At 33.8% G+C, this 65,436-nt stretch overlaps 1 protein-coding gene and 1 non-coding gene across 2 annotated transcripts; one reads left to right on the top strand and one right to left on the bottom strand.

The window, feature by feature from the left end:
• Positions 1-24,410: 24,410 nt before the first annotated feature.
• LOC127835597 (tumor susceptibility gene 101 protein-like) lies at positions 24,411-46,713 on the top strand. Its single transcript, XM_052362032.1, has 5 exons — positions 24,411-24,500; positions 41,388-41,472; positions 42,898-42,963; positions 44,195-44,358; positions 46,480-46,713. Exons 1-5 carry the CDS (start codon positions 24,459-24,461, stop codon positions 46,711-46,713), a joined length of 591 nt encoding a protein of 196 aa, XP_052217992.1. The 5' UTR covers positions 24,411-24,458.
• A 12,356-nt stretch (positions 46,714-59,069) lies between these two features.
• Trnas-cga (transfer RNA serine (anticodon CGA)) lies at positions 59,070-59,151 on the bottom strand. The gene has a single exon. It is a non-coding gene; the product is annotated as a tRNA-Ser (tRNA).
• Between the last annotated feature and the right edge of the window lie 6,285 nt (positions 59,152-65,436).

The following is a 65,436-nucleotide window of genomic DNA, read 5'->3' as shown; positions in this document are numbered from 1 at the left end:
GAAAAGAGCACGCTAGAGCTTCAATACGAAAGAAGAACGCTTGAGGCTTGCGCACAGAAAACCAACACGGTCCATTCTCTTGTCAACATTGCGATGTCGTGTTCAAAAGACATAGTCGCGACGTATCCAGAAGCTTCAAAAGAATTAGACATTGCTACCCCCTTGCGTTCTTTGATACACGACGTTATTGACAAAGCTTCGAAGGCCTCGTCTGACAGTTCAGCTCGCAACAAACGCGTCGCGCTAGTAATTGAAAACTGGACATAACAGTCGTTCTTGTTAAGTCAAAGTTGCATTTACATGGCGAGATGCAGTGGACAATTTAACGAACGGTTAACTTTTGGCAAACTTGTGCTGTCTTGTAGAAAATTGCTTACGTTGTTACAGCTTCTTTGATAAAGTGGGCAGAAACATTAGGTAAAAATACGGAGTTGTTACGTTTTCCTCATAATTTCCTCACTAGTATGTACATTGATGACATACTTAATTTAGAGAACCCATACTTTGAACAATATATTAACAAAATCTACCCTAAGGACGTGTCCATCCAATACAGATGCTGCGTATATAGACTTACATCTTACTATTAATAATACTATGATTAAGACAAGTTTCTATGACAAACGTGACGACTTTATTTTTGAAATTGTGAATTTTCCGTTCTTAGATGGGTTACATCCCTTTAGGTCAATCCTATGGTATTTACACTTCGCAGTTGGTACGTTACGCCAGAGCGTCATAACCTACGGCGTAAACTTTTTATCCGCTAAATTTCACTCAAAGTATGATGATTTAATTTCAAAATATTATGTTCCTTTAAAATGCATTTAACTTATGGAATTTCCCACTCGTTCTGTAATGGAGATATTTAGAAGCGTGTTCGCAAATTAAAATATATTTAGAACTTGTTTATATTAAACTTTTCAATTTAATTGACTCATTTTTATTAAAATTAATGATGTTGACGTACTAAAAAAATACATGCTTGTTGGTTTTCGATTCACTATATCTTTCTTCTTTTAAAATTTGGAATTATTAATGGAATGACCGTGTTATCGCTTCTGAATTTACGTCATCCGATCGACTTTAACTGTATTCGGCTACGTGCATAGGTCATCTGTAGTTTTTTTTCGTTAAGTTTTATTAATATTATCTCTTTGAAGGGCGTTTCCTGTTTGATTTATTTTTTAGCAATCACCATTGTCGGACACCCCCGGTCTATTCATAACGTTACTCTCCATTCCTAGACCATGGTACTTTTAACTAGCGTTTTGACGCGTCGCGAATAATTTCGGTTGGCCAATCAAAATAACGTTTACATTTTCAATACTCTCTGCTGTGGAGGTAGAAAAGCTGACGTCTCCATCAAAAATGGCTACCAACATACAGGCCGACAAGAAATGTGCTGTTTGTTTTACTTCATTTAAACCAAAATATTACTGCAGTTTGGAATCTGTTACTAGTGTGAATCAATATAGTTTCGTTTATAATGAATAAAAAATCAAAAATCAAAGAGCAGTACGTGGTCTATTTATATAGGTCGTCCTTCGTTGTCGAAGATGACCATGAATTCAACTGTAAGTGTTACTGTGGTTGGTGTTGTGGGTGCGAAGGTGACCGATTAATCCAATCCTGGCATGGATCGCCCTTCCACATATCGGACATGATGATCTAGATGGGGGTGCATCAGATGCTTCCCTCTCCTTCCGCCGTGCTCTCTTTTGCTCGGCAAGGCAGACACGGTGCTGCTCAGGTGCAGCCCAGCGGCCTTGTTGGCCCAAGTTGGCCTTGCCGTAGTAAGGTGTCGATACCGTACATGTTTGCACGGCTCAGGACCTCAGTATCCGAGATCTTGTCTTGCCATCTAATGCATAGTATCTTTCGGAGGCATACTGCATGAAAGTGGTTAAGCTTCTTGGTGTGTCTCTGGTACATCGTCCAGGTCTCGCTGGCATAAAATAGTGTTGTAAGTACAACTGCTCTGTACACAGTGAGCTTTGTCGCTTCTGTGATACCTCGGCGGTTCCAAACAGTTTTATTTAGGCGACGAAAGGCAGAGATTGCTTTAGATATGCGGGAGTTGCCCTCGTCATCAATATGGACGTTTCTGGATAGAGTGCTACCAAGATATGTGAACTTCTCCACAGGATTCAGACGCTGAGACTTGATGGAGATGTTTGGCTCTATGTAAGACCTTTTTGGTTCCGGTTGGAACATGACCTCAGTCTTTTTAGTGCTGATTGTCAAGCCACAGCTGTCAAAGGCATCTGAGAATCTGTTCAGGCTCTGTTGCAGGTCAGCCTCTGTTGAAGCATTAAGGGCACAATCATCTGCAAAGAGAAGGTCTCTTGGTCTTTTGAAATGGACCTTGGTCTTGGCTTTCAAACGCTACAGGTTGAAGACTCCCCCATCTGTGCGGTACCTGATGTCGATTCCTGGGTCACTTTCAGAGAAGGCATCTGCGAGCATAGCAGTGAACATCATGCTGAAGAGTGTCGGAGCTAAAACGCATCCTTGCTTGACACAATTTGAAACCTCCAAGTGTGAAGATTGATTACCATCATCGAGAACGTGTGCCTGCACACCGTCATGGAATTGGCGTACCATCGTGATGAATGGTGGTCTATTTACAGACAAATTGAATCGAATAATTGTTGGTATCTAGTCAAAATGGCCACAGGTCAAAACGTCCCCTAGTCAAAACGGCCTCACTTTGGTTAAAACGGCACATACGTCAGATTTAAAGATGGTCAAAACGTCCCCGATGTATAACAAAGAACTCTGTACAATATTTAATTCATTTGATCAACATAAGATGATTAATACAATACATGTAAAAAAATCAAACTCCGACTTTTCAAAAAAATATCATCGTCGGTGCAAGCGTCATTCTGTATGGAAGATGTCAGCATCTGAATCTACTTCTTTTTCATACCAACCACACGTATCGGTTCCTACAGTGCACTACTGCAGGGGCGAGTAATATAGCCTTAAATATACCAATATGTCTTAGTAATGGGTTTCAAATGCATACTTTTTACTGTATTTAGTCCACATCTGTCCAATGTAAGTCCAATGATGTACTGAAGATAGACAATAAATATAAAATTAAATAAATAACTTAGTCCTCACCGGTATATATTGGTCCAATTTTTCCTTTCACTGGTGTTAACAGGAAATCTAAATAGGCTGCAAGAATTTGCACCTCCCGTTCGATGATTGCACCCGATCGCATAACAATACACCATCCTTATATTTTCCTACTATGTCTAAGGAAGCGTTGTCCCCGGAAGTAGAAATCTGAAAACGAAAGTAAACAACACTTTCACACCCTATTACATTTTGTATTTTGTTCTTTTGAGGGATGATATGAAAGTATCTTCTAGAAACTTGAAGTGATATCTTTATAAGTAAACAGTTTAATTGGTGCAGTGGTAATTAGATCTTGCAGCCCCCTTTCATGACTAGGGCTGTTGATTGTTCATTAAGTATTTTCAGATATTCAGATTTCATATGCAATTTAGTTCATTTTTAAGTACAATTACAGATGTTTGTTGGTATAGTGCACCCCAAGGTAAAGAAATTTTGGTGATGATAGTTTGTTAAGTGTTAATTGGTGCTTTAATATGCAGGTTTAGCAAGATTTGCATGTTCATAAATTGACAGATTAAACTTTGTGAATACTGCTGCATTTCTTTGTGAAATTGATACTTTATAAATTACTACTGTCTTTCACATGTAAGATGTGCATGCTTATTAAATTGTTATGTAATTATTAATGTAGTGTTTATTGAGATAAACTAAAGAAACCCATATGGGTATACATGGCTTTGATTCCTTCTTTAGCAAGGGAATTATATAGGCCCCTTTCCCCAAGAGAAAAGCCCCTTCCCCTACGAAAATATCTTTGACAATGATTCAATTTCGCAAAATGTAAAGCCTATTTTAGGAATTTTCCTCTCTTTTTTAGTTTTGTCAATATTCCCCCCCCCCATTTCGGAAGGCCATGCCCTTTTTCCAAATCAAGGAAAAACAATGGCATAATATTGGAAACTAAAGAAACTAATAGACCACAAACAAGCACCATTGGGTTTATATTGTTATTTGTTGTGAAACCACTGTTTTATTGATATGCATAATCAGCGTTCATATGCATCTAATCAATATCAATAATAATATAGAAACAAAAACATAAATATAATCCTCTATTTATACATACAATTAGTATTGATTATGCAAAAGTAAATATCAAATGATTTGTTTGTAAAGTTCCTTAAGTGAAAAAGCTTTCCACAGTCTGTGTATGTCAATGCAGTTGAAATATTAAACTTGCCGCATAACAACACCTTTGTAGTTCGATGGAGTTCATGTACTTATTACACAGCTTCGCACCTAAAAACTGGTACAAATCTTTCAGCGAATCTTTTCCAAGTCTGAAAAACAACAGAGGACTAACACATTTTAACTGAAAAGCTTTTACTTTCCTTGTAACAGAAGGATAACACATTTTAACGGAAGTTCTTTTTCTTTCTTTGTCTTTTATTTATACAAAAAGTGTGTACAAATAATTAAGCAAACATATGAATCATAATATTAAAAAAGACAAATGAATAGGAAGAAAATCTTATATTTAAACAAAATATTTGTTAAAACCTATAATCGATCAATTTCAACCGGGTTGTTTATTTAGTTCAGTTAAAAATAAAGCAGTTGAGCAAAACACAATTAATTCACTATTCCATCATGTAAAAATGGGTTCATTTGATATATATCAGTAGACATTAAAACATATATTCTAGTAACTAGTAATGTGTTCAGCTTAACTGCCGGATGTTATTTCAGTATACACTTGCCTTGGATATTTATCACTTTCATGCACACACAGTCTTGGTGAACAGGACCATCATTATAACGCTAATCCGCCATGACAGTTAAGCATATTTGAAGGATACCAAAATTGAATCTGAAACATTACGTTTTTGTGTCAATAGTTGTCCTGAAATTTAAAAAAATAAACAAATTGAATCTGCTACATAAAACTGTGTTATTTCACCCTTCCCACCAATTAAGTTGAAATCAGCTGAAAACCCATATAAAGACAATAACTTGAGTGCATATACACCGAATTTAATATAATTTCGGTAAAATATCCCACAGTTTCTGATATAAATACATTTTTGATACATACTTATTCACCGAAATTGGATTATTTCGTTATTGCACCAGAATAATCAATGTTTACCCGAAACCGGTAGTAATCAGTTTGTTACCCAGACATTGTATTCGGGATTACAATTTCGTGCGACTTAATGTCATAATGGCGAAGCATTGGTTCCTGGTTGAAACAAAAAATCAATGTGTCGCTTCCACCGCATATAGATTATCGACTTTACAACTGTACAAATGTAAACTTGTAACATCGCAAAATGTAAAGATACGCGTTGATCTAGACCAGTTTACATGCTCACAGTAGGAATTGGCATTTCGTTTAAGTAACTGTTGCAAATTTGTATACTTTAGCATTGACCAATGTAAAGAAGCGCTAGAATTGTGACAAAGTTTTATGCATTGTGTATGCGATTTAAAAATAAAAGTAAATGTATATTATACATTTTGAACATTTAAGAATTTATTCATTGAACAGTTTTAATTGGACAATCACAAGATAGACATTTGAGATGTCTCTATCTTAAAAATTAACATTGTTGAACATTGAAACATAAAATATCAAACCTCGTTTATTTGAACGGATATTATTTGACATGTAGATCTATGTATAATCTTTAATTGTAACATGGAACATATCAGTTGAATTTTCAACATGTGTAACATTTCTGGCGATAAATAATATTGGCGGTCTTTCCCTTCCATATGGAAAGATGTGTTATTTAGACAGTTTAAGTATTAAATTTATCCCTGCCTTATCCGCCAATAGTATCTCTCAAAATCGGACGATATAGCCTTTACATGGCAAAAAAGCGTATACATGCATATTCTTTACCTTGATCTCCTGATCAAGTTTTTAATCCCACACGACCCAGTTTTTAAGCGAGATAAACTTAGTGTAAATGCTTCTTCCATATGTGACACGGAGTGTTTTAATACAGTAAATATCGAGTACAAACAACGGAAAAAAAGTGCTCATAAAAGCTCATTTACAGCATTTATAAAAATGCATAAAAATGCTTTAATTAAAAACTGACCAAATGCATCAACCCAATTTTCGTATTAAGTAAATGCAACGGCGTAGCAAAATTACACTTTAGACTGCTGAATACACACACGAAGATCTGAATTATCCCCTAAGTAAAGTCCTTGATTAATCATTAGGTAGAGTGGGCAACTTCCTATGGGCCCCGCGACTTTTATGGGCCTCATAAGACCGTGAGAAAATTAGTTTTGCCACATTGATTGTTTTCTTAATTGTTCAATCTAATATCTATAATTTCGCGCGTGAATAACTGTATCAGAATGACATTTTTTACCTATACAAAGACTTTTTACATTTTGTAGAATATTTTTAACGAGTGAAATCGACTGGGCATTGGTGTTCTTTTAGGCACTATGCCGACCAGGTGTATGGGGCGTGGGCCCAATTTTTTTCACTGCTTATAGGCAACCACGATGCTCATCCGGCTCTTCTCAAGTGTCACACACATCACAAATGCGCACATTGATCTCTCTCTTATTGAGACTCAAACAGCTATGACTATGTTAACCATCTCCCCCATAAGAAACAAAGTGAAAATAACTTTTTCAACCTGCATAAAACCAGCAAAACCTGTGAGTAGCTCCAGTCGGTTAAAGTTTTATGCTGTTTGCTGCGCATCATATCTTAAGGTTGGAAATAAAGCCTTCACAACTTGAATTTAGAAAGATAGGTATTTTATTAAATTTAATTTTCAATGGGTCTACAAATGCGTCAAAATACGTCAAAATACCTATCTTGGTGGTCAGGAGTTAATATATAATCTGACTACGGAACCTTAATAGGTTTAGGTTAATTTAATATACAATAGACACACAGTCATGATTATACATGTTCAAAACATAGTAACATTTATTAAGGCATCATATGTGATCAGTATTGATTTTATTAAGTTGTTAAATTAACAATCCATACATAAAAAGGTATATGGCAATTAGATTACAGCATTTATAATCTATTAAACAATGTTGAAACGATAATATAAAAAAGAGACGAATCTACAACAGCGAGTCAAGTTTTAGACATGCATTATACGCAATTAATCATAAAAATATGTATACAGGTTTGTTTGACTAAATGCTTTATTTACAAACATAGCTAAGTTTATGATGGTGCTTGTTTTATCCAACAGCATTAATTCAATAGAGTTAATTTTGTCTGTTCTTTTCCAGTAAGATTTATTCATATGCAATTTCCTAATATAATCATATTTGGAACATAATAATAAACAATTATATTCATCCTCAAGAACATTGATATGTTCAAATGCTTTTTTCGAAAAGGTATTCAGGTTAATGCCATTCGCCTGATTCGATTTCTAATATATGAGATGAAGTTGCAATACTAATTTGCTGCCTGAAACCTATTGCTCTTGAAGAATTATTCAAGGCTGACACCTTATTTCGGATAAATATTTAAGGAACCTGTTTTTGTAGAAAATTGATTTATTTGTAAGAAGTAAATTTGATTTCTTTTTAAAATATTTTTTTATGTTATTCTCATTTTTATAACTCAGCAAGGTATGATAGGTCTGATTGTAGAGCGCGGGACTGTATTTTGAAGATCGCGAGTTCGATCCTCGATCCGGCCACAATACTTGTTTGAGGTTGCTCATGAAGTCTTTAACTAGGTGAAAATAGTGTTCTTTGAATACCGGTCCTGGTTAACCAGTACATCCAGTAAAAGTATGAATTGGTACACTCACCACCCATGCCATGTGTTTGACTCATAAACGAGTGTTATTCGCTTAAAATAATGTTATGTTGCAGAGCAGGAAACTATGTGTGTAAGTCTGTGAACGCTTGACCCATTTATGCATAGTGAACTCCCCCTTTTTTCTAAATTTGATCAATTTATTTCCAAAATTAGGGATGTCTATTATATTTATTTCGATGTTAAGAATATTTCTTACAGAAATTCCTTTAAGCAAACAGCGCAGACCCTGAGGAGACGCCCTGATCATTCGGCGTCTCATCTGGGTCTACGCTGTTTGCCAATGCCTTTTCTAGACGCTAGGCATAAATAGGTTAAATGATAGTGAGTTTATATCTTATTAAGTTTGTCTTCCTATATAGCGTTTTGGATGTTTTTTTCAGTACAAACACCCAGAAAAGGCCAAGAAAGATGTCCTTAGTGCAATCAAAAAGTTTGAAACTCTAAGTCCAAAATATGAGGCATTTGGTAAGAGGACATTTCAAATACAGATATATAAACGCTATGACTTGTTTTTGGTGTATTTAAAAGCTTTCGCTCGAACTTATCATTAAATCCAGCTATGAATCCTTGAGTATTAAAGATAATAAAGAGGTGATTATCGACTTGCGTTTTATGATACCTTGATATCTGAAACATGAATAATACTTGTAAAAAATGTGAATAAAGCATTAACAATACTTGCGACCTGTGCCATCATTGATGCAAACAAGAATTGTTTGCGTTTACCTTACACCAGTGAAGTATCCAATACCTCTCCCCTTTCGTGCCTCATAAAATAAAACTGTAGGAAAGAGGAAGCGAAAAGTTTAATGGTCTCAGCTATTTTGCAAATTAATACATACCGGTAGCGCACATTATATGAATCGTTGAACTTTTGCTTTTATCAAATCATGTAATTGGTATATTCGTCACCATGATTCTTTCTATAAAAATGTGTCCATTGAAATAATTATGTGTATCTGGTTCTTACAATCGACTAAATAATTTATATGCAATGCTATAATTGTAAGGCGATATTGAAATGGTGCACAGTTGTTTACCACTAGTGCGCATGCCCAAAACACTTTTAGCAGTTGCTTCGACAGTCGCAGACGGTTTATTAAGTGTAGACACGAGTGAAACTTTCAGTAACTTGCAAGTACCTTTGTATTATCACGTTCTCAACTAGATAGCTATCGTTCAGCTGCGTGTGCGTTTCTGGTTTAGCAAGCTTTTTTGACAGCGTGCCAGGCCATTTCCACTAAGTGCGTACAGGAACCGGTTTCTCGGTTTTTAAATTCTTAAGAGTGGTTTACAATAAAATGTAAACAAACCTCTTTTTCTTACAAGCTGTAGTATTAACAACATTCAATTATTATTTGCGTGGCTTTTGCAAGGCGCAGAGAAAAACTTCTCGGGCTAAACTCTTCCTATCAATCAGACAGTGCTCAGATATGCCAAGCTCGCGGGCTTTATAGTCATTGAGCAACTGGTAAACCCAGTAGTACGTCAGATTTGTGGCCTGAGCTAGCGTTAGGTGCGTTCCACTAAACAAACAGCCACTTTGATCGAATAATTTTTATTTCAGGCCCTGTTGAAACATTTCCACACACACTGGTCTTTGCTGTAGCTTTCGTCTTGAACAAGTCTAACCTCTCCAGATACACACTTACAGCAAATTCCTCCATAATCGGCCTATAAATTTTCATTTTAATAAAAAATTTAAACCGTCTGAATCCCTATATAAACTTTAAGCGTCGTTAACGACATACATAAATTAAAAAAAAAAATACTTTGTTAACGTGTGTCGGGTTGATCTGAATATCGTTAAACGTAAATAATCAAATGCGACCAATTAGTCACATGCGAATACGTGAAAGCTCGCAATGTATAGCGTCATAAAATGTAATATCATTAATAAAACGGATGTGATAGCAAGCAGGTTAGTTTAATATCGTTTCAAGTTGGTTATAAAACGGAGTTTTTAACCGAACTGTTTTTACGCGGATTAAAAAAGTAGTTATTTTTGCATTTTATAGCCAACGAAAAACAATTAAACGCTTTTGCATTCATTTTTACATATCGGTAAAGTTCAGTCGTCTCAATTCCAAAATATAACTTGATTTACTGGAATGCATGGTAATGTCCCTCGTCATTTAAATAATTTTTCGACCTGTGCAGTGGGAAAGCAATGATTTTCATTAAGAAATGGCTAATATATTTTAACATTGGATACTTCAGCTGGGAAAAACCTTTCGCGAAGGCATGTACCACTCAAATATAAAGTAGGCGGACAATAACGCTGAACCACCCCCCCCCACACACACACACAAAGTGTTTTGTTATATATCACATGATATACGTTTTGTATTTCTTACATTCATCGAACAAAGAACATTTTAAAGAAAATGTATGGTTTTTGGGGTCCCTTTCCACAAAAGGTTGACTATATTTGTTGAATTTAGTTGAAAGTTTTACTTTAATGTACATAAAATTGGTATAAGTATATATTTGCACATGATATAGTGTATTGTTTCCAAAATGAGAATGAAACATTTTATAATGCCTGTTGTTATTTGCAGTCTTAAATGATCTCTCATCCAGAGAGCTCTTGCAATTGGACGGAACGATCCCTGTCACCTACAAAGGTCAGCGCATATTTTCTATTAACACTTCATGAGTTATTCCTAAATACATTTAGGATATAAATGGATATATAAATAATACACGCATAAATACACATAAAAGTGCATTTATATAGCGCACAAATTACCTGGGTGTCTCCAATTAAAAGGTTTTTATTTTAAATTTCTCACCATCACCTAATTTGAGATGAAGAGAAGTCGATGTGAAATTGTTAAAACTGTATTTTTGCAGAAACTCTATCTATAATGCCCTCTAATGGGATGCAGAAACTTGGCAAAAGGAGGGCTTGAACGGGAGAAATCGTGAATTCACAAGGCGATTCACGTGCCGTTCAAGCCCTGAATGTGTTTTTCATATCCATAAACTGGTCCACGCACAGTTACTTTCCTTCTCCAGCCTTCGACGACTTTCCAAGCATAAATGGGGAACTGAATAAGCACCAGTTTCCTCATGCATGCAAGGATAATGACAATGAACATTTCAATCCACTTTTCAAATTATACCATCAGCTTTAGTTTCTTTGCAACGTCAATGAAGTTAAGGTTATTTACTCAACACTTTCAAAAGACTATGCTGTAAATGTAAGTGTTTATGTACCTTCAACGTTCCTGCTGTACATTCCAAAATAATTCCTCATTTCTTACTTTGCGCGTTTGCATTTCATATTTGCATTTTGCATCCACTGTTTAAGCACATTTTAAATCGAAAACGTCCTATCCGAAGTTACAGCCTCGTCATTTCTGATGATGACCGAGTGACGCATATGTAAAACACAACCCTGAACTGTATGACGTCATTTGAAATAATCGAATTATTTTGTCGATGTCGAACGAACAAGACATAATGTTTTCAATTTTATTTTAATATATTTGTGTATGTGTGATTTGTTTATGCAATAATAGCGAAAATACACATTTTCTCGGACATGACCATCTGCGGTCGCTCTCATAATCCGGATTTTTCGAGCGCCCGTAGATGATCATGCCCTCGAAAACGTGTATTATCCTTATATTGACATTACGGGACTAAAAAGTTTAAGGTTATAGTTAAGTTATTGTGTTAAAATCTCTTGTGATGTTTATATTATTATGTGACTGTTTTAATAAAATTTACATATATATTGTATATATAATACATACAAATGTGTAAAGTAATGAAATACATGGTTAAATTCAATGTAATTTGTTCAACTTACAATTTGTTCTATCTTGTACATCAATTACAGGTCCGAACACTATGCTATTAATCTAAAAAGCGGCTAACCGTTAAACACCGATACGCAATACTCTTTATATCAAACAAAATGGCGTCGAATCATTAGCAGAACAAAGCCGATATCGAGATAAAATGTCGCTTAATATCAAAATGAAATTTATTTTCTTTACAAATAGGATAACATAACAACGAATCGATGTGTTTTCTTAAATTAATTACTCATTTTTTTTTATGTACCAAAAACATTAAGTCATTCTATAAGAACACTGGAGATATCTAAGCTACATATTCTGCTTAAGACGCATATACCACATGACCCACACTACACATGGTGTATAGGATATTTGCAATCTTCAGGTGCCGTGACCAACATCCCAATCAGTATCTGTCTAATGGACACACACCCCTACGACACACCGATTGTATTTGTAAAACCCACCTCAACAATGGCAATCAGGTCCGGCAGAAATGTAGGCCAGAGCGGAAAAGTTGACATACCATATCTGCATGAGCGTGAATGGATACATGTGAGAAAATTATTACGCATTTATAGCTGTTTCATTAAAAAATACTTTCAAATATGCCATAACTTTTTCATGTATTACCGGTATATTGCAACATGCGATAAAATAAGCAGTAACAATTACCACATATATTTTGTTACTTGGAACTATGACCGGAATTGTGTCTCATTGGTAAGACATTATTAGCTTCTAAGTGTTATATTACCATTGTAATGTACAATTACATTTACTTCGTGTTCTTGCATGAACAATCTACAGAGCCTTTCACTGCTTTGCGTGACACAATAAGGAACACAACTTTCAAAAAATGGGCGTAAAAACGATTGGTGTCTGTATTAATTTGTCATTCTGGCGAGATAAAACGTTCATGTTCACTCTAAATTTGTTTCACAGGTAATATACAAAAAAACAAACGCGAGGCCGATTTAGCAGAAATTAGACTCAATCATGTTACTTTCATTATGTATAAGATGCATAGCATTACTAAGTCGAATTATGTACGCTGTCTTAAATGTAAATGTTGATCAACTACATTATTTTAATCATGTAGTGTTACCTTAGCGAGGATTTGTCTTCTTTTAAGCCCAAGTCTACCCTGCTGAAGCTTATCAAGAATCTTGTGGTCATATTTGGGGAGGCAACTCCCATTTGTTCCCACGTACAGGCAACCAATCAGCCAGCATCTTCTGGATATCCGGCCCAGATGTTGCCCTCTTCTGTAGGTGAGCCATAGACCCCACCGTAACTGTTATGTTTGTATGAGTAAACTTGTAGCAAGTAAGTGATTGAATTTTTTACAGTTAATAATTTTCCTTTTATGCATATAAACACTATGCGAGGCATAGCACCAATATTTTAAGATTCAAATAACCAGTAACATATGTGTTTGTTTCCCAGATTACCCACCCTATTCAGGTCAGTCCAAAGTGGTATGCGTTGCATTATGGCATATTGCATGATAGAAAAATGTAATAAATAACATAGCATTATGGCACATATTATTAAATTACATTGCAATAAAGAACATTGCAACATTTACTTTAAAACACATAGCATAATAGCATATTGCATGATAACACATTATATTCAATAACGTTGCTCTATGGCACATAGTATGACATACAATATAAATGAAGAACATTTCGCTATATAAGAAATTTAATAATATCATGTTGCATTACAGTGCACTTAATTATAACAAATTTAACTGGCATAATATTATGTTTTAGGATATGGTTTGCCAATGTCGAGTGTTGGTGCTGACCAGGACCAACCAAAGCCCCCGGGGGACAGCTCCTACCCTGGAACATATACCGCCCCTGTATCCAGCTATCATCCGCCATATCAAGGTCTGTCCACGATAGGGTTCATTTCATTATAGCAAATTGGGTTGTAGCAGATTGAATTATAGCATATTGCATACTAGAACATGTTATTAAATAACATTGAATATATATCATTGTATAAATACAATTGCATTTAGGATTATTGCATTATACCACATTGCATAATATCATATTACATAATAGTACACTACATTATGGCACATTCAACTCTCACTATTTGTTTTGTTTCAGGACATGGTATGCCGATGCTGAGTGTGGGTGGTGCCCAAACCACGCCCAATCCCCCGGGCAGCTCCAACCCTGGATCATACCCTGCCCTTGCACCCAGCTGCAATACACCATATCCATATCAGTCCATAGTGGTGTTCATTGCATTATTGTGTTAGAAGATTGCATAATAGCCTATTGTATAATAACACATATTATTAAATAACATAGTATTATATAACATTGTATTAAAAGAATGGCATTAAAGATCATTGCATTAAAGCATATTGCATACTAGTTAACTGCATTACGGAACATTCAACTCTCACTAATTGTTTTGTTTCAGGACATGGTATGCCGATACTGAGTGTGGGTGGTGCCCAAAATCCACCCAATCCCCCGGGCAGCTCAAATCCTGGAACTTACCCCGCCCCTGCATCCAGCTACAATACACCATATTCAGGTCAGTTCATAGTGGTGTTCATTGCTTTAAAGCATATTGTGTTATAGCAGAATGCATAATAGAATATTGTATGATAGCACACTTTATTTAATAACATAGTATTATATAACATTGTATTTATAAATTTGCATTTAAGATCATTGCATTATATAATATTACATACTAGTACACTGCATTATTGCACATTCAACTCTCACTCATTGTTTTGTCTCAGGACATGGTATGCCGACGTTGAGTGTGGGTGGTTCCCAAAACCCACCCAATCCCCCGGGCAGCTCCAACCCTGGAACATACCCCGCCCCTGCATCCAGCTATAATACATCATATCCAGGTCAGCCCATAGTGGTGTTCATTGCATTATAGCTTATTGTCTTATAGCAGATTGCATTATAGTATATTGTATGATATTATTATTAAATAACATAGTATAATATAACATTTTATTAATAAAATTGCATAAAGATCATTGCATTATAGCATATTGCATACTAGTACATTGCATTTTGGCACATTCAGCTGTCATTAATTGTTTTGCTTCAGGACGTTGTATGCCGATGCTGAGTGTGGGTGGTGCATAGAACCCACCTACCCCCCCCCCGGGCGGCTCATACCGTGGTTCATATCCCGCCACCACACCCAGCAGCAATGCACCGTATCCAGGTCAGTCCTACGTCTTATATATACTCTGCCTTAGGGCAGGATTTAGACCCTGTATCATGTGTATATTCGTCGCTTCTCATGTAAACATATTGGCACAAAAAGTGGTGCTTATATTTCTAATGTTTCGTTAACAATTGCACCGAAATAGCTATATTTGTTAAACCCACATTATCATATATTCCGTTTTATTCACGAGACGTGCACCTGAAAAATAGGGAGTGTTTAATAAAATATCGAATATATCAATAATACAGTTTCTAAATGCAACCTTGGAATCCATTGTTTAAATGTGCCTGCATTTTGTTCTTAGTGCTTGGTATTGGTACATAACATGACTCGGAATTTGTCATTAAAATCTAGGTATCCATCGCACCATATATGCTAAAAAAAATTTTTCTCTATTCTCAAGCAGCGCAGAATGCATATTGTACTGTACATACTTTAGACGACATTAACATAATTATGTCTCAACTGTTTGTTGGTCAATTTTAACAGGAACACTGGCTATTCCGTACCCTCTTATCTCGAGCAACGCGGATCAGACTACAGGTAAACACCGTCAATGATTTGAAGGGAACATTGATTTATTTGACTCGGCGTGTACATATAGAGAAATTTATGTTATATCGAATAATTAATAATTCATATTCGAAAAGCAACTTAGGACAAAGCATGTTTTTAAATTGTTTTTTTTTAACGCATAATTTCTTAGATAATGCCTTTTGTTCTGAGCTTGACTTTTCATTTGTCAGTACAAACTAGATATTTAGAATAAATAAAGTATCGAAACTGCATTCTGTACGAGTACGTTTTATTTTAACAGGAACTCTGGCTCCATCGTTCCCTCGTATCCCGAGCGAAAAGGATCAGGCTACAAGTGAACACTGTCGATGATTTGTAGGGAATATGAACGTATCTGACTCGGCGTATAGATTTAGCTGTATTTAATTGAAAATCGAATAATAAGGGAATATGAACGTATCTGACTCGGTGTATACATTTTGCAGTATTTGATTGAACATCGATTAATTAATAATACACATTCAAAATGCAACCTTGAAAATGGCTTAGTTTGTTTTTCCGCATTTATTCTTCGTGCATGCCAATGTTTCAAAACATGAGCGTTTCCCAGTAAACACTGGGTATTTACACACTATTTGCAAGTACATCAACAGCATTTTGTATGTGTACGTTTTAAATTATGTTTAACAGGAACCCTTGCTCAATCTTGCCCTTGTATCTCGAGCGACTAGGATCCTACTACAGGTAAAAATGTCGATGATTTGTAGGGTTATCATAATCGGCAATCCGCGCACAACACTATGTAGCACAGTAACACTGTATCGCAATACGTATCAAGATATTTTAATATATATTAGTGAAGGAAAACATAACTATTGTGAGTTTAAACCTGTAATAAAATATGCTACTTCTGTTTAGAACTGTTTAAAACTCAAGAACTAGAAAGCTTGCTTGATGGTGAAGGGTCATCAAAACAATTGTTCATCCTCTGAAATGACATTTTAACTATAGGATGGGTTTTAGTCCAAAAGAAAGGAATTCTTTTGAGATCACTTCAATTTAATAAAACACCGGAGTACATCCACATATACTTATTATTTATCAAAGTAGTCAATTTAATGGGAAATGTTCGTATATTTTCGTTAGTTATCGAAATTGTACAACTAGATTTAATAGTCCAGTCATGGCAATGGATGTGTTTTATATGGTTTGAGGTTTCTATCCCGCTCGTTTTACAATATAAGTAGCAAGGAAAGCAAAACTTAATGTTGTCAAATCAAATCAAATCAAATCAAATCAAATATACCTCTGATTCAAATCGGATAGTTGTCAATTATTGTCATAATTATATTTAATTTTCACTGGTTCACTAGCCATCACAGAAAAACTGTGAGTCGTTAAACAGACCGCCGTGATTTACTGAAATACTGATGAACACGGCGTTAAACCGAATAAAAATGTTTTGCAATGTTATATTGTCTATGATGTACATGTGGTATATAGTTAATACGTTATTATGTTCATGTTGTTTCATTAACATTGCAAATACAGTCCACTCTCGTTCTCTCGAAGTCGGCGGGAACAAGAAAAAATATCGGGATAACGAGAGTTCGAGATATCCGATTAGGCTTTTTCAATGACAAAATGAGACGAAAATTTACCTTGTTTTTAACATCTTAATACCTGCTCAGTTGTCTAACTAAAGCCGTCACCGTTTGGCATAATACTCTCTACCTGATATATACGCGTTTTTACAAGGCACGATTAATTTTGCTATTTAAATGCTTAAAATGACGTTTTAAGTATTACAGAATTGCATGAACACATGCGGTTATAATTTTTCTAAACTGTCGAGTAACCATCCGGTAATGTTGCTATTTAAAATTATGATCCAATTGACGTCCAATCAAGACGAGGGTTTTCCATATGAACATGCGTAAATCATGTTCCGGAATACTGAAAAGTACATGTACATTTTGTAGTTTGAAATACAAAGTTCAATCGATTATTAGTACAGGATCAAATAAAAATGATAAGCCATTTTGTGTCTTGTCTTTATTATCTTTATTACTCAACATCCCCAGATCTAGATACAGGCTTGAAGAATTGCAGTTAATTGAAGTTAAAGTGGCAGTTAAAGTGACAGACCTTACTCAAGTGTTAATGGCTAACGACATTACTCACATGTGATCATTGATGCAATTAACGGATCAATTTCCTACCGCACAATTTCGGGAGCAGCCGGGCGAAGCGAGACGGTGAAGTATCAAAGAAACATGTTCTCACCTTTTTCCGAACCTGGAACATTTATTCGCACTTCGAGATAAACCACAGTAAATACGTGTAAAATCGGGACTCGGGACAAAACTTTATATCGAGATATCGAATTATTCGACATAACGAAAATCGAGATATGCGATGTTTATTTATCTAAATAAAGAAGGAAAAAAAGTTGGGACATTGAGCTTACTTCGACATATCGAGAATATCGAGATATCCGATGTCGAGATAACGAGAGTGGACTGTATATAGCTTATTTTTTTGTATAGCGCAAAGTCAATAATTGATCCAGTTATATAATAAGTTTATGGTTTATTTATACTATTATTATGAATATATATATATATATATATATATATAGCTTTTGATTATTGAAGTTAGCTCCATGTAGGTATTTTTTAGTAATTTTATGTTCATAATAATACGCATTTAAACATCCATTCCGTTTAAAGATTTAGCACCATTTGATTATTATAATTGCAAAAATATCATGTTTCTCTATTATCCGATAGTTATTTTTAATTAAAAGAAGATATATAAAAGTATCACGTATGAATGCGTTTTGTACATCATGAACCATACAAGCTTGTATCCACGTTTTAAGGGAACGACTCTTCAACCATCGATAAGGAACTTCAGGAACTTCGAAAGCTGCAAGGTTTACTGAGGTGTAAGATTTGCAAGGTAAGACGTGTGGCATTGACCTACCAGCCCTGTGGTCACTGTATCGCTTGCGAGGACTGCGGCCCCGAGGCCCAGAGCTGCCCAATATGCCCCAAGAAATGTGCTCAAGTTCACGGGGCAGTAAAAGCAATATTTGCACTATGAGCGGTGGTTTGCTGTGTGTATTTCCGTTATAACTAAAGCAATCACGTGCATATTATTTTTGACGTGTCCAGTGATGTTCCTTCGTGTACTCAATACTATTGTTTATCAAGCGTTCGTTCGTAAAAGGTCTAATAATGTTTTAACAATAGGTTTTAGAAATGGTCACAGGGTCAAACCCTCAAATACCATCCATACCAACGGCTTGTTTTTAGCAGCATTATTTTTTAATATTATGGAAACTCATTTATGTACATTAGTTACATACACCATGCATATTAGATCATACAGTTAAGATTAATTTAATATATGAAATTGTAGAATATTTTAAAATCTTCATAGACATGATAAAACGATTCTAAGTAAAATAAATGCTGAGCATGATTGTCCTGGGAGCTTCTATAACGTTTATAGGTCGAAGTTCACTACTTAATTATTGCACATTCATAATTTTAGGAAATAACAAATGTTCTATAGTTCTTTTTGTTTATACAAAGTGATTAATTTTAATGTTAGTAGATAGAGGAACAAAAAATACAGTCTTAATAAAAAATAAAATGTAATAACACACAAAAGCAATAGAATGTATGCATTTTTTGTTTTGTTTTTAACTTCGAACTTGTTTTGCTTAAAATGCTGATCCGTCACATTAATGGTCTTTAAATTGTCATATAAATACATTGCTTTGCTTTTTTGGCTGTAACATGCATCTAACAATAATTGCATACATTAATCACGTTTTGTGTTGTTAATAAAATGCAAACAAAATATATTTGGGTAAACCATGACTGCGTTGTTGTCTTTTTTTTACACATAACCAATTTATAAATAAATAAAAGTTTATTCTACATGCTATTTATATCATGAGAGTGTATATGTCCCATATGAAATGTATATTGGAGAGGAAGTGGAGAGTGCAAGAACCATAACTCTTCAGGATTTGCAGTTAGTTTGCCGTTAAGTCAATTTTCTTGTGCGAAGAAGAACATTATTAACACGAAATTAATTTAAACATCTGATAATTCCGCAGGTCGTGATATGATTCGTATCATGACGCATGGTTTAAAGAGAAAATACCGCGATCAATGACCATTACTTTCTTCATTCATTCAGACATTTGTGCTAACGTTTGCTGTGCCAAGCATAAATCCCTAAGCATTGAAGCACTTAAACTTTATGTATACAAAACATTGCGAAGAAGTGCAGGGCCCTAGAAACTTAACTCCTTCCTTTTATAGGAATTTTCTTTTCTTTCTTTTCATGTAGAACTTGGCATGCATACTACATACTGTTATTATCATTTGAAAAAAAAGTATATATATATATATATATATATATATATATATATATATATATATATATATATATATATATATATATATATATACCAGCGCTGTTTCTTTGAATTTTAAAGTATATTTACTCTTTTTGAACGATTAACGACCACAAAATAATAGGATAAATATAATATTATGTGAGAGTCGGATAGAGATCAAGTTTATCATGCTCGGCTCGAAACTTTGTAGCGCTCGGCAAGCCTCGCACTACATGTTTCTCAGCCTCGCATGATATACTTGATCTCTATCCGACACTAACATGATATTCTCTATTTATCCTATTACCAGATGAATATCGATAGAATAACAACGATCGTATAAACATGACCTTTATACTATCGCTTTTTTTGGATTGGGGTATTTTCAGATTGCTATTTATAGTCGGAACTTTTTGACCTCATTCATAAAGTTCATGTGAAACTAATATTTTCAACGATCTCATAGGCATAAATAAATAAATGGATTTATAATTATTATTAATTCAGAATGTTATTAAATAATATAAAATAAAGAAATAAATAATATAACAAAACATTTGTTTTCTTGTTATAAATTATTTTCATTTATTTATGCTGTAAATATTCTGCACCAAAATTGCTGTCTGCAACGGAACAAAATTCAACAAAATGTCTGCTCATATTGAATATCCAAATTTTAATTTAATACAAGATGATAGTGACTTTGAAACTGAAGTTAATGAGCAAATTGCAAATACACAAGATATTGTTGAACTTTCATATGAAGACTTTCAGGCTAAGTTTGGGTTTAATGCCAGAGTGTTGTTTGATTTTGACAATGAACTGGAACAACCTGCTACTGACATGACTGACAATATAGCGTCTGAGAACATTCCCATAAATGATCAAAAAAAGGTTTCAATCATTCAAGAAACTTCAAAAAGCAATGAGTTTAAGGATGTTTACATTGAACATGTCAATAAATTTATCACTGACCAAGTGAATAAAAACACAGCAAAAAAAACATTTGCTGATATGAACAAATTTCGCAGATATCTTGCACAACAAGGCAAAACAAAGCAAATACATGAAATTCCCGTTGATCAGTTAGACCACTATGTGGCAAGATTCATCCTGTCTCTAACTAAATCGGATGGGTCGGACTATGAACCAAGTTCATTGAGAGGCTTTTTAAGTTCGCTGGATCGGTACTTTCGTCGTCATCTTTTTCCACACAGCATTATGTCCGGTTCCGGAACAGACTTTTTGTTTACTCGTGAAACCTTCAATGCAAAAAAGAAGAGCCTAAAGAAACAGGTTTATTTCTGTTCTTAATATATAAAAAATGAAAAGAAGTCTATCCAAATAATTGCATAAATTATTGAAATTATTCATAGCATTTCTAATAACTAGCATATAATCTGCACTTGTAGTTGTGTTTCTTTTTAAATGTAAATTACACCAATAAGTACATTTGACTGGATTATTCAATTGAAATGTTAAAGCGAGATTATACGATTTTGTCAAATATTTATGAATTAATATAAAATGTGTAAAAAAAAGTTAAGAAGAACATATGTCGAAAAATGCGAAATAAGCCAGATATTTAATTCTGAAATCGAAATGTATATCATGCATGTACGAGTGAATCTAAATTAACAGAACAACACAATTTGAGGTGGTTAACTCAATTTTATCAAAATGAATTTTTTCAATCATTAGTGATAGCTCAAATTACATGTGTTTTTTTTTTAAGAAAAGCAACTTTAACAATTTTGTTGGAAACTAATGAAACTAATAAAATTTTGGAAACCGTATTCAATGCAGAAAAGCTTGTTTCAAATAAAATTATTGTTGAATGATACTGTTAGTGTGACAAATGATTTACAGGGGTGTCGCTGTCCGATGCCAGAGTCCAATGTCACCAAATTTGACAAAATTGTGGAAGTGCCAACAACTTTACTTTTTAATTCAAATTTGAATACAACATCTAAATTTATTCACAAATATTATCAACATAGTATTAAAATGATAGCTTAAAGACCTCTAGCAAACAGTAGATATAGTACTGACAGACCGGTTTAAAGGCGCGCCATTCAAAATAATAAAAAACACCATTTTAAGTTATGGAAGCCATAACTATTCAAATGGCACTGTTCAGGGCTTTTTTCCGTCTGTAAGAATGGCTGTTTTTCACACATTTTGGAAAATCGCTACTCAAATGTTCACAAGTACAAGAAGTTCGCAACTCAGGTTTTCACAATTATAGAAAGTTTGCGACTAAAATTTTCACAATTTTATAAAGTTCTCGACTCGTTTTTTCACAATTTGAACAATTCGCGACTCATATATCACAAAATGGGGTGGCCATGACTGTATTTTTGTGTATTTATTTATTTTTTGGTGTACAAAAATAGCAATAGTAGAAAAAAAGATTTTTATCATAAAAAACAAACAAAACAAAAAACATTGCATACCTTTTATTTAGATGGGGAGATGTGAAGCTGCGAACCACTGCCGAGGGTGATGAATTCTTAGAGTTTCATGAGAGGCAGACACAAACACGCACTGGTGAGAATCTGGGCGACTACAGGAAGGTCAACCCCAAGATGTTTGGGGTAAATTCTCCTCGTGACCCAATCGCCATGTACAAGGCTTATTCAGCAAAGCGACCAGATGGATATTCAAACGATGATGATCCATTTTACCTAGCGCCGCGCACCAGAGAGGGTTGCTCCAGTCAGTGGTTTTTGAGACAACGCCTTGGAGAGGTCAAATTAGGAAAGATGCTCAAAACCATGGCCGTGGCAGCAAATCTTCCAGAGGGCAAACGTTAAACAAACCACTCTGCGCGAAAACATCTTGTCCAGAAGCTGCGAGGCCATGATGTTCCTCTTACAGAAATTATGGCTTTTACTGGTCATAAGAATGTTCAGTCCATCTTGAACTATTCTTCAGTGACTGAAAAGCAACTTCAAAGATGTTCAGCTATATTGTCAACTTCAACAAAAGCACAATCGAAGTATGAACACACAATCAGAAAAACAAACACAACATGTACAGCAACACTAACCTCACAAACAAATCCCGTGTCTGACACAATTCCTGAATACACTTTGAATTCAGATTTCATGTTCCCCACCCACCACACCACTTCCACTGTAAACACGGAATTCAAGGTTTCAACAGCAAGGCTGTTAACATCACAGTTTTATGGGGCAACCTTTAACATCCAAAACTTCAATGTCATTAACTCTTCGAGTACAGAATCACTCACAGATCTAAATAAATAAGTCTTGAAATTCAAATTCTCTCGCGAGCACATGTCAAATTTTCGCTAACTGACTGACTACGACGAGCATTGCGCGTGAATTCCAGTGCCCCGAAAATAATATAGAGCTATCGTTATTGAATTATTGTTATTGATATAAATGAGCGTTGTCTCGTTTTCAACACAATATTATGAGTGGCATATGTTACAAAGGTTGTTTGTTCAATAAAACGTTTGTTATCTCAGGGACTACATGTACTTTGTTATAAAATCTACGCGGAATGACTCACTCGGGTTTGCTAACTACGGAAGAACAAAATTGTCAAAAACTGCGATACTTAAAGTTTATTAATGAAAAAATGGAAGAAAATAATAGGATAAATATAATATTAGTTAGTTTTGGATGAAGATCAAGTTTATCATGCTCGGCCCGAACCATCGGCAAGCCTCGCGCTACCATGGTTCTATGCCTCGCATGATAAACTTGATCTTAATCTAAAACTAACATAATATTCTATATATAATTACATATATATATTGATAGTTATATATAGTTATATATATATAGTTATAGTTATAGTTATAGTTATAGTTATATATATATATATATATATATATATATATATAGTTATAGTTATAGTTATAGTTATTATTAGTTATATATATATATCTATATATATATATATATATCTATATATATCTCTCTCTATCTCTCTCTCTATCTCTCTATCTCTTTCATCTACATATCTCTCTCTCTCTCGTTTCTCTCTATCTCTCGTTCTCTCTCTCGTTCTCTCTCTCTCGTTCTCTCTCTCTCTCTCTCTCTATCTCTCTCTCTCTCTCTCTCTCTCTCTCTCTCTCTCTCTCTCTCTCTCTCTCTCTCTCTCTCTCTCTCTCTCTCTCTCTCTCGTTATCGTTCTCTTTCTCGTTCTCTCTCTCTCTCTCTCTCTCTCTCTCTCTCTCGTTCTCTCTCTCTCTCGTTATCTCTCTCTATAGTTATCATTACACTTGACGATTTATAGATGACTTCTGTTAAATCCACAGATAACATTGTCGGTAAGCACACAGTACAAAAACGTGTCACTTGCTCTTAAGTTGTTTTAAAAGTTATTATTGACCCTGATTTTTTCGTGTGCAGAGATAAAGGCATTTTGAAGAGATTTCCTGCTACTTAAATCTCAGCCCTTATCGGATGAAGGACCTAAATCGATTAATAATTTCCTCTTTTGTGACTTTCGGTTTTAATTCATTTATAGCAATCTTTGATTTATATAATAACGTGTAAGTTGTTCATCGCAAACTATGTCTTCGTTTGAACAGTTCTTTAATTATTCACTGAAGAAGGTATATGGCTTTAAAATGTTTTGTTTAGTATCTAGCTGTTCTTAATACGTACAAGTACAGGGGGGATGGGGGTATGTGTAATCTGGAGCTTATTGTGTTTAAGTAAGGTAGGTTTTAACTTACTTCAAAACGAAGGGGGTTGAACCCTATAATTCGGAATTTAATGAATACATAGATAAACACGCGTCGCAATGATTAAATACTTATTATTTAAGTTATTGTGTACTGTAAACATGCACAAATACTGTATATTATAAGAGGAAATGATATTTGAACAGCCAAATTCTCGAAGGTCACGAAATTAAACAACAAATGTATTGTCAATTTGCTTCAATATTTTTTTATTCCGATGTCTACGGTATTGAAACAAAAATCCGAAGGGAGCTCACTATGGAGCCGAACGGGTGTACTTATTAAAAAGCAATATAAATATTAAGTGGCTTTCCCGGTGAAAATATCCGCTACTCCTTCAGGAAAAACACGAAAACGACGCCATCTTGGAAGTAAATTCTAATTATCCTCACTTTAACCCAGTCCTGGCTACAAAAAAAGGTTTTACGATATATGTATACAGTGGTCATAATACATTTGTTGCCTTAGAATTCGTTTTTAGTCGCCTATCTGTTACTACGGAAAGGGATTCGGTTACCTCCCGGTCCTTCCGTTTGTCCGCCCGTCTGACCGTCCGTATGTGGACTTAACCATGAGCATAAACATAATGTTAGCATAGTATAAAAATGTAAATGTCGGTACATCAATTGTTACATTTAAATTTATAATGACTATATATTGATGTCAAAAATTACATCGATATGTTAAAATATCGAATAACATTTTTTAAACATTAAGAGTATAATCATCATCTAGATAACAGTCGATTTGTGTAGAAAGGTAAGGATTTTGAGTCTGTTATATAACTTGAATTATGCAGATAATTCATTATACCACGACGGACGACGGACGAATATATTGTCTCCTTAAACATGTCACTGGTTTAAAATTCCTCCAATTAATACGTGTTTACAGGTTGAAGTTTAATGTCACTCTGATTCAATAATAACATGAAATTCTAAGTCTTTATGGGACAACCTTTCAAGTTCCAGGGATGTCTCAAGCCATCTCTACTTCATTTATTGCTCAGTAAATCTTAACCTTGATACCATTTTGGAATTGTTATATATTTTAATGTCAACGTCATTAATATACTTTATGCTAAAGTATTTAAAATGATGTCGGAAATGGAATAGTCATTATTCTGAAATTGCTATGAACTTGAAAATGTGTATAACAATGTTATCTTATTGACTACACGATTTGCTAATTCATTGCAGTGTAATTAAGGGGAGTGAATCGCTTAGCAAATATATTAATCACAGAAAATCACATATAAGGATCACAGATAAACACTTAACATCGATGTTGACACGCTCAATTATACAATACACAGAATGCACTGTTAAATGGTGTACCATAAAATATAACACGATATATGTTACAATAGTAGAAAACAATGACATAGTTTACTAAGGCACATTGTATAACATTACTTCATTCATTTATTGTGGGCACTTTGAAGTAAAAAAGTAGTAACTTTCATAGACTTTCATTCAATGAAAAAATATTCAACAAGAGTTTGAGTCTCATATCCTTAATACAAATAAAATAATTACAAAGGGATTTTCACAATCAAACCTTTTGTTTAAATAATCTAAAATTAAAGGTACGGAAAAACAATTTTCTTTGAAACTCATAAAAAAGATGTTGAGCATTTAAACAATCAATTTATTACGGTGACCATGGTTTTTTGTGATTACTTTTGTCCTGGCTACAGCTTTGCTATTGCCTTTTGCGTTTCAATGGCGCTTCTCTATCGTACTTGCCATAAAAAATGAATACTTGGATATTATATAATGATTCGGCATTCTAAGTCTGATCACGTGCATATTTTATTTTGATAGCACAAGAAAACCAAATATTCAGTCAAAAGTCAACACTGTATTAAATTTTATATCATCATTGAACTCATTTAAAATTTCCAGTCAACTATGACATTCACTATTATTAACACTTTATTTTTAACCATTTTTTCATATAACATAACACTCAGACAAGAAGATGCTTTATTACAAAAACAATCAAATGCAGAAATACTGAATTCGATGATGATGCTTATAATGCTGATGGCGATTTTGAGTATGTTTTCGATAGTGTTTTTTATCGAGTTTAACAACATGTCGGATTTTGCTAGTTGTGTTAGGCATCCAAATAATAGATTAAATGATAAATAATATATTCTAAAAGGCTACAATCGATACAATCGATACATTTTAACTACATCGTCCTCTTTTTCATAAGATCAAACGTTGTAAGAAGGTAATTATAGACTCTAGTTGTTCAACTAACGAAGCCACGATCGATTCATTAAATAAATTACCTTTTAAATTGCATTTCAATAACTTTTGATGAATGAATGAACATCGCATCATGACAAGTAGATAAAAGAACAGAACAGAACATAACATAAAGTTTATTAAGACTTATACAAATGTTCATCGTCTAAATACATGAAATATAATACAACATACTGGCATGTGTCTATATATTACAACGTATGGGTTATAACAAAATGTAATCTAACAATTAGAGACAAAGTATAATTAACAAAGTAGTATGACTGTATAGTAAAATATCATTTCACCGGCAGTAAGCAAATACTTAGTTTTCGTTGATAATATTATTTTTGATAGAATTTCTTACGGTTAGAGCTTCCTTCATCTATTTACACAAATTTATAATTTCAATTTTACAAGTTGAGTTCAATACAGTATTGAATTTTAAAACTGATGGATTCACAAAGTAAACAGTTTTTTAATGTTTTGCCGTATTTGACGGAAACATGGACATTTAAATATAAAGTGGAATTCGTCTTCCATGTCCGTTTTATCACAACATTGACAGTATCGTTCATTATGATGAATATGGTTACGCGTGTATCTTCCAGTTTGACTTCTCAAAGGGTGGGCAGAAGTCCTTAGTTTAACAAGGTATGGATGCACACTTTTTGGCAGATCATCTAAATACGTTTCGTATTCAAGAGTTGTTTTGAAGATCAAATACATATCTAAAACAGAACTATTATTTGTATTGCCAAACCATTCTTGTTTAAATGTATCTATAATTCTACATTTAATTCACATAAAAACAACTTTGTATTGATCATATTTGCATTTTCAAATATATATGAAAATCCATAATCATTTAACAACTTTTTAACATTCGATACCCATTTTTTATACGCTTTATAACAATCATTTATCGCTTGGTTGTACACAGTTTGTATTATAATAGTTTCACTATTTACAACTTTAAGCCAATATTTTACAATGCGAAAATATATATTAACATATTGTGGGTGTCTACCTAATACACCATACACCGTTGCATTACATGTGTTGCTATTAACATGTAACAACCTTTTGCAAAATGTAAAGTGAATGCGTTCGATATCTTTTAATTTATTAAACCCCCATATCTCTGATGCATAATTTAAAATCGAGCTAACAAAGGCATCAAACAATTGAAACAATATTCTAGGTTTAGGATCGTACTCTTTGCATTTAAGAATTAAAGTATTCATAGCCTTAAGAGCTTTTCCTACTAAATGTTCCTGATTTAATATAAAACTACAAGTATAATTAATAATAGCGCCCAGATAGTTAAAATTATCGACCATTTCTATAGTTTTTCCATTATATGTCCATATCTTATCTTGACGAATTCTAGTATTAACAGTAAGTCCCACTGAGTTACAATAAAGGTAAATATTGTCTGCATGAGATTGAAATCATTAAATGATTACAATTATGATAAATGATAATCTAAATTTCTTCTAGTGATTTACCCAAAATGGCAATATCGTCTGCAAATAACATTAAAGTGAAAAATTCTATATTTAAACCAGAATGAACGCTGTCTTGTAAACAAAGTTCCAAATCCTCAACAAACAATGAAAAAAGAATATGAGACATTACCTCCCCTTGTCGTAAACCAACGGCGTAGCTAAAGTATTCAGAGTATGTCGCGCATGCTTTTACACATGATTTTACATTTTCATACATAATTTTAATTATTCGTAACATTTTGCCTTGTATACCGGATTTGTACATTTTTAGCCATAATGGATTGCGATATATACTATCAAAACAATTAAGCATATCAACGGCAACAACAATCAGACGCTCATTTTCATTTTAAAAATCGGTGTACAACTGACATCAGAATATATATGGCATCAACGGCTGAACACTCTTTTCTGAATCCGAATTGTGCATCCGAAATTGTAGCATTATTTCCGCAAAATGATTTGAAAATAACGCTCGTTGTAGAATGCCGCTAGCAATTAAAATTTACGTGGAAACTGTTAAACACAGAACTTTAAAATTCAATTTATTGAAGTACATCATACACTATTAAAGAGTACAACAATTGAAATGTTACCGTTTTCATTCGAGATATATACTCCAAACACTTGTAATTAAATAAAATAATTATCATCCATCTTAAACACTTACATACTTTGTTAATTATATTTCGTTTAAAAACATTCATGCCATTTAACTGAATGATGCAATAAACTGTTCAAGTCATGACCTCATAAGACACGCACGTGATGATTGCCGATATGTTTACATCCAGTAAAGTTGTGATTGGATCTCTATTGGCTTTGAAGCTCACGCGTTTGATTCGTAAAATGTTAAACATGATTTTAATTTTTTCTTAAATTGATATTATCAAATACGATTATGAAATTAACATTGTTTAACGTTCACCACAGATTGACTAAACTGATAAAAAAGAATGTTGATGAGGATGTCAAATTAACATACCTCACTTGTAAAGTACACGTTGACATGATACCCAAAGTTTCCTTCTATACAATTATTCCGTGGTATCATAAAAAAATCAAAAAGTAACTAACGAAGTAGACGACTTTTTACAATCTAAAAAAGTTATTTCTGTGGTTTTCGAAAAGAAGACCTTAAGTTTAAACACTCATTCAATGAATACTTAATAATATATTATTGCATTAAAACAACTCAATAAGCCCATTTAATCTTGTTGAAGAATCGCACAGTCAATTTAATTAAACTGGATGCTTTGTATTCACGTTATCGTACTAGACTTGCGACACCTTAAGGGTTTCGCGGGATGGAATGAGTGGGGAGATCATATACAATTTTCAGCTTTCAGGAAGCAAGGACCCTCTAGACGTGAAACATAAGCTTTCCAACACTATATGATTCCAGTTCCACAGCACATATTGCATTAGTTCAATGGGAAGAACATTAAACGGCATATTCACAAATCTCTGAATAACAAACAGTGCTCAAAAATATTTAAAGTAGTCATTTACTATTTAATTGATTATGTCCTCTGATTGTTGCATTTTAATTTAAATATGTGTTCCTATATGCATTTATTGTTGTTTTGACTTAAAAAACTAAAATGGATGCCCATTCTTAGTTTGCTGTCTTAGTCTACCCTAAAATTATACATGTTTCTTGCATAATTGAATTATCAAAAACTGCATACTTGTAAAGGCATTGTCAGAGTTATTTGGTTAGGTTAGAGACAAAGTAAAGCAAATATATTTATTTTTCTTAAAATGAATCATCCTCTGAAGCCCCCACTGGGATTCAAACCCAGATCTCTTTCCTCTGGGAAGGAAAGTATTCTATCTTGAAATACAAGGGCAAGTAAGAGGACAATTTGCAATTTTAAACCTATAAACATATAAACTTAATTTTTCACATGACCTTAGAAACAACACAGACATCTCCGAATCTGAAATACATTACAGTTACAATTCAGGTTTTTAGTATTGTGCATTGTACATGAATGTTTAAGTGTTGTATTTATCCTTGGTACACAGAACTGCCTAAAGATGCGTAAAATACCAGTATTCAAATCTGAAAACATCCCATGTGTTTGTTTTACTCTGTTAGTATCCCTATTTTATTTCAATAAAGCAGTTTTTTCCTTCTCCTGAAAATTTAACTAAATATCAGTTATGCTACTTTTTACATTCAGCAAATGACATGTGTCCGTAATGTCCATTTTGAAAATTTGGTTAAAAAAACATTATTTTTACCAAAAAGGTAGACTTAATAATTATTATTAAACAGTTGATGTATGTCGCCTTAATAAAAAAACAAAAATGGGAAAGAAATAAAATGTTTAAAAATGTCAGTTACATGACTTATAACATTAAGTAGACGATATAGCTTTGATACTTTAGGATAAGAGTAGACCTTAACACAAATAGGATAAGAGTAGACCTGAACTTAACCAAATTTTCAATTTTCTAACTATAAAAGGGGGCATTATTCAGTCAAAAAACAGAAAAAAATGGGTACAAAAAAATGTGTGTACGAAAACAATTGGGTAAGAAAAAATTATGCCGAAAAAATATATGCTAAAATAGCTTGGAGTCTTGACCACCAAAACGGCTTGGATTTTAATTATGCTGAAATAACTCGGGGTCATGACCACCAAACTGGCTTAGAATTCAATTATGCTGAAATAGCTCAGGATCTTGACCACCAAACTGGCTGGGATTTTTATCATGCTGAAAAAGCTCGGGATCTTTACCACCAAACTGGCTTGGATTTGAATTATGCTCATAGATCGGGTTCTTGACCACCAAACTGGCTTGCATTTTAATTATGCTGAAATAGCTAAGGATCTTGACCATCAAACTGGCTTGGATTTTAATTATGCCAAAATAGTTCAGGATCTTCACCACCAAACTGGCTTGGATTTTAAATATGCGGAAATAGCTTGAGGTCTCGGCCATGAAACTGGCTAGGATTTTAATTATGGTGAAAAAGCCCTGGTTCTTGACCACCAAACTGGCCTTGATTTTAATTATACCGAAATAGTTCAGGATCTTGACCACTAAACTGACTTGGATTTTAAATATGCTGAAATAGCTCAAGGTCTCCCCCACGAAACTGGCTTGGATTTTAATTATGCTGAAAAGGCTTGGGGTCTTGACCACCAAACTGGCCTGGATTTTAATTATACCGAAATAGTTCAGGATCTGGACCACCAAACTGACTTGGATTTTTATTATGCTGAAATAGCTCGGGGTATCCTCCACCAAACTGGCTTGGATTTTAATTATGGTTAGAAAGCTCGGAGTCTTTACCACAAAAATTGACCACCAAACTGGCTTGGATTTTAATTATACCGAAATAGTTCAGGATCTTGACCACTAACCTGACTTGGATTTTAATTATGCTGAAATAGCTCGGGGTCTCTGCCACCAAACTGGCTTGGATTTTAATTATGGTGAGAAAGCTCGGGTCTTGACCACAAAAATGGCTTGGATTTTAATTATGCTGAAATAGCTTGGGATCTTTACCACCAAAGTGGGCGGGGCCCTGGGGTGGGTAATGTGAACATGGATGGTCGAGACACTGTGTTGTCATAAGAAATCTTTAGTATTAATTTGAAGTCAATTGGTGAAGAATGGTGCGGCAGAGGCCGACGCGTATTCCCACGCCGCATGTTTGACCCAGGGGGCGCCCCAGGTTTGGTAATGTGGCCATGCATGGTTGAAATTGACCGTAACTATTGTCTTAAGAGATTTCGAGTGCTTGACAGGTTAATGTAAGCCATCATGGAGAGGGGTGGTTTATGTGGGTTGGTGGTAATTTAAAAGATGAAGTTTCAAAAATATAAAAGGGGCAATAATTCTGTCAAATGCTTGATACAGTTTTCTGCTCTTGTTTATAGATTGGGATCATGTTGGTAAAGAAGTATGCAAAATATGAAAGCAATATGTCAAAGGACATAGAAAATATTGGAGGTGGTATGCAAACTTTAACATAGATTTATCAAAAATATGCATATTCTAAGTATAAAAGAGCAATAATTCTGTCAAAATGCTTGATACAGTTGTCTGCTCTTGTTTATAGATTGGGATCATGTTGGTTATGAAGTATACAAAATATGAAAGCAATATGTCAAAGGACATAGAAAATATTTGAGGTGGTATGCAAACTTTAACATAGATTTATCAATAATACACTTTAACTCCAATATAGTGCGGTCCGTTATAACGCTGTGTCCAATATAACGCGGGGGATCCTTGGATCCCTTTTTTTCTCCAACCTTCCATTTCTGATTCAAATCCATGTTATGCAACTTCATGTATTTTCATAAATTCAAAGAAGCTGGCGATCACAGCTTGATTGCTTTATCCGCCCGTTTAACTGATTTTAATCGATTAGAGGTTAAACAACACTCGACAGCTAATTGGTGTTAATCTGTTGTGTAATGTCAATAAAGGTGTGAAAACAAGCGAGTCAGTGTTTATTACATGTATTCCCTATCAGAGCGGTTCGATGCGCTAATTTCAATAAGGCAAGTGCAAGCGGATTAATTATCAAATTAAAGTTATTTAAAACTATTACCTGTTTATGTTCCATATTTATCGTGTATTGTATTTCGTTGGTATAAAATATGGCTGTGTAAGTGTGTTATTGTTTATTATATGCTACACATGCTTGATAAATAAAGTTATCTTTGTGTGTGTTTAATGTTTCAGTAGGTATACGAAAAATACATTTAACAAGGGACAAAATTGTCACAAAACCAGGTTTTCATTGTGAAAAAAAAATCTGATAAACGGAGAAAAGTCAAACTGAACTTTTGAAATGAACAAACAAAATTAACCCCCTTTATAAGTTTTTTTTTTTTTTAAATCTATTTTTAGTCGTGGCGACCTTGACATTGGAGATATTGACGTGATTCTTTCGTGCGACACACCATCCCATGATGGTGAACAAATGTGCCAAATGATTTTAAAATCTCACAATGAATGACATAGTTATGGCCAGGACAAGCTCATTTATGGCCATTTTTGACCTTTGAACTCAAAGTGTGACCTTAACCTTGGAGATATCGACGTAATTATTTCGCGCGACATACCGTCCAATGATGGTGAACAAATGTTCCAAATGACTATAAAATCTGACAATGAAAGACATAGTTATGGCCCGGACAAGCTTGTTCCGCCAGCCCGCCCGCATTCGCCAATCTAATAACCATTTTTTTCCTTTGGAAAACCTGGTTAAAAATCCTGACGATTTATTTACATGCTAACGCAGTGTAATAGTTAACAGAGATGCACTTAAATTTTTGCCAGTTATCAGAAAGTCCACGGAAAGCACGTTTTTTACATGCTGCGTATGACGCAATAAAACATTTCTTTGTACATGTATCATTTTGCATCGTATTGCATTCAATCTAAATTTAAATTCGCTCGTTCAATGAAAGCTGTGTCCCATAATGCACTGTACTAATTTTTCTGAAAAATGGCGTAGGCATATGAATTTGTTAACGAAGTTCGTAAACATATTTCTTGTCATAAATGTTAAACATTATTTTTTCGTAAGTGATATAATTATATTGGATTATCGGATAAATGTGCACATTAGAAAAGCGGTAGTTATACTGTTATCGCTCGATTCGGTTTACATGCATGTATTTGCGGTTGACAACACAGCATGAAGATACACAAGACCTATATTATAGGCTATACTTTACCTGTTTTTATAGCCCCTTAAATAAATTAGCTCAAAACTTATAACGCTTTCTGTTTATAACGCTGTTGCGTGGCTTGGACCCCGTCATCCGCGTTATATTGGAGTGACAGTGTATGCATATTCTTAGTATAAAAGGGGCAATAATCCTGTCAAAATGCTTGATACAGTTGTCTGCTCTTGTTTATAGATAAGGGTCATGTTGGTAAAGAAGTGCATGTATGCAAAATATAAAAGTAATTTGTTAAAGGACAAAGAAAATATTTGGGGTAGTACACAAACTTTAACATGTGCACGCTAACGGTAACGCCGACGTGATCAGGATAGCTCCATTATATATATTTCATATATATTAGTCGAGCTAAAAATGAGTGAAAATCTCTGACCCGTCTCCACCCCATCCCCTTTAACTTTTGACCCAGGGGTCAGATCAAAATTCCAAATAGTGCAGGGTCGCACATAATGCTCATAGCTACCATGTGTTTAAGTTTCAAGGTTCTAGTGCTTATGGTGTAGGAGATAGTGGCTAGGACAGACGGACAGACTGATGTTGGAGATAACCACAATGAACCTGTTAACAGCCAACTAACGCTGCCAACAAAGCACAAGCTTTACGTGTCAGGATGCGGCACTATCTATACAAACTGCATAAGGAATTACAAGACGCTTAGGGTTTGAGGGACACCAAACCTGATTATGAGTCTTCCACACCTTAAGCATCTTAATAACCCTTTGCATGCTGGTAAATTTGTCGTCTGCTAAAATGTCGTCTGCTGAATTTCTAAAATCAGCATTTTCTTCATTTTTTTTTCAAAGAATACTATCAGAATAGCAAACAGTTTGGATCCTGATGAGACGCCACGTTTTGTGGCGTCTCATCTGGATCCAAACTGTTTTCAAAGGCCTTTAAAATTCGGTTCCTGCACTGAAAGGGTTAAATATACTTATTTGCTTGTGTACATGTACCTGATAATAAATTATTATTATTACCTGTTTTGGCATCAACAAGCTTTATCGATTGGCTCTCAAATTTTGCACATAAACGCTACACGATCAACCATTGGCCTTTTCATTTCAAGTCGGAGAGCAATTTAGCCCTTAGTCGGTCATAAAAGGGTGGAGGATCTATTTAAAGTACAACTATTCCAGATACAAAAATATGAATTCATTTATTTAATGCACTTATTTTCTTCTCTTTTGCTACGAAATGACCATAAACCAGCTTACGCATATTTTGCATTAGCAGATAATATTTCTTCTTTTACATATGAAAGGTAAAAAGAAATTCAAGCAGCATTTTATAATATAAATTCTCAATTTTATGGTTTACTATCTATTTTTCCCAATTTTATGGTTTATCTGGATTATTTTCTGAATTCAAAAGACACTGGCTTAAAAAAACTGTCTATGCATGTAACTGTTTATTGAAATCTCTTTATGAGTGATTATAAATGCATGATAAAATTCTAACATGTTATGTAATAGATAAATCTATATTGTTTGTATTTTTCGTAAACATTATTAGCCACCGTTGTGGTCAAACATATTTTTTTGTTTTATTAATGACTTTGTTTCACAGATTACTGTAACAGAGCTACAGATAAGGTGCGCATTTGTGTAAATACCCAATGTAAAATTGCCGATAACGCATAGAAAAATAAAACCATGCGTTCCGAAACCCAATTGAAATTGCCGATTACGCATATCATATTTTTCCTTTGCATAACGAGTAAATTTGTCCCGGAAATACCCTGGTCAGAAATACCCGGATTCTTTCCGCTTTGTCCAAGTGCTTTCAGTATAACCTTCAGCACAATAATATGTACGGAAAAAAGTGTCTTTGTGACTACATGTTATTGTTGTGAAAATGTCGAAACCTTGAGGCCTTAAAAATGGAAACATCGTATCCTAGGAACAAAAAAACTCAATTTTAAGATATTTAACCGCAGGCAACACAAAATCAGAAGCGGAAAATATAGTGAAACTAATTCTTGACGATATTATGTCGGAGGCAATCGCTGTCAGTGCTTACATTGTAAGAAAACTGGTGGAAAAAAATCGTTGAACTTTTTGTTTTAATCAAGACTGTATATTATGGATACATCTACATAATTACACAAAATCTCTGAAACTAATCAATTAAGAGTGGAACTACAACCAGCTTATTCAGGTAAGCAGGTGAGAATTTAAGACAATGAACATACCCAATTTTAAAACAAAGGTACCCAATTGTCAATTAAAGTACCCGGTAGTGGGTACCGATTTTTTTGTACCCAATTGAATATGAAAATACCCAATTGAACTCAAAAGTAGTGGGTATTAACCAAATTACTCAAAAAAGTTATCTGGAGCTCTGCTGTAACGTACAATCTTTATACGGAATGAAGGAGTTTTTATTTACAAGTACACTTTTTGTATTTTTTTGATAGTCTACTTAATTTTTGTTTTACTGTTAAACAAAATTAAGCCGCACGCGTCAGACTAATGTCGTTACAATCTAGAGTTTAAATGAAATTATGTCACACGATAGACGTATTAAAATATTTAACTGCATGTCCGACTTGTCGTCATTAAATTCAAGTAGTCATCAAATTCAAGATTTAAAATGAAAATACGTCACAAGATATATGTATTTCATACCATCCAATTTTTTAAGAATATTTTCAGATCTGAATACTGGTATTTTACATGTGTTAAACTTTAACTGTAATGTATCGCAGATTCAGAGATGTATGTTTTGTTGTAAAGGTCATTTAACCCAACATATCTCAGACACAAAGAGTGTCCAAATTTGTGCGAACAATTAAATTAAAACTAAGACATTTATCGATTGTCATTACCTGCTGTATAATTTATTTGTGTACTGACATATATTCAATTGTGGTGAAATCAACCGGGATCACCTTGGTGAGAATCTGGTGGAAAAATCACTGCACTAACCTGAGGCATCAGAGTGTCATGATTGATTGCTCAGTTGTACATATTTTTTGAATTCTGGCTACCATAACTTTAAATGTCGCTTTTTATGATTTTTGACTGGCGCGACTTTATAGTTATGGACCAACCCCATTAGGAAAGTCAACCAGAAAATGCCGAAAGTCGACAGTTTACAAAGACCGGTCCAAAACAGCTTTTAAATGCAGTTATTGGCCCATATCAATCACTTGATTGGAAAGATTGACATTTTTCACATTTAACTGATACATTCTTTCACAAAATACTATCTTAAACATTTAAAATTTATCTATTCTGCTCTTTCATATCGAGAAAAACAGCGATGTGACAGACTTTCTTGAAATGCGAATCTCCCGAGATTTCACGGTCATATGATGGTATTTCTACTTTTAGTAACATACCATGTGCTCAAGTGTTTTCAAATTCAGAATGACATTTCCCGGTATTTTAGAATATTCTGGCTTGTTTTGTGAACAAATTGTAGTGTAAATACAAACTCAAAGTAAATATTTAAAACTTCACACTGAAATCATTTTTATAATCCACCAGACTTGTTGTTAATCACAAATAATAGATTTCAGAAAACGAAAGTAATGTTTACAATTTCAGCAAAAAATGTCAAGGTCGTTCGAAAGTATCCAAATTAAAACTAGTCTTGGACAAAGCGACAATGGCGTCAAAATTGTGAATTTCAGACTGATGAGAGTTATTTTCATCTATTGTAAGATGCATTTGAAACATTTGAACCTTAAAATATTCCTTGGTGCAGTAATTTATATTCATTCACCAATATATGTAGAAATGTATCCAAGAAAATGAGTATTCTTTGATTTATAGCGTGACATAAATATGTTACGACTCTGGTTGACTTTCGATACGGGGTTGGCTTCATCATACAGGTATGTCAATACTATATCAGTGTCCGACAAATTTCTTATTTTTCAGGGAGCCCACTGGGCTACCAATAAAAATATTTGGTAGCCCATATAATTTTCCTACAAAATGATAAGATGCAGGTTTTCATCTTTATTTTATTTCTTCATTTACATATATACATAATATGTATACATACATATACATAATACAGCAAGTAGTCTGATGTACACAGTCAATATCGTTAATTAATGTTACAGTACAGGCACCGTGTACTTAAATGTAAATGTACCAAAGAAAATCATATACTACATGTAGATATTACATGTATGTGCACATGTATGTGTACTTAAATTCGGACAGCACATTAAGTTGGAAACGTAAATAAAGCGTTTAGATGATCAATACGACTGACTCGTATGGTGTTAATCAATGCAATTGCTCTTTTTAACAACAAATACCGAGTTTCAAGAAATCAAGAGTATTAATCATTTATTTACTTGTGTCCGACTTTAAGTTCTGTCCGAATTTACATATTGCATCCGTATGTTACGACACTAGTGTGCAGTCAGTATACAATACAATAATTGTTTCAATAATGAAGGAACTGATACAGTGTCATGGCTCGAAATTAACACTCGCACACTCGCAAAATGCGAGTGAAAAATACGGATTGCGAGTTAAGTTTTAAGCCACTAGTAATTTTTTGCGAGTAAAGAAATAGTGAAAAAAAAATAAGTAATATTGCTAAATATGCTTGACGTTCTGAACGCTAAACCGTAGGTCATAGAACGTCCATATACCCGTATGCGGAAGTCCGCACCTTGTATGTAGACTGGTAAAGATATAGTACAGATTCGCGGATGGTATTGGTACAGAGAACGTTAAACAGTCTACTAATTCAAACGTGTTCATTGAACTTGAACAGACATGGTGTCGAAGCGAAAAATAACTAGTTTCTTTTTGCCCACAGGCGTAAATAACAATACGAAAGATAAAGCAAAGTTAACCTTTGAGTAAAAAAAAACAAAAACGTTAAATTATGTTTTCAGCAAAATTTTCGAGAATGTTTTTGATTTTGCGAGTTGGTATGAAAGCTGCTCGCAATGTTTTGCAAGTAGAAAAAAAAAAGTTAAATTCGAGCCCTGAGTGTTACCGTAACGATACAGCGTGTTTACATTATATTTTATGAAGAGGAAATGTCAATGCCAAATAATTCGCGAGATACCCCGGTACTTTAGTTGAAATTCACAACGAAACTTTTAATGGAAATTAAATGATCTCAATGATGTACCCACTACAAAATTTTTATTTACAAATAAATACACCCATGCCAATTTGTGTGCGCTTTTTATCTGGACCAGGGGTTATACGTTTGTATAGGTCCCTGTCTGGACAAAGAAATTCATTTATTAAATGTAGAATTTTGTAACCTAAAATAGCTGTACACAACGTGTGCAAACCGTCGCAGGTGATTTACGCAAGTTGCAATTGAACGGTCCTGATTGGGAGCTTATTTCATCATATCTTTAAATAGAATCATATGCCGAAATTCAATTGACACTTAAGAAAATTTCAAACGTTTGTGTTTATGACTCTCATCGTCTATATTACCCTCCCATAATTTGGTTTAAAAAAAATTAAATTGGGCATATATGGGATTATTGATTAACAGTCGATCAATCCAATTATTAATTGACAATGCAAACTTATTAGCAGGTGTTAACCGCGTTGTTATTAATATTCATTTTCGGTTTCATTACCGTTTTGAAGAATCCGCTATTGTTTTGATTTATTTAATGTTCTGCATCCTTGGATATTTAACGACATAAAAAACGTAGTCGCTCTTACTCATAGTTGCGGTTAACAAAGAATTCCAAACTGCGAAATGATGTTGCATCATGTGCGCCAACTATCCAACCGGCTCTCATTATATTATTAGCAGACGACAAATGTTGATTCTGATTGAATGATTAAAATTCACTCTTACTGTTTACGACATTACCGCAAGTGATCGGTGACTGATAAGATAATTGATTGCACTTTGTTATCGGATTATAAACAAGACACGGTGTAGAAACACATGGTCAGCGTGTTTATTCTACGTATGTCTGTCAATAAAACGGGCTACCGCTCTTATAGATTTATAGTAGCCCGGCGGGCGTCAGCTGAACATTTCAGTAGCCCAATGAAAAAATGGATTTGTCGGACACTGCTATATAAATTGTACGCTGAAGTTTCTTTAGCTAATATTTTTCTTATGTTGACAGACCATTGACATTGCTGGGGTTTGTTGAGATAAATACTTATTATCATCAGGGGCAGGAAGACATTAAACAGCGTATCATTACGTAGACAACAGTTGCACAACTGTATGCGTAAAAGGTAAATCAGTATATTAATAATTATGTTGACAACTAGCTTACGTAGCAACGTCCGAAAATATGAATAATCCGACATCTATTTCAATATTTTAAATTCAAGATATAATGACTACTGAACTGTTTTACTTTAAGGAAAAAACAGTAAAAGTATGTTTTTAATGAAAATGAAACACAACAAACAATATACTTATCATGATAACGGCTAAACGACTTATTATCCCAATATAACACTGTCATTGAATCGCACATTTCAATTTAAAATTATTCCCCTTGAAAGTTAATGCATATTGATATAACGAATTCATCAAACGTTATCAAACATGAGTAATTTGCATTGCATCGGATTCCCACAATATTATGTGGATGTAAATCGGATGCGATTGTTGTTTATGTGTCAATTTGCCAGTGAGATACTTAAATTTCTTGCGTAGTAAAATCGGCTAGATTGAACTTAACCGGTACGCAGTTGTTTACCACTATCAAATCTACTGTAAAGTACACAAAGATACTTACATAATTCTGCCGTATCTGTCTTAATAAACATCCGCTGCACAAAATATAGACATTTGTATTAATGATTATAAAACACAATCATATTTTTCTGTGTTTATTGAATTTATGACACTGAGTTTCTTTGTTGCGTTACAAGATGGCGGATCTCTAGCGCTGTTTGTGAAGTGACGTCACAATGTTTATTTGAGCGCGTGCTCGTTCCCACAAAAAAAGTCTAAACACAAAATACTCGAAAACTTGATTTTTGCCAGGTATAACGCCTACGCCAACAGGTAGATCGCATTCTTGTCCATATACATGTCAAATTTCAGCAAACGTGTTCGGCCAGTTTTCAAGAGACCCAAATCGCGGCTATATGCCTCAACTTAACGAAACTTAGCCCCCTTTATCATTCGTTCGAATGAACGTCATCAATGATGACGTCCAATACATCACTCATTCCATAAGTAGAGAAACACGACCATATGTACGTAAAAGTAACACCATCTTGACTATTCATTTCAGTAGTTGGTCTTTCTAAATAAGATATGAATTCGGTCTGTTTTTTCCAGTACAAATATCGAGATGATACCAAGTCAGATGTTCTTCTTGCAATCAACACATTTCCAGGATTGAAACCGCATTATGAGGACTATGGTAAGACATATTTCAAATGCCAGTCTTATCATCGACACATTAAACATAAATGATTAATCAGTTTATGCGCAAAGTTTGTAAACTTATGATATTTCTAGCCATTACCGACAAACATTTTATGCAGATGATGTAAGGTTAAATATCTTGGTTTCGTTTTGGAACAGTTTTTTGAGCAGATTACTGTCCATATCAAACGATTTTGCGTGCGATTGATTATAATCTGTTGTGTTGAAATTATCATATGAAAATAAGAACAATCGGGTGCGTTACTTTATCATTAACGCTTCATTTAGGAAACAATATTTATGATTGGATGCGATTTCGTTGTTGCAGTAGTAGCTCTTAATATTTTTATATTAACGTGATTTTTGTGTTTAAAGCTTATATAATATACCATTAAAACATATTGGATTTAGTCAAATACTTTGAATGAATTTCCAAAAAAAATATAAATCGAGCGTTTAAGGATACTTAATTTTCATCCTTTACTTGTACGAATAAGACATTAATAAATTCCCCATAAAGCCATGCGCTTAAAGCTACAAATGTAGGTGTGTTTGCAAGTCTGAAAGTAGTGTAGTTTGGCGATTATTTTTCATTCGGGTTAGGACAGTCGAACTGCAGCGGCGAAGTTTAAATTTGGCATGTTTCATTAATATATCCACGTCATAACATTCACTCTCCTTCTATAGTATTCATTTGAATTCAAAATATTTCAGACTTTCCACTTCTATACATGTGTTAAGTTGACTGACTACATTCGGAAATAATTACAGGCATTACATGCTACTTTTTTGGTGTGCAATAAACATATATTTTCCCCGAAAGCTCATTTAGATGACAATACGTGGGTTTACAAATAAACGATTGAAGGGTTATGAATGAAATGATATTGGTATTCTTCCCATCTCGACCCGTATCTAAGCTATTTTGTAATATTCACCAAGCCAGTTTCAACCTCCGCGCATATAAAGACTGGTTCCGAGGAATGCTTTTACGAGCATACTGATTATGACTGCATATAAGCATATATGTCCATGTTTTTTCTTAATTGCTAATTGTATTAATCAAGTTAATGAAATGCAAACAAATAACCGTAAATAAAAAGGCGAGGTTTGTATTGTAAGGATATTAATGATAACTCTATTACATTTCACACATTATTGTTTCCCGCTGAAAATATTTTGTTAGCGCGGTATAAGTAAATTTATTTGAAAGTGATTCGAATAAAAATGAGAGAGATGCGACAAAGTTTAAAGTCGAAGGCCAGTAATGCTTTCCTCAAGAGTATCACTTTTGTTGACATGTGTTAAACGTTCTTGAGCAGTAATAACTATATAAGTAATGAGTGTTTCTAATATGAAAATGACGGAAAGCAAAGTGATGTTGCAGATAATGAATTATATCACTTACCTTAAATTCCAGTGTTCACAGATGGCAGCAATATGATGCTCCTGCAACTGTATGGAACGATCCCTACGAAATACAACGGTCAGCATTTATAGTATGTTACAATATAAGAGGTGTTTTGCAACCTGTGCAACAAATTTTGGAGTTAATGAGTATCGAAAGTAACGCCATGAAGATCGGTTGTTCAAACCGTTCTATTAAAGTGATATTATGGGCATCTTACAGTTTATAGGTGTCTATCGCAACCGTTGTTTATTTTTGGTGTTTTCACTTCATATACACTTATATTTGTTAATGCAGCATCAATATACTAAAACAATATCACGGAAAGAGAAAAATAATGCATTTGAATATCAACCGTACTTTCGTTTTGACAACTGACGACAAAAATGATTCGATTTACGATGTGAATCTTAATTTAGTTTTAGTGCAGATTCTTTCATACGACACAAAGACACTATTTTGTTTTACGGATCATTTCGGCTTAAAGGAATGGGTGAGTCACGTAAAATATCGAATATAATATATATTTTTATAAACAACTGGTAGCAAGATGAGTTGCAGATAATTGGTCAGTAAACACATTTTAACTAACTTTTTTGACCTTGTTATTCTTTTCAGCTCAATTCAACAGTGAAAAATGCCCATAATATCACTTTAAGCTACAAACTGTTAATTCTTCCAGATTAAGAAGAATGTTCTTTGTGTTAACATAGTGTTTATCGTTAGAAGAAGTTTTTGAATATTGATCATTTCATTGCTGCAATTACTTCGATAGCTTTATCGACACACTAGCAGAGGCACATAATTCAATAAAATAAAATAAAGTCAGTGATGTAGATATAATTTGTCAAGGGAAGGGATGGTGCCTGTTCTTTCTATGATAAGTCATTAAACAAAATACGATGAAACTAAATAGAACAGCTAACAAATTGATTACATATCGATTATTGATAAACCAACATAGATTGACAAGAAATATACCGTGTGTTCATTTGTGTAATATTGTATTACCAACACGATTTTCCCTTGAATCTTTTACGTGTATAATAGTGATTGACGGTTCTGATAACCATGTAGACAACTCACGAAAGTGATCCATGTTTAAAATGAACTAAATTCGAGTTAATGTTTGTATAAGAGTAATGTCCTTTCTTGGCAAACATTTTGAAACCACGTATTCATTTATATTTTTCAGAGAGCATTTATTTTACACTAAAATATGTATGCTATTATATAAAGCTGTGAAATATATATTCCAGCTCGTCGTCTATGTGTGGTTTATTCCGTACCTGAATAATTACATCTACAGGTATCGTGTACAACATCCCAATCAAGGTCTGTCTAATGGACACACACCCCTGCAGTGCCCCAATTGTGTTTGTAACACCAACCGCCACCATGCAGATCAACTCTGGGCGTTACGTTGACCAGAACGGGAAAGTCGACTTGCCATATCTTAGGGAATGGAACTATGTACGTAAACAATACTGTATAAGTGTCATATTTGTTAAATCGGTTCAATGACTTAAACACCTTTTAGCAGTGTTATAACTTATTTCAAGTGTAAGTTTACTTTAAATACTTACTTTAAAAGCAATGAAATACCTAATGTGTACAGTTCATGTATTATAAAAATTACATTTAATTACGTCAGCTCAAATGCAAACAAACACAAGATTTTTGACAGAAAACAATCGAGACATGAGGTATGTATTGACGTTTTCTACCTAAACACTTTGATATTTGTGGACAAGAACGATGCAACGTCCACGCCAATACATCTTATATATAGGTGGTTTGTTTAAATTCTTAGCTGCCATGCTTTCTGAGGGCATTCAAAGACAATCTCTATTTGACGATTCAAACAACTATTTGTTCTTAATGTAAAGGATGGGTTGTGTAATTCGTCAATTTTCAAGCGATCGATTTCATACACATGTACAAATCGCTTACACATTTTAAGGGCATTAGGACGGGGAAAAAATAGTAACATAATGGTCTAGCGTTTGTAAAGTGGACTTATAAAATATGATAACGGTCACACACTAGACGTTTATGCGAACGAAAACACGTGCAACTCATGATATAGCAACGAATCAAAATTAAAAATTAAACTTAATGTTTCAGACAGAGAAATCAAATAAACATAATGTACACGCCGTTATTGTGGCAGTGCTCTGGTAATTAAGAAAAAATTCGTCAACAGAAACAATTTGCGGAAACAGCGGGACAAATCGGAATATCAATAACAAAGTATAAACATTCACTACATATGTTTCAGGATCAAATGTAACAAAGTTCATGAGGTTTTCGAAAAAATTGGTTCAAGTGTCACTTGAATGCAATGATGCTATCTTTAATAAAATACATTGTTGGTAACTTTTCTATAAGTAGTATATAAACTGTATTGATCTTATATCCTCTTTCACGATGTACATACGCTATGCAACTAAATTGCGACAGGATTCTTTTTAATTTAAGTAAATACTTATGCATGCAAACAAACGAATTTAACAAACCGAATGTTGAAACTGTAAATTAAATTTAATAAATCAAACTTTGATAAGATAAGTGGTCAAATAAGTTATTTGATTCACTGGTTTAGGGGCATATTGATTTGTTGGTCAATTACTTTGGATACAAAATGAACACGAATATACGGAACATAAAAATGCAATAGTCGAAATATAATGATCAGATCGTAATATTTATTATACCCCTATTTTTGAAAACAAAATATAAACAAACAATTGTGGGTTTTTTAATTAGATGTGTTGTTGTTCACCTATAAGATCAGAATGTGGTCGTTCGCATGATTAAAAAGTTTGCAATTACACGTGAAATAGGTATATTGCTTCTAAGAATTCACATACATTTTCATTTATTTACGTAATTAAATCACCTGCAAGCCGACGTCAATAATAAAACAGCACAATTAAAACATAACATATGGTCGTTTACATTATGAAATGGAAATTCGTCATCGACTGGTCTTAGAAAGTATACTGTCCGTAAACTCGAACACTATGGAGACAGAAATCGGAAATATTGCTACGAAAGGTGCTCTATTCCTCTTTTAATCTCAAACATGTTAAAGGTAGTAATGCCTTTAACTCGACGTTTCAATGTTAAAATAACTGTGGTCGTTTTCCTCACATTGGTCTGGGATTACCCAACGTTATTTAACTTGCGCCGGTTGGCTGTCAGTATTTGACCGAATTATTAACTATAAGATTCTAATTTAGTACATTTGTATTAACACGTGCACACAATACTCAATTATCTGTACAACTTGTTTTTCCATAAATTGTAAAAAAATCGTTATGTTTATGCACTACACTAGTAAAAGTCTTTGAAATATATTGTATCACTATTTCTACAAGTCCGCCAAGACCAATCAGGGATGACAGTTTCAGCGCTTATGGTATTTTTGTTTAAAGAAAGTCTATTCTCAGCAAACATCAAGTAAAGCCTACAGTTTTGTCCCTTATCAGCCTATGCGGACTGGACAGGCAAATCTTGGATGACATATTTCAGACATGTGTTGTGCCTGGTTTTCCAGAGCGAGGCTCGTATTTTCTGATATGCTTCCAGCCCAACTCTGATCTGCTGGGGTTGCTACAGATCCTATCGATCGTTTTCGGGGAGGAGCCTCCTCTCTATGCCCGCCAGGAAGCGATCAATCAGCCACCACCCTCCCGTCTACCCCCGCACACAACCAACCAATCAGACGCCGCCTCCAGTGCCTGCCCGCTCACAGCCTTCCAAGCTTACGCCCCCTCCAAGATACCCAACCAAGAGGACACCCAACCCTCATGCAGGAGGTAAGCTAACAAAATGGTTATTGGCGACCTTGTATTAACATTTTATAATCGGATACAAACTTTGACACATGTGTTATTCCTGAGAAAAATCACATTACTTAAGGGGTGTTTTGCTGATTTTTTCCATCTAATAGATTTAGTCCAAAATTTATATTTAAGATATATATACAAATACTATATGAAACATGAAACAAAAACATAGGGTCATTCGGCCTTGTTTTGATTTTATTCACCATCATATAACATGTACTTTTTCAATAAAACTGAAAAATCTCTAATTGCGTAAAAATATTTAATAACCTATGAAATTTGCAACATGTAGATAATATATAGCTAAGATACATCATATACCATTTAATTAAACCATACACTACCAATAAAATGGAGTACACAAGTTAAATTTTAAGAAATTTATTTTTTATAATTTTTATGTCAGCCCATAAAAAAACGTCAATAGAATTCTGCGACACTGCTCAAATATGTTCATCTACGTATTGTTATTATAAAAGACAAATAAAAAAAAACTGAGATTTTTTGTTTTAACAATCCCTACCGCCTTCGTCAAATTTCATAAAATACAGCAATTAGACAAAACCCAAGTACCGGTACATAGATTGTTATAAATATGCATAAACATAAGAATTTGTTTACAATCTAAACTGGGATCACAACAGCTTACCAACAGAGATTAATAAAAAAACAATATTTAATCACAAACATTAGACCATACATTATCAAACTCGACCTTAATCATTAATAACGGACATGTACATGTCACAGATTTCGGTATGTTTTGAAGTTTGTGATTTAATGCTTTAAATTGATAATGTAAACAACAGGACGAAAAAGCTCCAGTATACAACAAGAATGAAATTAAAGAAAGAAAAAAAAGTTAAAACAAAGTTATCACCACCTGGGATCGAACCACTGACAATTGTATTATGAACCATCTCGGTCATTTTTGATGATAATGATAACAAAAATATTGAGTTGTGATAATAGCATCATCGGTGTTGCTATAAATATATCCTCGGTTAAATAAACTGCCGCAACACCCCTTAAGAAACATTCTTACTAGATTCAAGTTTAAAAGGCATCTATTCCAACCGTAAGAGCTTATTTTATTGTAAATGATTGTCTTTCTATGCTTAGCTGCTAACAGAAGCATGTCAAAGATGTTAATATATTTAGTACATATATATATACAAAGGTGTATGGTAATGTTTGGAGATTAAAACACTTTAATCACTTATTTGCATTTTTAAAATAGTAACAAAATACATTAATTCTAAAACACTGTCATTAACTTACAAGAATATTTACGTACATGTACTCACAAAGTGATGTTATCTTTTGAAAAACTGTGAAATTAATGGCTTATGTAACATAAACCATTTAATACATGCATGAAAAATAAGTATAATAAAGCACAGTATTCAGCTTGTTTAAAAACAATATCTTATAAAACTGTATTACCTTTTAAAAAAAAAATGCTGGTTTTGGACAAGCGTTTTATAATTTATCATGAAACATCAAGTAACAGCGAATTGATTAATTACACAATAAACAGGAAATCACCTTTATGCATTAAATAAACAAGCTTGTTGCTACTGTTTAGAATTACACTGTCTTACTAAAATATGATCATAGCATAGTGGTCTAGGTAGTGAGTCCTTTAACATACTTTTAATACTAGTTTAACATTATTTGGCATGCACTGGTCGACAAGCAGACTATGAATGATTCGTATTTCTTCAACATGTTAATTGCCCTCTAATTTTTAATTTTACAACACTTTGACATTGTTTGAACATCTCATCTTCATAACAACGTAGCTGATGTTTGTATGCAGACAGACATATATTTAATCTACACAGTTCTATAAAAGTTCACACATGTTCCATCCAAGAAAATCAATGGACAAGATAACCATGGGTTGTATCTTTCTTCCTTGGAAACTTTGATAGTGCAGGAACCACTACTTTGTTGATTTCTGAAAACTGTCAGTTTTGCTCTATGTAATGGCTTGCGTGATATCCAGCACTTGGCAGAACAGCTTCTCAAAATGGAAAACCATCAAAAAACCATAAAATTTGATAAATTAAAAGATATAACAGACATTTTGTAACTGTCCTTTTTTGTTGATTTTGACAAAAGGGTAAGGTTGTGGTACAAAAATGATGTTTGCAAGCATGGCTTCTTACTCCTTCTAACTTCTGCACATAATAAAATGTGTGATCTTACATTTACAGCCCAATACTAATTATATTCGGGGGAGATCAACATTTTATTAGATTATGTGGTTTGAGGCTTAATCTTTAAAAAGCAATGTGTAACCATATGCATTAAATGATAAATGTGACCGGGGAAAGTGCAGACGAAGTAAAAAGAAGTTAAAAAATACTGAAAAGTTAAATCAAAATTACGTTCAAATTTGGTGAATAATCGTGTTCCTGATGGATTACAATCGCAACTTACCAAAATATTACGCATGATCACAGGTAAAAACTGCTTCCGGAGAGCGAATGGAAAATTGATAAAAAATTTAGACATGTAAACTGCTCGCAAGGGGACGCAATTTATATACCACCAGTACCCGCCAGCGATCGGAATTTAGTGATTACTTCCCGGATGCTGATTTTGGTGTTTGTTATTTCTCAGTGTTTACCTCCCTTTAAATTTGAGACCTGTAAAAACAACGCCGGCGTAAATTATTTCAACAAATAAGTTTGTTTAGAAAAATGTTTATTAATAAATGAGGATAACAATAACAATAAGATTTAGAATTGATCGAAGGAAATGAATTCGTGCCTAATCGTATTCGATAAATTTCATCGAGATGTAGGCTATACATTTAGATGGGTTATATTTACCAAAATTGTATTTGGAAAAAGGTATCGCCATTTGTGGTAAACCAGTCTGGAACTGTGGGTTATTCCCTTAAGGCCAGGAACAGAAAACAGGAAGCAAATCAATGGAAAACCAAAAACTCGTATTTTGTCTGAGAAAAACCTATAATGCAAGAAGATAGAGAACAATGCGTTTCAAAACAATGACTTTCCTGGCGTATTTCGTCTTGAGGTATGCATATACAGTTGATATAGCATTTGTCGGAGTGTCTATGCAACTAAGTGGCCCATGATTTGCATTGCGAAAATATATGACGCGGGCAGAAACTTTTCGAGACTGATTAATATATGAGTATTGTATGTCAAAAATCCGATAAAATTGAGCGATCAACGCACACCGCTACCCGGTGTGCTTTTGTCCGTAAAATGTAGTGAAATAAACAGATTAAAGGTGAAATTCATATTCCGGAACCCGCTTGGTTTCAATCAGTAGCAAGTCCGTACCGCACGTGTTTACATTTAACCAATTACTTCATTCTATAGTTCAATTAAGGTATCCACCGAAACTATGATAATAAACCAAAAACATGTCTCTTTGCAAGCTGAAAAGAATACTGATTATTATATTAATCGTGTAAACGGTATTTGTATGTTTTTCAACTTCATTATTTATTTATTTATTTGATTTAATTATTTATTTTCAGGTAAAAGGCAAGCTCCACCGACCCTGGCTCTATGTCATATATTGAGGGACCAGACTACAGGTTTTAATCATTTGTCTTTCTCATGTAAAAAAACAACGTTTTTGGTCACTTTTTTCATTTTCAGAAACTAAAATGGTATTTGGCAAAGTACGTTTGGGAAAACGGTACTGGTCTTATAGAACTTGCACTTTTTTCATGTATTTTCAAATTAATTTATACACTTGTATGATTTTTTTCACATTATTGTGTGTATAATTTAGCAGTCAAAACGCTGACTTTATGATGTAATTTTGATAGTACGGATTTGGACACATAATGGTACAACAATTGTGCTAATTGTTTTTGAATGTTAACAAACAAATTACAAAGTAAATCGAAATTCGTGTCTCGGACTTGGTAACAAACACATATTAGTTTTTGCGCAGCTACCATTAGGCAATCAGTTAAGGTCGAGTTGTGACCTGTCTACACATTAATCTGCACCATGTGTTTTTTTTCAATAATAATACACGAAATGTTATTACCTTAATTTAGAATCGGCTAAGGACTTCAAACTAAATATTCAAGAGGTAAATGTTAAATCTCTCAAATAGCATACAGTAATTAAATAAAGGTTGCGTATTCGTGGGTTTATAATAAGTATAAACGTTTAAGGACGTGGGCGGCAGTTTTATTATTGTTTGGGCTGAAACAATATGATAATTGTGTTACTTTGCTAGAGCTATCTTTCTTTAACATAAACTGGAATAAAAAGCTATGGTCACCATTGGTGTTTTTTTCTTGAACATAGCAACTATCATCAGTATGTAACCATAACCTATGCCAATAATAGAGCAAATTGAGTTCATAAGTGAGAAAGAACGTATGCATATATTTCTTAATATGATTTTTTGTATTTAATATTATTTTAAATCGATTCGATATGATTTACATATTAGTTTTGGGAAAATAAAAATGTCATGAATTCTATAGTCGTAAAATTCATGAAAACATTTTCCTTATTCGTTGCCTTTCCAAACACAGATTTACCCAAACTGACCCAAATGAAACCATAGTTATCATCCAAAAAGAAAATTCCGAAAAACAAGCTAAATCTACGGGTGCGTTTGTTCAGAATTGCTGTACAACTGCATATGATTAATAAAAAAATCATATTAAAAGAATATGCATGCTTAATTTCAACACAGTGTATCATAATAGAAAAAGCACTTAATAGTATCCGTCCGTAAGTGAACTCTAAACTCAAATGACACAAAACATTACAAAAAATTATGAAGATACTAGATCGCATGTTCATTTTGTTTGCAGTCTTGTTTGTGTTATACATGGAGTGTTACACGCGCGGTACGATCATGTGTATACGAACAACGCTGCATTTACGATTAAGCCGAATACAAATATCGTATTGCATGCTTTGTCTTAATGTTAAATGCAAACAAATATCACAATTTTTTTTAATCAGCTTCTATAAAAAACATATATGCGAACACAATTCAGTAATATGCGCATATATACAGTTGCAGGTGAAGCACGATGCAATAAAACAAGATTGTGGTCGAGACGTATGCTAAATGCAGAAGAAAGCTTTCAGCTTTAAACAAGTCCAACTTGGAATCACTTACGTGTCAATTAAATCACGCGATACAAACGTTTTTGTATTCCAATGGATGAGATTTAATTTTACTGTGAAGTTAAGGGAACACACATTGTCTAATGCTTTTTTGGGTTTCTTAACATTTGGTTTCTTTTTGCTTTTTTTCTTGTCCGAAAAAGAATACAAATATTGCGCAACCGGCGTTACAGTAACAACCGGCGTTACCGTAAAAACAAATATTCGTGAAACTATGCTGCAGTCCTTAAAAATGGATAAACAATTACATATTTTTCCTGCATGTCACATAACATCCGATTATTTTTAATAACAAACTGTTACATTAAGTAAATAATAGTTCGACGTATAAATGCAACATAAGCAACATAAATCTGTATGATGAACTTCAAAAGCTGCAAGGATTACTGAGGTGTAAGATTTGCAAGGTTCGGCGCGTTGCGTTGGCCTATCAGCCTTGTGGCCACTGTGTCGCCTGTTTGGAATGCGGCTCCATTGTTCAGAGCTGCCCAACGTGTCCCGATAATGGAGCAAACACGCGAAGGACGGTCAAGATACTTTTTGTACCATAAACCCAACGGATTCTGCAGTATGCAGTGTGTTTACATTTTCATGTATGACAGCCGCAAGTTTACTATCGAAGATTATGATACTGTCGTCATGTATTAGTTTGCTAATGAGGACGATTTTGTAAAACGTCGGATCAGACTTTCCTTATAATCATTAAATCTCACGTTTCAGAGTTCTGGGACGTATGTAAATGTCGCAAAGCAATACTGCATATTTGAATGTACATTGCTTGTATCGTGTTGACAGCAAATCTCTTCAGTTTATTATTTTTATATTTGGAGAAAATGACGGCGTAATTCTACCGTTTGATTTAAAAAAAAACAGATATGTTTATTCGCTCGACTCTCATACTTCAATATCTCGCCCATTCCCCAGATGAAGATGATGTCCTGGAGTAAACTGACACGTTCATAACTCCGTATATTTAGTCGGCAGTTTATTCAAGTGTTCGAACTGTTTTCAAACATAAACCTTATTAAATACGTTTTATTTAAAACAAATACCATTCAGTAATTCGGTAAATTTACCCGAATGACGTTGACAGAAACTGATTATCATAGAATGTTTTATGTTTACTGAAGATTAATTGCATTTTTGAACCATTACTAGTTTGTTTATTCTTTCGTAAGTGTGTATACAAAGTATATTGGATGTCTCATTAAACAAAATATATTAAGGATTGCAAGTTTTAAATCATACGTCAAAATTGAATTATCTATTGACAGGTATATGTGCAATAACTGTATGAGGTGACGATCAATTGTTAAACTATGTACTGCTTATTTTAAATACCTCAACAACGGTTGTTCTTTGTATTGTTTATTTAAAATATTGCAATATTTACGTGATCTTCTCTCTGTGATTTGCTTCAACTACATTTATTATCGGATGTTCTATTGTTCCACATCAACATTTCTGTTACAATTCAATTTTCTTAAATACATACGTCAAACGCCATTTTATTAGTATTAGAATAATGTTAACACCGTATTTGTTCACTTGAAACAGCAGTATACGACTCAGGTCTCTTACGATGTAATCGTTTCAGTAAGAAGAGAGGCTAGATAACTTCTTTCAAACTTAATTGACTCATGTATTTCACTTATATCATATTTGTTAATATAAATTCTTAAGATATTAAAAATATAATGAATTGAATGACAAAAAGAAAATTGGACGTTGGATTTAAGTATTGCATGTTATGATGAATGACATGTGAGTTGTTACTTTGCAGACTAGTTGTGTGTTATTGTACGTTTGTAAATTGGAATGAAAGGTTCCTATGTGATTTTGTTTGGTTCAAACCTATTTTATTTTTTTTTATTTTATCTCCATTGCATCAAAAGCCTATGGCTTATAGAAACGCTCTCGAGTCCGTGTAAGTAGAACCAGTACGAAGAAAAGATGCCAATGGAGATCGAACCAATGAATCCCGCTCGCTAGGCGGACACCAAATCCACTACGCCACGGCAACCTCGTTTCGAGTGGTTTTAATATACTATCAGGTTATCGTAAATATAAGACACGCTAATAGATGCTAAACTCAGATCAAATAGGCATGGATCATTATTGCAAACAATAATTCTTATTTCGTATGCACTGCTAAATGCATAACGTGACGTTTGATAGCTAAACCACATTTTCAATACATGTGTACTAAGCGCAAAACGGATATCAAAGGATTATAACTTTCTTTAATATGTACAGAGTTATTGTCCATTGTTTACTTCTGGTGTGGCAAGCATTAGCTCATAAGTATTGTAGCAATTATAATAAAACTTAATATATACATGGCATTTCAAAGAAATGCCGGGGCCGATTACCTAAACTCCTTCCATAGTAGTTTGATAGCAATTAATATATTTCTTAGTGTTTATGCAGAACATAACTTAATACTGTCATAATCTATTGCATAGATGACTTTTCATAAATCCACAGATAAAGTTGTCGGTAAGCACACAGTGCAGGACAATAAAACTTTCTCTTAAAGGTTTTTTAGTTAGTATTGTCGATGATATGTTTCTTGTGCACAAACCAATTATATAGTGTACTTTTGAAGTGCAAACAATCTGCAAGTCAACATATAATGCACACATTAAGGGTTTTCATTTAAACTTCACAAAGTGACACGATACTTGATGAAGTATGGTACAAGAGAAGCATAATCGTACTTTTGAAAGTTATGTGTTATTGCCTTTTGTTTAAATTCATGCAAAACATACATTTAGCGCACCTGTTATTGAAGTTTATCAATATTTATCATACCACCGCATTGATATCTGCCTGATATAGCGTTGCCTGATATACTTTTTTATATCATGGTCAACAGGAAGTTATTATATAAGTCAATGTTTGGATTTACGTGGGATTTGCAATAATTTCAACAATTTCTATCAACATGAATCAAGGTCAACAAAACAAACAATTTGATACCAAGAACGTACATATTTTATCCTAGTTTAAAGTCATAAATTACAAACACGTTTATTTTTAAAAATCACCACAGCCCGCACTACAGAAGTTAAATGACGTTATCAATGGGACAATAAATTGTCAATATAAACATAGTCATTGCAGTCGCAAGGTTTGCACAGAAAGTCAAGACAAATGATAACTTAATAATAATCCTCAACTATTCAAGCAAACGATTTAACACGCTTATGTCAAAATTGACACCATCGTCGAAAAGTCAATTTCAATACACATCTCCAAAATGGCGTCCGCTAACTATTCGGTGAAGTGTGTTCGTCGATTAAATTTGTCGCTGCAGTCCATTCCTGATCTCCAATTCAAGACGTTTATAATTAAAGCGGATGTACTCTTCACATTCGAAGTGCAAACAACTTTTTTTCTCTGTGCGATATTAAAATAAGTGATTATTCGTGCCGTCTTTTCGAACGCCGTTGCTACATGTATGTCAGCGTGTAAAAGCCAGATCAGCAAAATCAGCGGGGATCCGTACATTTTAAATATAAAAAATGGATTGTTTTGCAGATTATTAGGAAAATGTGGTACGATAAACACCAAACGAATAAACTTCTAAGCCTCGCCTGATATATTACAGAACGATAGGAGAGTAACCTGTTATTCACTATGTATGAAGAGGGTATTAAGATATATGTTTTTTCTATAAATAAATCAAGAGAACGATTTTGTACGAGAGAGACCCAGTTACAATTCTGCGTTAAAATCCATCTCGCAGGATTTCACGGTCTGTAATCGATCTCTAGATTATCAGGTGAAGACATAATTGACTATCAATAAGCACAGTTTTGCTTTCAAGATGAGAAAGAAACACTAGCGAAACAGTGTAGGGTCATGATCAAAAGGAAATCGTTTCATTATCTAAACACAAATTTTGCCGTACCCGGTCAGCAAGTCTGGAAATCTTTCCTTAACGCCTGAAAAGGTTACCCGAATTTGCAGTGCGCTATATTTATTATTTCGAATTCACTTTTATATCGGAAAGCATTGTGCAAAAACGTGCCATTTACAATACGACATGAATTTTTTTTTAAACCCGCGTCTAAAATACTTATCAAATATGACTTGGTAACCTGTGAGTGTTCTAATGAATCAACGGATTTAAATGTTCTGCTACTCTACAGAAAACTTCGAATTTCTTTGAACTGGCCCTGGATTGAAGTGTGCGACAACTGTACGAACATTTTCAAAATGTTCTCATAGGGCACTTTGTTTCAAGACAATATTTATTGATTCGCATTTTTGTGCAAAAGAAATTGACCTCATCTTTTCCTCCATAGCTCGTTGACCATTTCTTGCCGATAAGATTTTAGCATTTTTTCTACTTATACATCTTTATGAACACAATATTGGAAATACTTTAGAAATTCTGAGTTTAGGAATGCTACCAGTGTTCTGTCTCACATTTAAGAGTTGCGAAAATGAGTGAGATGAGAAGAGCAGGGACTGCAAGTATCACAAGACAGACAAAACAACCCAAATAGATAAAGACTATGACAATAGATCACCAATTTATCTTATTGAATTATATAAAAGAGAATTTACAAAAATTGGAATAACAACTATATGTACTAACAAAAAAGAAGACGCATCGAGAGACAATAGAAGTGGAAGTGAGACCAGAGAATACAAATGAAATGATACAAACCGTAAATAGACCATTTTGAGGTGAAAAGGTTCATATAAAGGCAGACGATCTAACGGGCAAGATTCTTATCATATAGGCACTAACTGTCAACAACATTTTAACGGAAAAAGCTCTTATTGATAGGGTTAATGGGGTCTGTGCAAATAACACTATACCCAAACAGAAACCTGTTAAACAATTTTAGTAGACTGGAAGGTGATGCTAATCTATTATTACTATCAAGGGTAAAAAGACATCCGCGCTAATTGACAGCTGGTCTCAGGTCAGTATGGTAATTGAAAAGTTTAACAAGAAAATAACACCAAAGCCAGAACTGATGCCACTGAGTGAATTTAATCAAAAGCAGCTAATGGCACTCACAGTCCCTACTCTGGAAATATTTAGGCAACTATTTGAAGTAAAATGTTTGACATGAAAGAAGAGACCATACCTCTTGTCGCGCCGGTTGACGAGAGTCATTGAAGTGCTTATGACCTCATCGGCAAAAATATATGAAAGACATGTGCAGTGATTAATGTCCGGCTAATAATTGGAAAGCCGCATTCCAGACAATAGAATAAAATATTGGAAAAGTGCTTTCAAGCGAAGACATGATGTTAAATCCAAATGAAACCAGGACAGTAGTAGGTTTCCTGCGGAAACGTCTAAATGGTTAAGCACTACTAATTGAACGATGTCACATTGACATTCATGGGGCAATGATATTTCCGAGAGTTGTATCGATAAATACTCATTGCAGAACTACAAAAATACCCATGTTATTCTTCAACATAACTGCAAGACCTGTTGAATAAGAGTGAAACACGAACTTTAATGTAATGTGATTTACATTGAATACAAGTTCTGCATGAAGCTCAAATACTGCAACTGCTGAGCGCACGACTTTGTAATGCATGATACAAACAACACTAGCAAACATCATATTAAGGCAAGTTGCAACACGTTAATTTTATGCCGCCTATAAACATTCACAGTGAAAGTGAGGTTCCTAATATTCATTGATAAACTATAAATTGCTGCTAAATATCATTTTCCAAAGATGATCATACGCTATCATTCAATCTCTCGATCAGAGCTTCGTCGAGTTTAAAGGAATTTGGTGTGTACCTTCCTGTTGGGTATCTGTCTTAGTATTATCTATTCTCGGTTCATGTACGATTTACGCGGTTAAATCTATCATTGCGTTGTCGGTATCCCACTCGGCCTCTGAATGTTGAGTTGTGTCGGTAACCCTTCCATTACCGACCTCTATTGTAATATATAAATGTATCTATTCTTTCTGTATTCCTAGGTTGCCTTGCTTCTTTCAACGTATTGAATTTCGCACCATCATCTTTATCTGCATATTAGGGTCAATCAACAGTTTCGTGTGGTCATCAAGCTGGTGTACATTTATTTGTTGTGACTTGTCTTAGAAACAACTATTTCTTCTTTCTCACTTTTTAAAACGTCATGTCATTTTACTGAATGACGCAATACACTTTTCAAGTCATTACGTCAACAGACACTCACGTTATGATGACCGATATTTGAACATTCAGTCAAATTGTTATTGGATCCTTTTTGGTTTAGTAGCTCACGCTTTCAGGGTGCATGATCACGTGACGTTGTTCGTTTCCCCATTAAACGTTAAGGTAGCGCACCTGAAATGGGCACCTTTCCAAATATAATCTAATTTATTATTATTTTTCTAAATGATCATCATTTCCCTGCAAATGTTTAGGTAGAATTTCTCTGCTTTAAAAAAAGTATACTGATTTTTACCACCCCCACGCTCGGCTTTTGTCAAGTTTAGTTGCACCCCTGGGGTATATGAAAGTTTAATAGTACATCCAGATTTCAAATATGGGCCTGTAGTTGGTGTGTGCAGTAAAGGTGTAAAATGTTTAATCAAGATGAAATAAGTATTCTTTACAGACATTTCTTTTTCTTAACTTGTTACCTATGGAAGAGCGCCATGAAATGTAAGTGGTTTTAGCCAAGTAGAAATTGGGTTGGTTCAAAACAAAATGTAATGAAATTCAAAATAGTTTCATTTAAGTAATATTTTGAACATAGTTTTCATAGATTCACTTTATTCAGCAAAAATACCACTTTTTAAAATAAAAATAAAAATGCAGTATGCATTATTCGTATTTTCAGCAGTTAATAATCCAATTTAGCCATAACGTTGTTTTAATTTTAAAAATTGAAGAATGTGCATAAAAATTGCAACATATTTCATGCTAAACTGATGACTATGGATGAAAGCAGTATTATTAAGCAATAAAAAGTAATTATTTTAAGCATACAAGTATATCATATTCTATAAAAGCATGGCGCTAGTGAAAAATGAAAAGTTTGTACTCCGATGCAAAGCTTGGTTTATACAGGTAGTTATTGCAATGTTTGTGTTATTGCTAGAAACCGGACTACCATTTAACAATAAACATCGCTTATATGCTTTATTAAATCAAATTTCGTTACAAAAGTAACCGCGCGTCGCAAAAAAGTATGCGTTGTCGGCAGAATTCGAACCTGCGCGGGAAGATCCCACAAGATTTCGAGTCTATCGTCTTAACCACTCGACCACGATAACTTCACATTAATTTATGCTTAAATTTGATATCCACTAGTAAACAGGTAAAAAGGCTTTTTAATCTTCGAAGAAATCGCGGGAAATCATTACGGTTGCGCTACCTTAATGGAAGTTTACACACCGGTAAGTGCTGCTTTTTTCCAAATAACTTTTTAAAACAATTTTTCTTTAGAATTTCAAATACCTGTAGTGCATAAAATACAGATTTTTACGCTGCCTATGGCAATTGGAACTACACCACAATTACTTTATTTGATAAGCATGTGTTCTTGTGCTAAATTCCATGTATACTGCACAATTCTGCTTCACGGACCGGGAACTTTTGTCACCGATTTCAGAAGTTTTAAGGATTTATTTCTATACCTAAAGATATCGGTATAAACTGCAAGAAAAACTGCCTTTTAGGCACTACAGAAATTTGTATATGTATTTCAATAACTTGAGATATTTGCAAAATCAAAGTTTTTTACTGTGTGTTTGCATTCTGTCCAGTTCGTGTGTAAATTTCTGAAAACCCAATTGATTATGCACTTTGGCTTTTCAATCTGAAAATGTTCAAAATGATCTGACTATTTCATTAAATTCATATGGTCAAACAATTACTAAATTAATCTTGTTTAACCTTCACTACAGACTAAAGTGATTAAAGAACGCCTTAAAGGGACCGTCTACCGCGATTGACGAAAAAAGAAAAGTTCTAAAATACAGTATCTTTTTTACAATTATTAGTTTATATTGATTAAAATATCACGACTGGTATATTACATTACTTGAAAAAAGATTTCATATTTTCAGTATATTCGGTAATAAAATTCACTGGGTACAGGTACCAGGTAACTACCAGTTAACTTTAAATAACGCAAGTAGATTGATCATCATCGTCACGTGGTAAACCCAGGAATGCAAAGTGTGCATGCGTAGTGAATTTTATATATTTTATATTTAAAATGATCAATCTACTTGCGTTATTTATGGTGTGTATATCATTATGTCAACTTTTTTCGCGATGTACATTCGATTTTACTTCGCGAAATTTTATTACCGAATAAAGGCGAATATACTGAAAATATGAACTTTTTTCAAGTAATGTAATATACCAGTCGTGATGTTTTAATTAATATAAACGATTAATTGTAAAAAATACGGTATTTTAGAACTGTTCTTTTTCGTCAATCGCGGTTGACGGTCCCTTTAAATAAAAATAGACGAGGATGTCAAATAAACAAACATCTCTTGTAAAGAACAAGTTTGAATTCAGTCCAAATGTTCCTTCAATAATATCATTACGTGGTAGCATAAAAAAGTGATGTAACGAGCAGGACAATCTTTTATAATTAAAAAAAATAATTGTTATCCACAGCGTTTCAAAAAGAAGATAAGTATGTTAAGCTTTCATAACATAAATACATATTAATATATAATCGCCTTAGTAGCCCTTTTAATGTTGTTAAAGAATCGTACAGTAAATTTATTTAAACCTGCTGCGATCAATTGTTGCTGTATTCACGTTAGTGCAAGTTGAGGATAAGGATTACATGTACATTGCAATAACAATATCACGACTATTTAAGGAGCCTTTTTACAGATATTGGCATGTATTGAAGTTTGTAATGTAATTAAATACTTTATATTGATAATTTTAATATTTGATCTAAGAAGCCCCAGTAAAAACACAAGAATACAATGAAAGAAAGAAAAAACAAAAGTAACCCTTAACTTGGCTCGAACCACTGACCCCTGGAGTAAACGTCTATCGCTTAGACTACTCCGCTATCCGTGCTCATACCATGACTGATGTATTTATTCCTTATATAAGCAATACTCGTAGTATATCACAAACAAAACGACAACAGCAGAATTCCCAAATAATTCAGTCGTTTTGCGTTGCAACGCTTTAAAATGATCAGGTTTTAAAGTCGTCAAAAGATGCATATAATGGCTATTTTAGAGCATGGTAAATTTTCAGTATTACTGTTTCCTTACAAATATCGTTAGTTCGTAACTACAACGAAAATTTGCGAATCCGGAACTTTTGTTTTAATTTTGTCAATTTACCAAAACGAGAAAAGGCCCCAATAATGTTATTAGTGTGCCTATCTTAATTAAGTTCAGTTTTTCGATCAGTTTAAATCCTGTTAAAATACCCAGATGTTACCAAGTAAGATGTTTTCTTTACATGTTATTTTAAAGTGTTGTAAGTAAATTTATTAAATGACATTTATTCACAAATACGAACTTCTCTTTAAAAGTCGCTATACAAGACAAATCTGATAAATACCCCATCATACCCTAGGCAGATAAGAAATATCATCCAATCATGTGGCGACCGCCGCGCTGATATGCTTGCTCAATCATTAGACGTTCAGAATAGTTTTAGTCACAGAGATGTCGCGTTCTTTTATGCAGTGTCATACCGTTTGACAATAAGTACCTACCCATCAATACAATATCACCTACAATAAAAACGTAACATGTATTCTTGTGCAGCTTACGTTTCACTTTGTCGTAATAAGTTGTCAGTATACACGTAGTATTGGGCATATTGATTTTGGTAAACCGCACAAGGATATAACATAGGTCTTCCGTAACGAAGACTGTGGAATTTTGGTACCTCTAATATTTGCTATTTTTAGAGTTGGCAAAACACACTTTCGGTTCGAAAATAGTTGAGTGCTTTAAAATTGGCTTACTTTCCACGAACTTATGTCTGCCTGTGAACCATTTCTGAGAAGCTCATTGCAAAAAGTATGTTTTTATTTTAGCTTAATTTATTTATCTATAGTAAGATTTTTATTATGTAGTATTTAGATAACTTCGAACAGCAATTATTAGGTCCATTCGTTTTAGTACCGATCAACCAATCCTTCCATAGCTTTTCATTGATGGTGTGTTGGTTTAAACCGTGGCGACTTACAAAAACTATTTAATGTTGTTTAAATGGTTTAAATGAATTTAACATGTCTTGTGAGAACCATACCATATATAATATTTAATATAATTTAACTTTAAATTGAGGTGTAAACAGGCATATGTACATTCAATTTGCATAAGGTTTTTAATCACATTATATGGGAAAAAAAATTGATAAAAAAAAAATAATACAAAAGAACCGTAAGACTCGAAACTTCTTCTGCAAGATTTAAGGTCGGCTTCATTGTTTGAACTGTCATAATTACCGACTCAAAATCGTTCTTAACTGAACTAGTTCAATATCGGTAATTTTTATAGGTTATTCACGTACATGGGATATCCAAAGGTGTCAGGTTTCACCTATCGGATATTAATCATGAACAGAAGAATGTTAGATATGACGCACGACTTTAAGTTTGAATGACTTAGATAACAAACGAAAAGAACGCGTCCAAGAGAATTAAATACAGTATTTTATGTATATCTGTTCATAACCATTAATGCTGTAAATTTGTTTGAAACGTTAATACGACATTTCTAATTTCGGTCTTCTCTTCGAATATTTCTTGTATTCATGGTATTCTACAATCAAATACAACTTTTAAGTTGTAGAAAAACGGACAAAGGAAAGTATCGGAGGCATTCCAAGTTGACAAAGTTGTACAATTACTTTTATATACAAATATATATCACAAATCTTCATTAAAATACAAAAATATATTAACGTGTTCATATTACATTATAAATTACACTATTTTGTAATAGCTGTGCCACTTAGTCTTAAATGAGAAATACGAGTCGAAAATAAAACGGACAATTTACCTTTGTGTACTTACGTTTGTGTTATGTACCAAGATAAGTATTGATGCAAAGCATCAAAGGGCGTCGGGAATTTCAGTGTAAAAGGCACTCAATGAAGTTACATGGAACGATTTTTTTTCTACTGTAAATATTAATATATTGGCCGATTAGTTTTAACAAAAATAGAAAAAGATACTGGTATAACCCTTTTCTATGATTTTGTGTTATAACCCCCAAATAACCATTATCTATGATGTTGTGTTTATAACCCCCATACAACCATTATCTATGATTTGTGTTGTAACCCCCCCAATATTTCATAGCTCATTTTATTGACAATGGTTTCCTTTTTTTTACTGGCATCCGTGTGCAGTTTTCATAAATGGAACAGAACTATGTAGGTTTTAAAAATCTGCTTCATCTTGTAAGCGTAATTTCTTATTTTTCTCAACTTCAAGGGGAGATGATTCTGAACTTATTCTTACGTTGCTCATTTACGATAGGGGTTGAGTACTCATTGATATGAAACACTGTAAAAGTTTTAATGTGTTTACGAACCCCCACACCCTCTCACACATATATTTCATGGGCATAATAAAAACAAAAAATGGTTACAATAAAACAGCATATTTATTTAAACTAAAATGTCTACATCAAAACAAAAAGTTAACATAGAACACAAATAAAATAATTTGATTCTACTGGGGCTCGAACCTTGGGCCTCTCACATGTGAAGCGAGCGTGTAACCACTACACTACGGAACCGCTTGAAAAATCACCTTCTAACTAAGATATTAATAAGCTATTAATAGTCGATTTAAATGTAAACCCGGAAGTTTAAACGCTGGATAGTGAGCGGGGTTAAAGGTCCATACCAAAGGGTCCATACCACTGGCAAGAAACGGGTCAGGCCTGCGGCCTTCTATATGTGGTTCTTAAAAAAAAACTGTACGAGTACTTGATAGTAATGAGACTGGGGTGCTGTGATGGTGCTCCTCATTGATAAGCGGCTGCTTCCTTTATCAAGACTCATTATTACAATTAATAATACGTGTCGCGCTTCGCGCTCTATAGCGCCTTTATTAGTAACTAGGTGGTTGCTAGGATAGTGGAACAAAGAAGTTTTGTTTTTAACAAATCCAGAAAGTTTTACCGGTTCGCGTATTTGCCCAGTCCCTGTGATCTTTCATTATTGCCCAGTCCCTGTGATCAGTTATTAATTAAAAGAATTAGCTTTGCATTATTGGCAATAAATGTTGTAGTAAATGTAATAGGCACAAATGCAGTACTTATTTACACTAATTTACACAAAAAATCACCACTATGCAAGATATTTTGACAACAAATTATATACATTGATCCGTAAAATAACTTCTCCCATAAGCGAAAAAAAACGTATTACATACTAGTCGCCGCACTTCAGTGCGACGCCAATAAAAACGTTTTTTTCCCAGTACAAACACCCAGATGTCGCAAAGTTCGATGTACTCAATGCAATCACCATATTTGGAGACTTGGTACCGAAGTATGATGAGTTTGGTAAGAATATACAAATAACATTGTCAATAACGATAATCCACGTTTCTTAACACGACACTACAAATATTTAACATTTGTACCTCAACCTGTCGATAGGAAGCTTAGCTATTTTAGCTATAAACAATAATCGTCCGAATACTCCTCACTTTGTGTTTCTGAAAATCTTATAAATTGCGATTGCATCATTATAGTTAAAGAAAAAAGTTTGAAGCATTCTGGTTCGCAGAAAACGATGTTTAGCTATTTAAACTGTTTTTTCAGTGTTTGAGGACGGAAACACTAAGATGCTCGTGCTACTCGACGGACGATCCCAGTATACTTACCAAGGTCAGGAAATTATTTACAATCGGTAACTAGTACATGTAATCTATGCACAAAACATTTAAGTCATTGTAGTAACAAAGTCAAGTTCCCTCAATAAAGCACACTTCTTTTAAATGAGTTTTCTCTCCTGCGGTGCAGCTGACGATTCACACCCGTTGTAAATGTACTGTAGTAGCATTAAAAGTATGCCAAGAGGATTATTTCTCAAACATATTTTAATGGGTGACGTTGTGTAATACATTTTTGTCTGCACTGAAGCACAACAAATTTGACATGCAAATTATGAGTTAACAATACCAGTTAGTTATGAAATTGGTTTTACTTGACGAAGCAACATTTCATCATTCCACTCTGCCTTTATATGGAATATTGTTTATTTTATTGTAGAGAGCTCAGTATTAACACTAAGTTCAATGCAATTAAGTAAAGCGTAAAGGAAATCAAGACCTTAAATAAGCTACAGATAAAGTCTTTATCGACAATTGATAAACAACATAGATTTTCGTCATAAAAGGAACATCATACACAATTTTTTTAACTGTTTTTGCGTACTAAATTTAGCCATATTTCTTTAACATATATTACATGTGTACATGAATGAGCTGCATGTTTAGCACTACCGTGTTTACACCAAATGAAAAGTGTTCGATGTGTCAACGTGTTGAGGTTTTTCTCAGAATTCGCAATGTTTGATGGGACTATGAAAGTTTT

This window comes from Dreissena polymorpha, chromosome 6, assembly GCF_020536995.1.
Source record: "Dreissena polymorpha isolate Duluth1 chromosome 6, UMN_Dpol_1.0, whole genome shotgun sequence".
NCBI lineage: Eukaryota > Metazoa > Mollusca > Bivalvia > Myida > Dreissenidae > Dreissena > Dreissena polymorpha.
The sequence above is the reverse complement of the archived record's forward strand: the minus strand, read 5'-3'. Positions and strand labels throughout refer to the sequence as shown.

Coding starts and splice junctions, on each gene's coding strand:
- LOC127835597 (XM_052362032.1), top strand. CDS start 24,459: ATGTCTTCGTTTGAACAGTTCTTTAATTATTCACTGAAGAAG. Junction 24,501..41,387: donor TTAATTATTCACTGAAGAAG/GTATATGGCTTT, acceptor TGTTTTTTCCAG/TACAAATATCGAGATGATAC. Junction 44,359..46,479: donor ATCTTAGGGAATGGAACTAT/GTACGTAAACAA, acceptor ATATGCTTCCAG/CCCAACTCTGATCTGCTGGG.